The 72,089-nt window shown below is 40.3% G+C and overlaps 1 protein-coding gene across 7 annotated transcripts; it reads right to left on the bottom strand.

Annotated features, from left to right (window-relative positions):
• Window positions 1–2,113: 2,113 nt before the first annotated feature.
• On the bottom strand, window positions 2,114–21,431 carry LOC114318131 (DNA-binding protein RHL1). 7 transcript variants are annotated; one of them, XR_014358095.1, is made up of 12 exons: window positions 21,058–21,416; window positions 20,802–20,912; window positions 19,142–19,219; window positions 14,562–14,648; window positions 14,251–14,462; window positions 13,899–14,012; window positions 10,399–10,573; window positions 5,635–5,671; window positions 5,492–5,547; window positions 5,278–5,339; window positions 2,746–2,787; window positions 2,429–2,505 (listed from the first exon to the last, which is right to left on the bottom strand). XR_014358095.1 is itself a non-coding variant. In XM_082911807.1 (11 exons), exons 1-11 carry the CDS (start codon window positions 21,388–21,390, stop codon window positions 2,470–2,472), a joined length of 1,275 nt encoding a protein of 424 aa, XP_082767933.1. In that variant the 5' UTR covers window positions 21,391–21,416; the 3' UTR covers window positions 2,114–2,469. The 7 variants fall into 7 exon arrangements, 5 of the variants coding, with proteins under 5 accessions (XP_082767933.1, XP_082767932.1, XP_082767931.1 ...); XR_014358094.1 differs by having other exon boundaries at window positions 2,434–2,505; window positions 5,635–5,674; XM_082911807.1 differs by lacking the exon at window positions 5,278–5,339 and having other exon boundaries at window positions 2,114–2,505; window positions 5,635–5,674; window positions 19,142–19,210.
• Between the last annotated feature and the right edge of the window lie 50,658 nt (window positions 21,432–72,089).

Genomic DNA, 72,089 nt, shown 5'->3' on the forward strand with positions numbered 1-72,089 from the left:
ACCACAACCCCCCAAGTCTTATGGTCGTTGGGTGTGTGTGTTGTGTTGCAGTGGGTTGCCACTATTAGTGTTGTGGTAAAAGGTTTGCATATTATTGGTGAGAGATTTGAGTATTTGAGGTTAAATAGTAAAGGAAATTTGTATACCCTAACGTTTGGTTGGGAGACTTGGGAAGTGATTTGGAAACAGAAAGGGAAAAGGTGGGTGAAATGTAAATAAAATATATTTATATTTCATTTAATTTTACACCTTTTTCCTTTCACTTTTCAAATTTCTTCCTAAATCTCTCAACTAAGCACAGCGTAAGTAGGAATAGTTTTTGGAAGGATAAGTTTGAGTGTTTTTATACAGAACATTTAAGTGTAAAGGTCCTACAAGCATCAAGAAGCTTCCTGGCTGTAAACTATTAGAACATGGCGTAAAAACTCAAGAAGAGGCCTTGGAAAGTTGACACTTCGTCTTCGATTGAGTTGAACCACTATAGCTATTTCTCTTACTCTATTTAATATTTGTGTTCTCCCCATTTTCTTTGCCTTTATTGTATATACAAATAGCTTGCAGTTAGCTCACTTGACACTTGCAATGTACTTTGTTTGGAAAAAATTAAAACCCGATTCACCACCATTTTTGGATTGCCTATCTGGGTAACAATTAGGCTAAGTTTGGCATAACCTAAATAATACAAAAAGTCAAAAAGTCACTATCTTATTTAAGTCATATCATCTTATTTAAATCACATCACCTCTCTAACACATCACATCAAACCCAATCCAAACCCAACCCAACCCATATAAGTCAATAAGTCAAAAAGTACATTTTTTTAGAACATCCAAAATCAACCCTTAATATTAGAGTTTGGACTCTTGCATTGGACTTCGCCTTCTTAGAGTAAACATGGCAACTATAGTACAGTTCACTTCGGGATGGTCAATCATTAGTAGAACTATAACTATTGAAAGGGTTAGAATGAGGATTCACATCCAATCCATTGACCCCATTTTTTTTGGACAACTAATCCACTGACTATGAGCTTTGGATGGTGTCATTATAAATAGAACACCTCTGTTACCTCTGTTTGAGGTTCCCCAAGACCAAAACTGAGTTAAGATGGGATGAGAACTTGAAACTTACTCAAGTCAATGCCAAATCCACGATCCTATTATAATGTGCTTCAGGCCCAAATAAATTAAGTAGAACTCCATTCGTGTGAGTTGGCAAAGAAAAATGTGGACTAGAAATCAGTCACACATGAAGGTACAAATGAAGTTAAATAATCTATCATTAATAGTAATATGTTTGTTCACATGTTCTCAAAATAATAAAAAAATATATTTGTTTATTACGTATAAGCCTTTTAAAATGAAATCGAATGAATCCATTTTTAAGATGTTTACTAGATTTAGCAAATATTATAAACAACTTGAATTATCAAGAAACGATTTGTACTAATGTTGAAATGGTAATTGATGAGTCTTTGCCAAGGAATTGAAAATAAAAAATGACAGTCATTCAAGAAGCAGAAGACTAGACAATATTTAGTCTTGATTAGCTATTGGGATCTCATGACTTGTTAAGATAAACAACGAAAGAGACAACGAGGACAATAACAAAAAGAAAAGACTGAGTTGCCTTCAAGTCATCCCTTAAAAAAAGGATGCAATCAATCAAGAAAGTAACAAGACAAATCATATGCTACGAATGCAAAGAAACCCAATCACATAAAAAATTGAGTCCCTTGAAGCCAAAAAGCCATGGAAGAAAGGCAAAAAAGGCAATGGTAATTGCTTTCGAGAGAAAGTGATGCTAGCAGCTTGGAAGACAAATGAACCAACAATTAAGTAGACAATCACTGCTTTATGAGGAAGGAGGATGACATATGTAACGATCACTTTACTCATGACAAATTACAAAACATTTTTTATGAGTTGCACATTGAACTCATAAAAAAAAAGCATTCACCGCTTCTCTCACTCAAGAAAATCATCCTTTAAAAAATGAAAATAGACTTAAAAAGGGAAACAAGTGATTTGAAAATTGAAAATGATGATTTGGCCCCCCAAAAAAAATTTGAAAATTTGAAAAATTTTATTTCAAAATTGACATAAGGAAAAGATACTATAGAAAATATCATTGAAATTATAATAAATAAAAAATTTTAAATGTGCTTTTTGATAGAGCCAGCACTGACTGTAGACCACGTAAGAAACAAAAGTTCTACAAAACAAACCAGAAAAACAGAAGGCTATACCCCTCTCTCTCATATGTGGTTGACATAATGCTTTTTTCTCTATAGTAAACAAGAAGACAAATACATTCAAGCCACAATAAGCTTCAACCAGCGCCTGGAAGAAACGATTCTATGCTTCTGTACTTTTTTCAGTTGTTACCAAACAATACAATCGCATGTGAGGTGCCATACTTTCTCAGTTGAAAATTGTTTTAGCATGTCCACATCAAGATGCAGCAATCTTAACCAGTCCAATCGTCATCACTTCCAGTACTATCCTGAACAATATAATTATGAATTAAATTAGCAACGATCAGAAAGTCATGGCCTCCATATTTACGACAGGATAATCACTGAAGAGATCTGAACTGTTTCGACCATAATGGACAGGATTAACTGTGACATTGTTACTTCTAGTGCAAAGCATTTGCAAACAGGCATCATTTAATAAACTGATGTAATTATACCAGCCATGTCACCAAAAGTTTGTAAAATTGCATATTAGTGAAAATTCAGACCTTTGATGTGCTTGAAAATTCTTCAATGTCATCATCTTCAACCTACAAGGTTCAGCAACAACAAAAATGAGCACACCAACAAGAACATTAACCAAATTGAATTTTGGCTTACCATTACAAAACAAGATTCACCAACTTCCAATGCATTACAGATTTAACATTCCATTTTTATTTTTATTTTGGCACATGCATGCGCTCGTGTGTGTGTGTGTGTGTGTGTGTGTGTGTGAGGGAGAGAGATAGAGAGAGAGAAATAACAGTAGTATACTGGATTTATGCCATTGTGTAGATCAAAGATATCATAGTGCCAGCAATATCACCATGACCTATATATATGAAGTTATGAATCCCAGTAGGATTATCTACTGAAGATTTTTCAAATATAATCAGTTCTTTTGTGACTCTTTCAAATCTTGCATTGCAACTTTGCAATTTGCCTAATTAAAGACATGTTCACAAATGTTAGACAATCTAGCAATCTATTCTAGTTTTTAAACTGCATTAATGCAAAAACAAATTTTTTATTTGCTACATTTGGTGACTCGCTCCATGTGCCGTGCTTAATGTTTTATCTTTACAGAGTTGGTCTCTAATCTGGATAAAGGAGAAGAGTTGTGGTAGGTTGACATCCAATGGTCACACCTTTATGAATATAGATCCTAAGAACTCTTCAGTTGAGAAGTTCCTATTTGCGATACGGTGCACCAGAGCCCGTGTGTAGTGATCTATGAAGCACAGATACTTCAAAAAGGGTGACGTATCCGTATCGGATACTTATCGAATACCGATACTCCTCGGATACTCGCGGATACATATCGGATACTTCTTAAAAGTATCGGATACTTCTTAATTAATTTTTTATTAATTTTGAAGTATCGGATACTTAATTTTGAAGTATCGGATACTCGAAGTTACATATTACTTATAATATTTTGTTTAGTTCTTTCATAAGAGGAATATAGTGAGAGCTTAAGTAATAGAATTTGTCAAATTGATGTATCCTTGTTGTCTCTCTCACTTCTCTCTCACTTTCTCACTCTCTCACGTTTCTTCTCTCTGCTCTCATTCTTTTTTTGGTGTTGGCATGCAAGGATGATGTTTAATTTGCATTTGCATTTGCTTTTGCTTTTAGTTTTGGATGTTTTATGAATGTTTGAGCACTTTTAGGTTAATAGGAATCCCTCTCTTTATTTATTAATTTACTTTAAGTTTTATTTTCATGCATATTACATTATTAAAATCACACCAAAAAAAAAAAAAAATTATGAATGTATCCCTGCTATACCCGTATCATACTTTTTCAAATTTTGACATATCGCCAGATCCACATCCCCGTATCACCATATTCGTATCCGTGTTTCCTAGGCTATCATTGATGACTTAAAAAAGTATATTTGCTGAAATTTTTATTTAAGAATGGTTTTTTGGCTTTGGCTTTAGCTAAGGTCTTGTGATATTCACTGATGAAGGGGAACAAGTTGAAACTATTGACCTTGAAGACTCTTAGTTTTGTAGGAATCTTTCTTCTTTATCAAGTTGTCTTTTGCTTTAAGTTTTATTTTTATGCATACTGCATTACTAAAAATTGTTAAAATAATATTTTTTACGAACGTATCCCTGCCGTACCCGTATCCTAGTTTTTCAAATTTTGTCGTATCGCCGTATCGTATCGTATCCGTATCCGTATCCCGTATCCGTATCCGTGCTTCCTAGGTAGTGATAAATAGGCAAGGGTCAGCTAGAGCACTATCCCAAGCGACGTGCCACATTGACACCTGAATGTGGTGAGAGGGAGGCAAGGATAAGCACTTTGATGGATGAGTGTGGGAAATAAACTGCATTTGTCATTTACAAAAATAGTCACCAATCATAATGAAGCCTCCATGAGCAAAATAAGGCTGAATACCAAGTGACAGTAGTAGGAATGTGGCAATTGCTGAATTGGTTTTACATGGCTCAGTTGGTCACAAAAAATTTTAAAACTAGGGCTATCACCATTTGACCGTGCCACATCTAACCTAAAATGAATGAGCCCAAATCGGTTGTGCACGAGAAACACCACTTTCTCTAGTGCAATTCTGCAATTACTAACCTTCAATCAGGTAGGTCAAAAAAACTAAAATATTCTAACATAAAGAAAATTATTATTTCCAAAGTCAGATGATCTAAGCAATCAAAATTTGATTGCCCATAGGGAACAGTCATTTATGATTGAATTAAACTAAAACTGGCAATATTAATTACCAAAAATAAATAAAAATCCCTTCAATCTGAATAGTGTTCGTATTACAGAAGACTAAACTTGAAGTTGAACAATAAGCATTTGAAGAGGAAAATACTGCTACAAGTTCATAGATCTAAACGATCCGAATTTTCAATAAGCCACATGAGTAATTTATGATCGTCGATGCTATTGGACGACAATCTGAATCCGTTTCTACAGTAATTGGCTAAATTCATGGACCCTAACCAGGATTGACTACCATTTTACAGGCAGCAAAGATACATCAAACAACCAGCGAAGAGACTGACCAGATTTTCTGCCCTCAATCACCTTTACTTTTTTTCCGTGGACCCTCATCTTGCAAAAACACCTAGCACATAATGATATATCTAAGCCAATACAAAGAATGCAACCCACATTGGCACCCCAATGTCCCACCTTAACTAGACATTGCAACAATATGCTACAGATGAATCATGCTCAATATAAACTTCATAAAGTAGAAAAGAAAAGATATCTCACTTTTGTTTTAGTAGTCTTTTTTCCTGAAACAACATGCTTCAAATTCTGGCTGGAAGCTGGAAGATTTAAACAAATCTTGCTGGTTTGAGTATTCCAATTCCACTATTCTCATGATAAGAAAAACAATTAGAACAAGCACATACCTTTTGAAGAAGGGGACTTCCTTAGATTTCTCGGTGCCTTCTGAAATTTGAAAAGTTTTGTAAGAGATGCAGCTCAAACAGTGAGACAATAGTCGTATGTAGTATGAAGTAAAATCCACACATTATTCATCGCAAGATGATGAATCCCAATGACAATAAGGTAATGTTACTGAGGAGAAGAGTGAACACAAAGCATCCATGATACATGGCCTAATAAATCTAACAGAGGATTAAAATGATCACGCCAACCATGTGGTCTAAATTAAATGGGTTTTGATGCAATTTGGTTAAATTCTGATGTAGGGTGCAACCAAAATCCTAGGGCCAGCCATGAAATCAAAAGGAAATAAAAGATATAAACCAGAGTTGAAAATTTGGAACAAAGACTTGAAAACACAAGTTTTGGCAGTATGACAAAAAGCCAAGAAAACATGGTAACTAAAATTAACAAAGCCAAGATATGGCCATTGATCTTGAAAAGGTTCACTAAAGACCTTGGTGCAACAGCTGCCAACTAGACAGTTACAGAATTTCATCATTGGCATCGTTGATCAGGATGAAGTTTTGAAAGTGATACTCTTCGATTCACTGAAAATTTCAGAAAAAAGAGCCTTGTAGGTTTTTGAAGGCAAATCCTAGCACCCTAAGACAATGCATCAACACATAATTAAGGAAAGGTAATCCAACAAAGGACAGCAAGGAGGCGCAAATCCATTCCCCTGTCATTGCATTCTTATCTGTTAAAATCTACCATCACCTACTCCACCTACTACACCTACCACCACCTACTACACACCTACCACTACCACCTACTCCACTACATCTCCTACATAAGGAGTCCCTCACCATTTGTAATTAATAACATATATCAATCAATAATACATCAATAGATACATTAAATTTTACATGGTATCAGAGCAAGGTTAAGAACCTAGCAATTTCGTTTCACCGGCGGGCGGCAATCTCGCCTTGGCCGCCCGCCGGACAAACCCAAATTTCCTAATTTCTTCTTCCATGACAGCTTCTTCAAACGTGTTTCAGAATGATCAAACGCTCAGAGCTTCCAGTACCTTTGTAATTGACTACATCAATATATTCATGGTCCCCTCCAGGGACCTTCCCACTTGACAATCTTTTCTGCTGCTGTTCTCAGTGTTGTTGTTGTTGTTGTTGCTCCTTAATATATCTTGTCCAGAGTTGAACATATAGGAGTTCATTCCACGTGTCAGGTACACCAGGAAGGCACCAATGGCTGCAATCTTGGAATCTCAATGGTGATCGTCTCTCCTCCTCCGTGAAGTTCAGCTACGGCGGCTCTCCGAGCCCCACCCAAAGATGGGTCTGTTTCGAGACTATGGAATAAGGGGTTTTCTTGTTCTTTTGACAGCAAAGAGGTCAACTCTTCGTCTTCCCAGAACAGGTCTTGTTCCAGTAGCTGTGGAGGCTTAGGGCTAACAATATTATCACTGTAATGGCAATCTTCCTCTTCTGAATCTTAGTCCAAGCCCCAACCTGCACTCTCTTTCACACGCAGTTCCCAAAACACATCCACTATCTCACCTTTATTTTTATTATTATAAAGCACTGCCCCCTGTTGATCTCAGACTCATGACTCATTATTATGATTCTCCCTCTCTCTCTCCAACTTTCTTTATTATATATATATATATCTCTTTTTATTATACTATATTACCCAAACTCTCTCCACTTTCTCACATGGGTTTGTCCCTCTCTCTCCTCCGTTTGATTTCCAAATCAATTTCTTTTATTTATTTTTTTCCAATTCACTTTTCATCTTTTTTAAATACCCACTCTCCAATAATCTATCTTTTGTAGGGGCCCTCACCCCCACTTTATTTTGAAACCATCACACTGATGTTTTTCATATAATCCATCTCCAAATATTTTTATCTCTTTTCTTTATCCCTTGTTTTCTTTCATTTTATTTTTATTTAAAAAAAAAAAAAAAAAAACAAACAAACAAACAAAACAAAACACCCTTTTTACAAACTTGTCATTTCTTCATGCCAGGGATCAACCCCGATCAGCATTTTACACCAAAAAAAAAAAAAAAAAAAAAAAAAAAACACACAAACCAAAACACACATCCACAGGCAGGATTTTTCTTCTCTACTCTGCCGCCGGTCTCTTCTTCTTGCCTCCGTCCTGGGCAGTCCTTGCCGGTGCTGCCTCCGTGTTTCCCACTCCACTGGGCACGATCACTACTCCCTGCTCCTCCACTGCAGCATATGGCGGCCCTCCAAATCGGAACATCACGGTGGCCTTCTGCTTCAGCTCCTTATTTTCCGCCTTTAGCACACTTATCTCTGCTCGCGCATCCTTATACATGCGCTGGAGCAGAGCCAGTTGGGCGTTTAACTACTGCACCTCATTTGTCCTACTCTGCAGCCGGTGCGACAGGTTTGTGACCGCCGTCGTGGTCTCCACACATGACTTCAAAGTATACTGATTGGCCTCAATATCAGTTTGCACCGCCATTTTTTGCTCCACAGACCGCATCGGAAAGTTCAACGGAGCAAAACCAGAGGTGTTTGGTTGAGGTTCACTGGCCACCGCACTGGTTATCTCTCTTGTTGACTCGTTGAGGTCGGGAAAGAGAGTGAGTAGACCACGGGACGAAGAGGGCATATTCTGGGTAGCTGAACGGGAAGAAGAGGCCATTGTTCAGATGTTTCAGAATGCAAATATTCAGATATTTCAGAATGAAAATGTTCAGCGGTTTCAGACTGGTTTGCACAGCCTCCGCCTCAACCTTGGTTTAAATAGCCAGGGCCGATCCGCGCATCGCGCGCCACTTGACGCCAGACGACAAAACGGGCGCGCAAGCCAATGTGGTGACGCGCCTCGCCATCATGTCCGGCACATCTTTTTATGACTTGGGCTCGCCTTTTGATGGCACGCCTTTTTATGGATTGGGCACGCCTTTTGATGGCACGCCTTTTGATAGATTGGGCACACCTTTTGAGGGTGCGACTTTTTAGGGGTCCGACAAGACTCTGTAAACTGTCCCGACATTGATTTCGGTTAGCTCCTTCATGGGTCCGACAAGACTCTGTAAACTGTCCCGACATTGATTCCGGTTAGTTCCTTCATGGGTCCGACAAGACTCTGTAAACTGTCCCGACATTGATTCCGGTTAGTTTCTACAAGGGTCCGACAAGACTCTGTAAGCTGTCCCGACATTGATTCCGGTTAGCTCCTTCATGGGTCCGACAAGACTCCGTAAACTGTCCCGACATTGATTCCGGTTAGATCCTTCATGGGTCCGACAAGACTCTGTAAACTGTCCCAACATTGATTCCGGTTAGTTCCTTCATGGGTCCGACAAGACTCTGTAAACTGTCCCGACATTGATTTCGGTTAGTTTCTACAAGGGTCCAGCAAGACTCCGTAAACTGTCACAACAACTATCACAACATTGTCTGCTACAACGGTCCGACATGACCCCATAAACTGTCTTCTACATCGGTCCAACACGAGCCAGTGTCTTCTACATCGGTCTGCCATAACCATACAGTCTTCTACAACGGTCTGACACGACCATACAGTGTCTCCTATCCATTTTTTATTTTTCAGATTATTTTCTTGTTTTGTTACTCTCTCCAAACTCAAGTTGGTTAGTTCCTATCCCCCTTGAGTTTGCGGGGGGCTGTTAAAATCTACCATCACCTACTCCACCTACTACACCTACCACCACCTACTACCACCTACTACACACCTACCACTACCACCTACTACCACCTACTCCATTACATCTCCTACATAAGGAGTCCCTCACCATTTGTAATTAATAACATATATCAATCAATAATACATCAATAGATACATTAAATTTTACATTATCTAATGCTTTTGCATACAAAATCTCGAAAAACAATCAATAACCAACCTCCTTGTCCCCCTCATACCAGACCATACATAATAAGTTTATTTGTCTCATCTAAAATCCTAAATGATATTCATTATTTTCTTGAAAGTTCAAGTTGACTAGGTGGGGTAAACAATCTTACAAGAGACTCTATCACATGTAAGCCTTGAACACAAAAAATGAAAAGTAAAAATCAAAAAATGAGGATCCAAAAGAAATGAAACCGTTCTTTTCTATATCCACATTACTGGGAGCATAAACACATCCTTTGAGCATTGTATATGCAGAATTAATATGGAATGACCACCAAGTACTGGAATTATACCAAGAAAATGATGATATAAGTAAGTAAATTATATCATTTTTAAAAGTCATAATTCCTAAAATCATGATCCCACACAGAATGCAAGGCACACCCACTTCCACAACAGCATGGGATTAATGCAGGTTGAAACCACTAGTCCATACAAAAAAGGCCGTTCCAATTGTGGGTCCCTGATAGTCAATTATGTTAGGAGTGGTGGACCGGATACAGATGTAACTTTGGCATCATTTGCACAAAATGGCTGCCAGCAAGCTCAAAGCCACATTTAACAGAAGATGCTATTAATATTGTCTCATGGCAGAGTTTTGATGATGGGACTTCTACTGAATTATACAGAGGCATCATTTCAAAATTTTGATCCCCTTGCTCTCTGCACATTGAGCAAAACCTCTGCCCAAAATAGAAAGTATACTTGCATACATGGAAGACAATACAACGTAGGTTGATCGTATTTTTGTACTCTTCAGTATCTATGCAGCATTGACAAATGAGAACTTCACAATATATACATGCATGTGCATGCTCTGAATCAAAGGTTGCAATATTTCACCTTTTCCTCCACTTTCTTAAACAAGGTAGATATGGTAGTTTGAACAAGAGAACTATGATTGCTGTGAGAGACTTCCTTTGACTTTGTCACCGCCATAGCAGATTGTTGAATTTGTGTACATGCTGCAGCATCCTCGTTGTCAATGTCAAAAATGACAGGACAGGACCTTTCAGTCTGTATCTACCAATTAAGGGAATCAGTATATAATTGGTGTGTAATACCCTAGGTATTACCAAGTCATTGCATGTTAGTGTTGTTCATTTACCATATATGTTACTGTTTTATGCCACTCGTGCATGTTCTGTGCCTGCTTAAATTGTGAATATGTTACTCCTAGTAGAAAGGCTTAACGGGAGGTCAGGGTTCACTAGAGAGGACATGTCAATGACACCGGAGATGATGGGGGCAAATGGGAGAGAGATGGAGCACTCTTAGGTGAGAAAGCAAGCAAGAGACTGGAGTAATGCAGCCTGAGTATAGAGCTTAGAAGTTAGAATCCAGAGTATAGAGATGGCCTCTCAAGAAGATAATGTATGAAGAACTTGTAATGTAAGGAGTACTTCCTTCTATTTATAGAAGGTTGGTCATGTGACAATAACAAACTTCCTGAATATTTCAAGAATTTTGTCAAGTGTGTCAGAATGTATCAGAACATATCAATTTGTTAGGATTTACCTGGATCCTTGAGAATCTGTACACAAGCTCACTGGCTTGGTCTCTCTCTCAGTGGGACTGGTGGGTCCAAGGCAATAACACCCATGGGGCATCATGCCGAGCAAAACCTCTATCTCTAGCCACCAAATCACAAGATCGAGGGACCACGATGTGCACTGATGACTTCAGCATACCTAAGCCCTGCCTCATAGCTCAAGTACATAGTGTGGCACAGTACAATGGCGGCAACAATGAAGTAAGGTTAATTTGCCACCGTCAAGCACTGAGATGCGCGGTAAAACTACCATGATGATTGGGTTCATGGTATAACCTCAAGCAGTAGGACTGGCGCACACAACATGCTAGCAAGTCCTTAAATATAGCTCAGTTCTTCCAGGCTGAACACGTCAACCTCATGTCCCATAAAGGCTAACACGTGTATGTTTGTATGCTGCTGTGTAAGATCCACATCGTCCCCATGTGCACACAACACGTGGTGGTTCAAGGGATATGTGAGAACATGAAAATTAAATTCTCTCTCTTGTATGCTTGTAAAGGAACTCTTAATTAATATATGTTTAATTTAGATTAATATAATCCTAATTAACTCAATCAAGGATCTTAATAACTCAAGTTAATGTTGCTTACCATCATAAAGCCTAAGTCTGATTAAACATGATTAATTAGACTTAAGCATGGATTTATTAAGATTATGCAAGGTAATAACATAAGTGATGAATCACTTGTATTAACTATAGGTTGTTGACACCTCACGCTTAGTAGGACACTTCATTATCTGTTTGTGAGACAAATGTCTCCTTTATGCTGACAATAATATATGTAATTGATCTTAGATTATAAAAGGCAGAGACAAGAAAGGAGATCTCCCATTTGGTGGATAGAAAATTCCATGAAAATAAGAAATAAAGTGATGGAAAATGAAAGAAAATAAGAGGAAAGAAGAAGAAAAGAGAAGCAACAAAAAAAAATACTCAAAGGTCTTGGTCAGGCTTGGAATCAAGGTACGAACTTCAGTTTTAAGCTTAAATTCTTGCTAATAATCATAAAGAAATCTCTTAATCAAGGCTACCACTAATCAAGCAAGGTTAAGTCTCCAACCTCGCTTAGCCTAATTGATTGATTAGGTTTAATTAATCCAATTAAGTCTACTAATCATGCTTAATCACTAATCTCATTTAAGTTTTCACACAAATGTATAGAAATGTCAAGCAAATTAGACCATGACAATTAAGCACCATGATTAGAGAATAGAGACATATATTTACATTGCATTGCATAAAAGACTACTCCCTAACTCATGTTTCTAATCTTTGTATAATACATATCAAGTGAGCATGCAAATATAAGTTATTCAAAGAAGCAAGTATTTCTGAAACACGTCTCAAAGAACTAGCAAAGCATGCTTTCAAACATTCCATATAACAAGGGAAGAAATTTAACTATACGCATTCAAGCGTTAAAAATGAGAGATAAGCAAATCTCATGCAAACGGTAATACCTAGGGCCGTCATATGATGAAGGCTCTTTATTTTTATGATGAGACATGTGCAACTCATTTTAAATGATATAAAAATTATACTTGTGCATTATGGCCTTTCATATGTTGATCAGGAAGGAAGTTCTGCAATGACTTTCTATCAAGTCTTTTGTTCAATGAAATGAAAGAGTGGGACCAAGGTTCTGAAAAGCGGTTGCAGTCGCCGTAACGGTGGCGGTGACGCGGTTGCGGTTGACCGGAATCGTAAATTTTTTTTATTTTTCGCATAATTTGAAAAAAAACTTATCGATACGCATGTTTTTTTTCCATGATCATATTTATTGGGTTAAAAATAAATATTGATCAATTTTTGTAAATTTTTAAGTACGATCCAATATATTTCATATTTTTAAATCACTATAAACTGAGTTTTTTATGTTTTATTTTAATAATTAATGACTTTATATTATACAAAAAATCAATTACTAACTATTATATATAAGGTAAACAATGACAAAAGTAAGAGAATAAATAAGAGCCTAAATATATATATATATACATATACATATTTTAACCAAGCCAAATAGATAATGACCACACTTATTATTATTATTATTATTTTCAAATAATATATAGATAGACACACAAACAAAATGGTTTAGTGATAGCAACTGAATAGAATAACATAAGTCTTACAGTTTCAACAAATCAATAACATATTCTTCATTTTCCCTCTTCTCTCTCTATCTCTTGCTCCTCCATTTTCTCTCTTTATCTTCTCTCTTCTCTCTATCCCTCTTCCCCCATTTTCAGCTTTTTTTTGTATGTTTTTTTTGAAAGAAACAGTTTGGAACCGTTACGTAACGATGCGTAACAGGCCGTTACGGCTGTTACGTCACCGCTGCGACTGCTACGGCAGCCGCTACGACCGACACACCTGTGAATCTCAATCACACTGCAAAAGCGGCCGTAATGGGTGGCGGTAACCACCAAAACTGTTACGTAACGGCATTACGTAACGGTTGCGGCCGCTTTTTAAAACCTTGAGTGGGACATAGGCACTTGCTCTGATGAATGGTTATGGAATGCAAGTTATTCACAACTGTAAACATATGCTTCCTTTATCATATAATTGTCAGTAATTAACAAGTGCATTACACTTCCAGTTTAGTTTAGTTTAAGCCTTTGGTAGTGAGATGTAACTGGTTGGAGACGTTACATGATAAGAAGGAAAGGTCATTTGATTAACTAAGAAACCAATGAGGATAAATAACAATGAAATTAGAAGATAAATAAACATCGAATAGAACAAAATAAACCAATTAGCCAAAGCAAACATAATCGGATATTTCCAGGAGCATAATCTTTAGATAGATGTTCCATGCCACCTTTCTTGTCCTCTCCTTCAAACGTATCAACATCATTTGCAATAACATCATCTCCAGAAGAAGCTTCTGCAAAACTGAACCCAGAAAATGCATAAGAGAACTGAACCACAGAAGAAGAAGAAGAAGAAGAAGCAGGAAGAAAAAAAAAAAAAAAAAAGAAAAAGCCACTGAGATATATAATAAACAATGACACTAGTTTTTTTTTTTCCCCCTGATGAGACAACAATGGCACTCATTGTTATTCTGACTATATGAATTCACATCGTCAAATTAGTATGGCAGTCACTCAAGTATAAAAGTCAAGACAAGTACTGAAATCTTTTTCCTGCAGTTCTCTCTGAATGCCGAATTGGAGTCACATCAGGCAAATCTTCCAAATTGTTTTGACATTCAGATGAACCATCTTCTAGGTCAGTTTTGGGAGACTCTTGTTCTACATATTTCAATCCAGAATTGTTAACTCCCTGCTTAATTTCTGATGCTGCACCTGCACCACTTTTGAAATCAATCTCCGCATGATGTGCCTGGAACCAACAAAACATTGGGAAGTTTGACCATAGTACATTTAAAAATTATAAATCACATATACTACCCATAGGCAACTACTTTTCAGGTGAACTAACCTCGTGCAGCTCCTTAGGAAACTCGAGATGAGCTTCTTCTGGATTCTCATGTTTCTTCCCAATCCACCATGCATCGGAAAATACAATCTAAGAAATGAAGAAACTGAGAAACAATAACATTGACAAAAGCCATGAATGATAAAAGAAAGCATGCATAGAGGTGTTCTTAAATTATCAACCACTTTTCGGGGATTAAGGAAGTAACAGAAGGCAAGGAATAAGATTAAGGCTTATTGAAGGTTTTAGAACCAGGTTCTAAGTCAAATCTGTATGCAATATTCAACACCAGAAGGAAATAGTACGGCAATAAAAAACCAAAAATTAACCAACACCACCACCTTTATCCAATAGAAAGTTAACAAAAGAAAGTAAAACAAAACAAACTAATGATAAAAACACATATAGCATGCACAACAAAGGCTTAAAGTCATAATCTTTCCATCTCACCCACGAAATGTGAGAAAGATGCTCATAAAGCTGAGGGTTTTTTTTTTTTTTTGATAAATAAATTTTATCGCCCAAGTATCAAGAAGATGCCAAAAGAATACAAAACCAACCCCTTAAACAGGGGACCTAACCAACCAAGTCATCAGCAAAGTCTAAGAAAACAAATAAATCAGGATTCACCCTTACCAACACTCAACTATACAAAACACCCAAAAACCGAGACTCTAAAAGAGCAATCGGTTGTTCACTCCCCTGAAAAGTCCAACGATTCCACTCTAACCAAAGTAACCACATCAAACACAAAGGAACTAACGCCCAAGCTCTCCGCCGCCTCTTCCCAACTCGACCACCCCCCTAACAACGAAGAACATCCATGACCTGCTTTGGCCACACCACTCCAAACAAAGATAAAATAAGCACCCACAATTGAGAAACAACCGGACAATGAAAAAGCAAATGATCCCTGCCTCCGCATCTGCACAACACATGCAACGCCAATTAATAAAATATGATGTCGACGGATCAGATTATCAATAGTCAAGAACCTACCAAAAGCTGCCGTCCACATAAAGAAAGCCACATTCGACGAAACACCGGAAACCCACACACAATGCCACACAACCATCACCATATAATAGTCTAGTAAAACGATGAGACGAAAAAAACACCTTTAGCACTTGGAACTCCCCAAACCAAATCATCCTCTCCCTCCTACCCAACCTTAACCCCATATAAAAAGGTCAACAAATTCATCAATTGCCCAACCTCCCAATCCTAAGTTTGCCATCGAAGCGTAATATTCCAAACCAACCCCTTACCACCTCCACCTAAATAAGAAGCTACCATCACATCAGGATCCATCACCAGCAGGAAGATTAAAGAAAAACGCTCCTGTAGAATAATCTCCCCACACCACCGACCCTTCCAAAACTGCACACGTTCTCCATTGCCCACTCGAAACTGGACTTGTTCCCAAAAACCTAACCTACCCAACTAAATCCCCTTCCACAACCCAAACCCATGGGAACCCCCCACCTTCCTAGTACACCATTCTCCCCTCCCCAACCCATAGTTAGAAGCAACCACCCTCCACCACAATTAACCTTGTTCCTTGGAAAACCTCCACAACCACTTCCCCAACAAAGCCAAATTAAACTTACATAGCCTTCGCACTCCCAATCCCCCATCCTTCTTACAGCAAAATTTGCTCTCAATTAACGAAATGATACTGAAACTCTCCGCCATCACTCTCCCACAGAAAATCTCGCTACAACTTCTCCAACCGACGAGCCACCGACATAGGAATGACATGTACTGACATGAAATAAGTCAGAATACTACCCAACACACTCTTCACCAAAGTTAGCCTCCTACCCTTAGATAGATATTGCCTCTTCCACCCTACCAACTGATGTTGAACCCTTTCCAACACCCCATCCCACACCCCCTTCACGTTGTAAGGAGCCCCCAAAGGCAACCCCAAATAAGACACTGACAAATGAGACACCTTGCATCCCAAAATGGCCGCCAAAGTCGAAAGTTGAACAACCTCTCCTACCGGAATTAATTCTAACTTCGCCAAGTTCACCTTCAGACCCAAGACCGCCTCAAAGCATAGCAAAACACATCGCAAATTGCGTAACTGCTCTGGATCAGCCCCATAGAAATTCAAAGCATCATCAGCGTACAAAAGGTAAGAAACACCAACCCCATCTGCTACAAAAAAATCCTCCAACAAACCTTGCACCACTCGAGACAACAATCGACTTAGCGCCTCCATGACAAGAATGAACAACAAAAGATACAATGGATCCCCCTGCCGCAAACCTCAAAACGTCTGGAAGTAACCCGCCGACGTCCCATTCACCAATATAGACATCCGCACCGTCGAAATACAGAACCAAATCCATTGTCTCCACCTTTCTCCAAAACCCATCCGCTTCATAATAGACATCAAAAGTCCCAACTAACGTTATCATAAGCCTTCTCAATATCCAACTTACAAATTATGCCCAACTGCCCTTCTTGCAAATGAGAATCAACACACTCCTTGGCCACTAAAACCGCATCCAAAATCTGACGACCGCCCACAAAAGCATTATGGGCTTTCGATACTACCTCCCCCACCTGCAACCAAAGCCTATTGGCCAAAACTTTCACCAATAGCTTGTATACACTCCCCCGACAAACTAATTGGCCGAAACTGGCAAATATCCTCAGTCCCTCCCACCTTAGGGATCAAAGCAATAAAAGTCGCATTGAAACTCTCCCCTAAACTAGCCATCTAATAGAACTACGCCATCACTGCCATCACATCCCTCTTTATGACCTCCCAACAATGTTGGAAAAAAGCCTTAGTAAATCCATCCGGACCCCGGATCCTTATTTCCACTCATCCCTTTCAAAGCACCCACCACCTTCTCTTTAGAAAACGGTTGCCCCAACACATCAGAATCCGAAATCACCCCAAACTCCACACCATCAACCCCCGGACACCACCCCTCCTCTTGCCTCCTGAACAAATGCTCATAAAACCCGACAATTCCCGCTCGAACCTCCTCCTCTTCTGTCAACTCCACCACATCAACCCAAATCTTCCCAGTCTGATTCAGCCTCCAATGCACATTTTCCATCTGATGGAAAAACTTTGTATTACGGTCCCCTTCCTTTAAGCCAACACCTCCGCCTTTTGCCCATCCAAATGACCAAAAACTTCCTTATTCCAGTGCTTCAAGTCTGCCTTTAGCAACTTTAACTTGTACGCCAACATACGACTTAGAGATCCGGACACAACATAGCTCTCCCACCATCGCTTCACCCTATCAGCAAACCCATCTGAACAGAGCCACATGTTCTCAAAACAAAAAGGCGACGGGCCCCTCCGAATACCCCTACCATCCAATAGAATCGGCCAATGGTAAAAAATCAGCCTAGGTAACCGACGCTGAACCGCCCCTAAAAAATGCTTCTCCCATTCTCCTAAAGCTGAGATTTATCCTAAAAAAGTTGGGCACTACCACAATCAGGGTGGAAAATTGAATGTTGCAAGCAAAGATGGGGACGAGGTCCAGTTTAAGCACCAATATAGGGTTTGGAGTGGGACAGGATTTGGTTGCCCACCCTCTTAAAAATGAAGTTAATGTAGACCAATCAATGGTGCCTGGTGTTGGTTATGCTACATTCAAATACGTGGGCTAAGGCTATAACCTTAAGGTTTACGAAGAAAGAGGCAAGGTTATGGATTGAGAAATAATTTAGCCTTGAATTAGCTGAGGCTTAGTGCATTTTAGGATCAGAAATAAAAAAACAACTTGTTGAATTTTTTGAAGTTTGGACTGGCATGGTCTAACAAGGTATTTAGGCAATTATGATAAAGATCACTGTATGGATTAGGACTGAAGGATCAAATAGTTAGGCTTTGTGGATGAATACAGGGTCTTAGAAGGGTTGGTTGTGATTGTAGATGTCAAAATTGTGAAAATTAAATTTAAGAATAAGAATAAGGCCTCGTTTGGGAACAAGCTATTTTAATAACTTTTTGACTTTTTAGCTAAAATATGAGGTAAAAAAACTAGTATGTTTGGAATGAATTTTTGATTTTTTACGAAAATATGTGCAAAAAGTAGAGAGAAAAGGGAATCTTTGACTTTTTGGTATAAGTTATAGGCTTTTTGTTTTTTTAGTAACTTTTTGACTTTTAGACTAAAACTGTTGCATGCCAAACGAAGCCTAAAAGAATAGAATGTGTTAGCAAAAGTTTGGTTAAGTCAAATTGACAGATAAAACACTTTTTACTTTAACAAAAAAAAGTTGAGTTCTATGCCTTAAACAGATTAAGGATTTCTTTGGAGGTGATCAAATAAAGAAGAAAATTATAGAAACATAACTGAATTTGTATTAATCAAGTCAAATGTCACTTGCTACAAGTTACATGAACTTCAAACAAAACAAAGAACTGAAAAATACAATGATCGACAGAGAAAAAGGGGGTTGGGAGAAGCTATCACTGATCTACTCCTAGAATTGCTAAATTGACTACTCCTAACTAGAAGCTACGCCTAATATCACGATAGGCATCAATAAAACTATCAAGTAGCTTCCTTCAAACACTAATAGGAAGTTACATATGTTACCTCTAGTTTCCAAGCCCTATGTTCTTCCAATTGCGCCATGATACCATGACCCACATTGCTAGTTACCTCCTGCGCAAGCTTAGGAACACTAATACTAATAATAATAATAATAATAATAATAATAATAATAATAATAATAATAATCGGCATAATTATTTAAAATGATAATTTATGGTCTAATTTGACAAACCACAATCGACTAGCCACAATTAATAAAATTAGATTTGGCAACAACTGATAGGCCACAATCAACTAAAATAAACTTGCCATAATCAACAAGGCACAATCGACAAAAAAATAATTTTTGGTGCCAACAAAATGGAAACATTATAATCACTCTAAGGCCTTCTAAGAGTCCCACCTAGAAGAAAAAAATGGTATGATCATTGAAAAAATAATAAACCTTTGCAAAGAAATATTATTGATCAATTTGTCTAATTGTCTTTACAAAAATTTGCTTGTATAGAATCATGTTACCTTTCCCACTAAGAAAAGGATCTCCTAAATCCTACTAAACAAGAATTTCCTTAACTAATTAAGACTAAACTACTTCAAAACAAGTATGGGAATGAAAAAAAGCTCATAACAAACAACCTAAATAAACCTGGGCACTAAATCAAATTACATAAATGCACCTAATCTGCAAATTTACAAAATGCCCCTACTTTGATAAATCTGAAGTTTCTCGAATCCAAAGAATTGTTTGGGTTTAACCAATCCCCTTAAAAACAGCAACCCCCCCCACCCACCCAAAACTCCACATGATGTAATAACCAAAGGTGGGACCCATTGGTCCACCAACCCCCACATGATGTGATAACCAAAGGTGGGACCCATTGGTCCATGGGTGGGGCCCACAATGTTGTTTTCCTTTCTCCTCCTTTTCCAAGAATAAAACTGTTAAGGTGTAGGTCCCCATCCCATCACAAGTGTATCAATTATGCTACTTCAATGTGTTTGATGTGTGGCTACATAAAGAAGTCTTGCATCCATTGAAATGTGGGATAAAGAGTATATGACAAGCATGGGATTTAGTACAACGAACAATGTGATTTCCATCAATCTTTTCTAATGAAACCAATGGCCTGTTGAAGTATAGAGGAGGCACGAAGCATCCCACCCACTGTAAAGCAAGTTCCATTCCCTTCCTTTGCCTACGGCTCAAAAGCAGTTGTGTTTCTTTGTGGATGTGTGGGTGATCTAAAATTTGCCATGTGGGACTCAATTAGCAATATTCTGGCTGTGAAAACAATCACTCTTTGAATACATTATAACCCGGGTGGAACCCTCCCAATTAATCAGAATTTATGCCCTGCCTCTTTAAGTTTCGGCGTTGGGTGGAGTAATTATTAACTAAATAGAAGTAGGGAAGGGGTAACACATATCAACCCAGCCCATTTCCATTTTTATCGTAAAAGTATGTATCTAAAAAGTAAAAGATAAATAAAAAATACTAAAATATTAAAAAATAAGTTCACTTGTGTTGTGGTTGATTGGGTATTTAGAAAGTGATTTGGAAAGGGAAAAGGAAAATATAGATAAAATGTAAATAAAATAACTTATATTTTTCCTAATTTTACATGTTTATTCTCTTTTTCTTTCCAAATCTCTCTTCAAATTCTCAACCAAACAATGGCGTTAAAGACAAACGAAAGCATACCATGGTATCGAAATAGTCCTCACACATGACATTCTTGCCACTTCTAGAGAACTGCAAGGTCAGGTATCTGTTCTTTGGATAAACAATAGTCCCAAACAACTTCATTTGACCCTATACATTCCATCGAATAATAATTTTGAGTTTAATAAACTTGTGCAGGCAGGCAGGATTTTAGGGGGTATTGTATTGAGTATTGATTGAGCAAGTGTAAAATTGATGGACAGAAAGAAGAAATGGGAATGGAGTCGAAACCTACCTGAGGGAAATCGAGGTAGAGAATGGGATTTTTGGTGCCGAGGTCCTTGAGCTCGCCTATCTTGCCGCCGGAGATGGGGGAGAGGAGTCCGGGGAAGGAGAAGAGGAACCTGTTCTTGCGGTGGGACTTCCTGAGGATGTCTCTGCCGTGGTGCTTGCTTACAGTCTTCGATGGGCTCAGCAGCCTCGTCGTCAACACCTTCGCTGGCGCCTCCGATATAATCCCCTTATCAAACGCCACTCTCTTCCTTCTCTTCCGCTCTTCTGCTTCTGGATTCGCCTCCCTCCCCCCCGCCCCCCCTGCATTTTCCTTCTTTCCACCACCTCCAACCATTCTCTCTCTGTCTCTCTCTCCCCCTCCCTATCAAGGTTTATAACATTTATTTCTATTTTCTTTTAAGATAATAAATTAATATTTAATTTTTTTTTTTTTATCACACGAACCTTTTGACTACATCTAAAAAATCACCTATTTTTTCAAAAAAAATTATCCTTTAATAATTTTATTTTATTTTATTTTATTTTTTCAATTCATCTTATCAAACCGAATCTAAGACATATATATACTTTTTTAAAAAAATAAAAAATTCAAAATAAGCAACAAAAATTTACTTTTTTTGTTTATTTTTATCTTTATTGATTTTTTTTTTAAAAATTTTAGAAAAAAAATTATAATTTTTCGATTCGTTTTGCCGGGTTGGATTTAGAAACTTAAAGATTTTTGAAAAAATAATTTTTTTTTTACTAAAGACGAAATAAATCAAAAAAAAAGGGCAAATTACATATACCCCTCGAGGTTTGGCTAAATTACAAATACCCCCCTGAGGTTTGAGAAATTACAAATTCCCCCCTGAATGCTATATTTGCATAACAAATTAGGGGGTAATTTGTTATGAAATTTAAACCTCAGAGGGCAAATTGTTATGAAAATACAAATCTCAGGAGGCGGGATGTAATTTCTGAAACCTCAGGGGGATATCTGTAATTTAGCCAAACCTCAAGGGTGGTATATGCAATTTGCCCAAAAAAAAAACGTAGATTCCAAATCAACAATAGTTAGGCCATTTCTAATCCAACGCTAATATTTCATCAAATTTAAATTTAATTAAAAAAAACTCACATTTTACTGTTTTAACCCAGCACCAAATGTTTCATTAAATTTAAGATTTCTCAATTTTTTTATCAAATTGAAAATGAATGTCCCTTTCATCAAAGCACTGTTCATAACCGCTAAAGCTGTAGGTCATTTTTACTACCAGACCCCTCGGATGATCACCTTCTTGCAAAAATTTGTAAAAAAATTACACTAGCCGGTTGACTGGCCCGATATTTGCCCGGTCAACCAGTGTTTTGATGAAAATCTGCTAGAGCGCGTGATATTAAATGGAGTTTTTACTCAAATTTAGTAGAAAAAAAAAAAGAAAAAAGATATAACGTTGGAGATGCTCTTAAGATAAATATTTTTGACAAGGTTTTTTTAAAACTGTCTCATTGAAGTGTTAGTTGAATGACAGGAATTTTAATGGAAATGGAGATTTCATTACCAGAAATAAAATGATTATGTCAATATGATTCAATCATTTGATTTCCTTATAAGTTTTTGATGAAAAATTAACAAAATTATAAATATTATAGGCTAAATTATTAAAATTATAAAATTATTGTTGTACGGAGAGTAAATATTCTTCACTTCTGTATTCCTTGCCTTTGTATTTGTTTCACTCCAAACGGCGTTGTTTCTCCTACAAACAGAATAGAGGTGAGTTAAATGGCGTATGTCTTGCTGAAAAACCCCTTCGATAGTTTAGTTAGCACCCTCAGAGAATATATGAGAATGAGAGATTTTTCTGACTCAATATTGCTTACCTTCAAGAATGAACTTACAGGTCTTATATAAATAACTTGTCCCACTTATCCTTATGGTGCACATTATTTCCATTGTATTTGGGCGAGGACATTTTGCCCATTAATTCTCTTACACGCGTGCACTTGTCAGAAGTAGACAACCTGACAAACAACAATAATTTGGGCAGCACGCAATTTATCCTCCACGTGGTACTGGACCAAGAGAGGCACTCAACTGAGTTATCCCCAGCTGTGATTGAACCTGCACAGCTTGGCCTAACCCAGACTGGTTCTATCAGTCCAAGCTAAACCTGGCCGGTTAGCCTCGCAAGGTTTTCACAACTTGGCCGAGCATGTTTAGCTCAGTCAGGCTACTTTCATTTGTGGTCAGGTCACACTCCACGCGGCCATACAGCTCGATCCAACCTCACAGCTCGGTAAGGATTTGTGCGCATCTCTTTCAGTTCGGCCAATCTTTATTGGCTTTGCTTGGCCAATCATGGATTGACGATCTTAGCTTGGACCTTTTTGTTCGGCACAATTCCCCTCACTAAGAGGTAGCTTGGCCCATTCTATTCGACGGAAATTTCCTCTCTTAATTGCCTTTTAATCCCATCTGCTACAACATGATTGGGATTGTAACACCCTCAAATAATAACATTAAACCCATCAAATAAGACATGCATTTACATTTAAACAAACCGCATTCCTTTATTCATTCGAATTCCATTACAAAAGTATTACATGTTAACATCATAACAAAATGCCCTACAGGCTTACAGCTTTCCAAGTTAACACTTGGTTACAACAAAAGAGTTCTAACTCGATTACACATTAAGCCCTGGGCTTGAAGTTACATGTAATACATCAAAAGTTAAGCGACAAAAGTATGTTCGCCACTAGCCTCCCAGCTAAGTCCTTGGAGGTGGCATGCTCCCTGCACCTGAAAATGATATTCCCATATAGGGTGAGCCACAACCCAGTAGAAATACACTAAACCAACCATGGACAATGACTAAAATATTAGCAATTGATAGATGGTCAACACTGATACAATCACATAAATCACAAAATTTATGTCAACGACTTACAAGTCCCAATTACTTTTCATTTTCCCTTTAACAACAGATAAGCATAAAAACTATATCCACATTCTCAACAGATATGTATAACAACAATATCCTCAGATAAGCATATAAGCTTGTAACAAGCCCGCGGGGGGACCTCGCTACAGCTCGAACTCGACTTTCGCAGTCACGGTTCTAAATCTGAACCAAAGAGTCCAAATCCGGCAAATCGTTTTAGGAAAACTGATTTTTGAAAGAAGTGCCAAACATGGACTGCTTTGCCAGATACAGAGTCGCCACCTAAATATTTTATTTTGGGAAATTTAGGAAACCCTGACTCGGTGCCAAAAGGCCACGTGTCCGTCATCACCAAAGTTGCCTCGGCTCGGGAACTTGGGTACGATTGGGGAAGGTCACTTCGTGAGCACCCCCGCTCGCCCGGTCATAGACCGACCTCTACTAACCATGATATCCGATTTTGAAAACGTTGTGAGTTCTTATACCGGTTATTAGCCTAGGTTACTATGTAATGCGCACAGCATATAAGTATAGACCGGGTCGCCCGAATTGGAACAAAACATTTCATGTTTGCCTTTTTTGAAAGAGGTTTTGCTACCCGCAGGTAGGCTTGAAACATTTGATGATTTACTCCAATTCAGATAACCCGACCTTCACCCACAGGCATTCAGGCAGTTATATCATATAAGCACATAGCCTCATGGTAAGCATGCTATCATGGCATTCACTCACACGCATGCAAGGATGCTAAAGCATAAAACTCACCGAGTACTCCAAGCCAAAATAGAAACTATATTAGAAATCATGCATGATCCTAAGTGTACAGAAATGCCTAATGCAACACATGCAAAATGCAACTATAGCAGGCTCGGTTATTCTAAGATGGCATATGGAATGCTATAACTACCATGTATTCAATTTGGAATTGAAAGTACAATGCAGTTAGTATGATGCGCCGAGCCCGATGCATGCAATACAGATGAATGATGCAAACATGCTGTCATACTGTATGCTAATTGAAATATGCCCTAATCTAACCATCAAAAGCGGATAAATAAAAGGGAGAAAGACGTGGGGTTGGAAGACATACATCACACTCACCCACACTTATTACAGTTGTGCCCTCACTCGGAGGGTCCAAATAAATAATACAGTCCAAATATTACAGTCCCGAAAATATTACAAGATTCTTAATTAATTAATGAATTAACTAAGAAAACAAGTAAAACTGGCGTGCAAGCCAGGGACTGCCTTGCTTCTGATGGATGATGCATGTCCGGATTGTCTTGCGCGAAAATCCACCGGAATGCCCCGATTAGCCTCTATTTACACCTGTTCTTGAAATGCGTGCCAAGTTCCAAAAAGTTGCTGATTCCTCGTTTTGCTGCAACAGAGAGCAGAAAAGGGGCATAGCAATGTATTTGCACAAATATATGCATGTCTCGATCCTCGTGCCACCAATCACGCATACCGAGGCATGATGGCCGAGGAGTCGAAATGCACAACTCAATATAGGATGAATGCACATGAAACTACAGCTAAAACCTAACTCCATCATGGTTAATCTGGAGTGTCGGTGACTGGGGAATTGAGACACATTCCGTCACTCGGAGTACGAAATGTACCTCGTTTCCCGCGCCCGGGCTAACTCCTATTCCGAGCACGATGCAATATGCATGATATGCATGAAATGCAACTAAGATGCAATCCTAACATACACAATGCTATGAAAATGAGATGCCTCGAAATGCGTGCACGCGGGCACGCAAACCGAGGCGATGATATGTGTCTCGAAATATGTGCACGCGGGCACGCAAACCGAGGCGATGATATGTGTCTCAAAATGCATGCACGCGGGCACGCAAACCGAGGCGATGATATGTGTCTCGAAATGCGTGCACGCGGGCACGCAAACCGAGGCGATGATATGTGTCTCGAAATGCGTGCACGCGGGCACGCAAACCGAGGCGATGATATGATGTGATGAAAATAAGATGCCTCGAAATGCGTGCACACGGGCACGCGAACCGAGGCAATGACAGAAGGCTATGAAATGACATGGAAACATGATATGGACTTATACCAACATGAGTGAGCCTCAGCCACACTCATATAAGATGCCGGTTGATGAAAATGAAGTGCCTCGAAATGCGTACACACGGGCACGCAAACCGAGGCGATGATAAAATGTGATGAAATGACATGAAAATGACAAATGGGCTTATACCAACATGAATGAGCCTCAGCCACACTCACATAGGATGCCGGGGGATAAAAATGAAGTGCCTCAAAATGCGTGCACACGGGCACGCAAACCGAGGCGATGATAAAATGCGATGAAATGACATGAAAATGACAAATGGGCTTACACCAACATGAATGAGCCTCAGCCACACTCACATAGGATGCCGGCGGATAAAAATGAGGTGCCTCGAAATGCGTGCACACGGCACGCAAACCGAGACGATGATAAAATGCGATGAAATGACATGAAAATGACAAATGGGCTTATACCAACATGAATGAGCCTCAGCCACACTCACATAGGATGCCGGCGGATAAAAATGAGGTGCCTCGAAATGCGTGCACACGGGCACGCAAACCGAGGCAATGATAAAATGCGATGAAATGACATGAAAATGACAAATGGGCTTATACCAACATGAATGAGCCTCAGCCACACTCACATAGGATGCCGGCGGATAAAAATGAGGTGCCTCGAAATGCGTGCACACGGGCACGCAAACCGAGGCAATGATGAAATGCGATGAAATGACATGAAAATGACAAATGGGCTTATACCAACATGAATGAGCCTCAGCCACACTCACATAGGATGCCGGCGGATAAAAATGAGGTGCCTCGAAATGCGTGCACACGGGCACGCAAACCGAGGCAATGATAAAATGTGATGAAACATGGCAAAAATGATATGCAAGCATGCTAATGGAATTTCAGCAACAAAATATGGGGGAAAACAGTCCCGAAATGAAGCGAAATGACATGAAATGCAAGGAAATGGTCCCGAAATACGAATTTAGGCACCCGAAATGGCCTATAGCTATGCAATGCGTGCACAATATGGACATGGAATGTAAAGACAGAAGCAAGGCAGCCCCAAAATTAGCATTTTACTAGTTTATAGCATGGCCAAACAGTGGACAAAAACAGGGCAAAACAAGCATGCAAAAATGGGGAATAAACATGAGATTAAGAAGTAACTCATAGCTACCGTCCTCGAACAGGTTCGGGCCCTTCTACAATATTGAAGAGGGGCAAAAAATATGCACATTTACAGAACTGTAAAATCCTCAAAAACAAACATAGATATGGCTAAGCTTTTATGTAAGAAAACGGGCCAAAAGATGGCCAAAGAGGCAAGTGGTGTATACAATGCCCAAACTGAAAAATTCCCTTCTACAACATTGAAGAGGGACCAAAAATAAGCATATTTCCAGAACTGTAAAATGGCCAAAACAGTATAAAAACATGCTAGAAATGCAATGCAAAATAAGGCTCAAAAGAGGCTATAACATGAGGTATGCAAAATATTCCACAAATGGCCAAAGACCCTTAATGAAACATGTTAAGAAGGTCAAAATAAGACTATCTCTAGGCCTGCAAATCGTCCAAAAATGGAAGCATAATGGGCTGCCAAAGCATGCAAGAAAACGGTATTTAAGGAGGACATTGAAGCAAGTGCAACATGGAGGGCTCAAACAGGGTTGAGCCCTTAATGAGACATGAAAATGAGCTCAAAATAATGATCTTTCCAGTTTTGGTCGGAGCTCAAATGTACAAGAAAGAAAGGCTAAGAAATGTTGCAAAAAATGAGCTCAAAAGAGGGAAAGTGGACTTACCCTTGAAGATCAATTCTTTTGTTGCTTCTTGGGCCAACTTTGTTGCCTCTTAGCTTCTGGAATTCCTCTCCTTGCTCTTGGAATGGAGTGGTGGTGGTAGAGCTTGGTGTTGTAGTGTAAATGGTGGTGTAGTACTTGAAGCTTTTTAGGAAAATGAGAGAGATGGAGGAGGATTTGTCTCTTGAGGCTTGAAGAACCAATTTTCTAACCTCCTAAAGGGGAGGAGAGGTTCTCTTTATATAGAGAAACCAAAGGGGCAAAGCTTCTCTTGGAAGCTTTGACCAAAAGGGCCAAGCTTCTCTTAGAAGCTTGGAGCAAAAGGGCCAAGCTTCTTGGAGAAGCTAGGCAAAAAGGGTCAAGAGGTTCAAGCTTCTTGGAGAAGCTAGCCAAAAGGGTCAAAAGGTTCAAGCTTCTTGGAGAAGCTAAACAAAAAGGTTCAAAAGGGTCAAGCTTCTTGGAGAAGTTTTAAAAAGGGGTCAAAAGGTTCAAGCTTCTTGGAGAAGCTAAACAAAAAGGTCAAGCTTCTTGGAGAAGCTAAAAAAAGGGGTCAAGCTTCTTGGAGAAGCTAAAAGAGGTCAAGCTTCTTGGAGAAGCTAAAAAAAAAAGGTCCAAAAGGGTCAAGCTCCCTCAAGAAAAGGTCTCGGTTAGGAGAAGTGGCCGATTGATCAAAAATAGTGGCCGGCCATGAACTTTTAGGGTCCTCCCAAGTGTGTAGATCACAGATATGTGGTCGAAAGTTGGCAACACTAACTCCAAGGTGTTCAACATTAGCCCAGAAGTTGGGAAAACGGGCGCCGGGAGGCTCCGGAGGAGAGATAACTGGTTGCTGCAACAATTGCTGGCCTCCCACCCTTTAGTGACCTTCCCTGTGATAAAACAGAGGTACCTGCCAAAAATGAACGAAAACCATTGCAAAACGAATGTTCCGGGGCCAAAACACGCAGTTCGAGGTCCCGGAAATGGGCTGTTAAGCACCGAAAGTGGCATTCGACCTTGAAGTGGGTTTCTCAGCCCCCAGTGTCCCTCAAAAGGGAGCAAATAGGAAGTATGCCAAAAATCAGAGCAATAGGAGATGGTTAAGCGGTCCCGAACCGAGGCACACGGCCTGACGGCTCCGAAAACCGGGAACCGGACTCCGAAATGGGAAAAATGGCCTACGGCCACCAAATGTAGCCTACGGACATTGAGAGATGGTCTACAGGACCTCTCCCTCCCCTCAGGAAAAGAAACAGAGAAAACCGAGTCTGGTTCGCAAACCGAGACAAGGCACAGAAAAGGGTTCGGGAGTCCGGAGGCAGGGCTCACGGCCGCAACTCCGAAACTTCTGAACGAGCACATCATGCAACATCACCAAGCGCTCAATTGGTGATGTCTGAGTCTTAAGGTCGGTCAAAAATGGGGTGTCTACAAAGCTGTATCCACATTCTACAACAGATATGTATATCAACAATATCCACAGATAAGCATACAAGCTGTATCCACACTTCACAAAGATAAGCATATGAGCTCTATCTTCACTTCTCTAGACAAGCATATGAGCTGTGTCTACGGAGTTCATCCCCTATCTCCTCCCAATACCTATCCGGTTTAGAGGTACATCCCCTATCTTCCCCTAAACTGCGGAGTACATCCCCTATCTCCTCCTCTACACATAACGTATATAAACACATTGGTTCTATATACAATCACACAATACACACAATTAATGTATTCTATCAACCGTCAAGTTCCATGACACATTCCATTGATTAGTTTCCGTTTACCTAATCATCATGCATTGTCTACAACAATCTCGACTATCCTCCACCGATAGCCCAAAGCAGTTATTTCTAAAACAGAAAATAAATGCACAAATGGATATTCAATCAACATTTCATTTCCTCATTTCTCACCAATTAATTATCTCAATTAATTAAACAATGTAATTAGGCCATTTTCCATAATTACTATTTCAACCCTTAGGTCCCATTTTCATCAATGATTCAACAATCATTCCATTTTTTCTATGCCAAACATGCATCTAGGTTTATTATGAATAAAACCCCAACTTTTGTAAAATTACACAAAAGCCCCAAACTTTTACAAAATTACCAAACCAAGCCCAACATCTCAAAATACCAAAATTTAAAGACAAAACCCATAGAGAGGAGTAGGTTATCCCTACCTCAAATTTGGAGTCCCAAAGGAGATGAAGACCAAAACCAAAATGCTCCAAAACCCGAGATTTTCAGATTAAGATGAAGCCCTCGACGATCAACAACTTTTTTGTAAAGGCCAAAGGTGAGTAAATCACTCCTACTAGATCAAAACCTAGAGAGAAGGTAGAGTCTAGAGTGAGAGGCTCAACAATGGTGATTTTGGAAAAGTAAGAGAGAGAAGAGAAAGTAAAAAGTGATTTGAAAAGTCACAATTTCGGGACTTAAACCCAGTCGTCCGCTCGAGCGTAAAACACCCCGCTCGAGCGGCCACTCCCAGACTTCCGCTCGAGCGGCCAACCTCCCGCTCGAGCGTAGAATGCACTCGCCCAGCACTTTTGCAGAACCAGGCCTCCGCTCGAGCTCCCAACCCTACGCTCGAGCGGCACTCAGACAACCCCGCTCGAGCGGCCAATACCACGCTCGAGCGTACAACGCTGCACAGGAAAATACTGAATGGGTGTAATCTACGCTCGAGCGCCAACACCTCCGCTCGAGCGTACAGGCCAAAAATCTGGGCAACTAGTTTTGGTTTCTAAACTCAACCAACCTGTAACAAACCCGCTCAACACATCCTATAACTCAAATACAAAGTAAGAAAGGATGTAAACAAGATAATAAACAACTACCAACATCCACGGACACATGTCCGGATCACTATACAACAAGGGTAAACCCGGGATCGCTATAACCTCCCCCCCTTAAAGAATTTCGTCCCCGAAATTAAACACAAGTTTTCAAAAACAAGTTTTCCTCCATTTTAAACAATGTTACATTTTAACATTCAACAATTCGACCCATTACCGGTCATCCCATCCCTTTAACAAGAGACATATCACAATATGTAAACAACATATGTACTTTCAACATGCATTAACGTTATGCACAATCTTTCCAATTTCAACAATATATTCAACACATATAGTGTCACATTCAACTTCCATATGAGGCAAGTTCCAAAACATATTTCCAATAACCAAAACATTTTCAATGTTTCACAACTTAAGACATATATAAAAGCTCTTAAGTTCAACAAATGTAAAATTTAAATACAAGATTACATATCAACAAACAAGTCCGGATATTTCTCTCGGACTTCCAACTCACGTTCCCAAGTGGCTTCCTCCACTCCGTGATGTTTCCACAAGACTTTCACCAAAGGAATGGTCTTGCCACGCAGGACCTGATCCCGCCTATCCAAGACCCGAACCGGTCTCTCCTCATACGAGGCATCCTCACCTACCTCTAAATCAGTCCAATCCAGCACATGTGATGGATCTGGCTCATACTTCCGAAGCATACTCACACGAAACACGTCATGCACTCCGGACAACTGCGGCGGTAAGGCTAACCGATAAGCAACCTCACCTATCTTCTCAAGGATCTCAAAAGGACCAATAAACCGAGGGGATAACTTCCCACTCTTCCCAAACCTCATCAGGCCTCGTCTAGGTGATATCTTCAGAAAGACATGATCATCTACCTCAAACGCCAAAGGCCTCCTCCTACGGTCGGCATAACTCTTTTGTCGACTCTGGGCTGTAACAAGCCTCCTACGGATAAGCTCAACTTTCTCCGTCGTCTCCCTAACCAACTCCGGACCCAACAAAGGTGCATCACCCACCTCGGCCCAACACACTGGAGACCTACACGGTCGGCCATACAAGGCCTCAAACGGTGCCATACCGATGCTAGACTGAAAACTGTTGTTGTAGGCAAACTCTACCAATAGCAAGTGCCTCTCCCACGTCCCACTGAAATCCAGGACACAACCCCGAAGCATATCCTCGAGGATCTGAATAGTACGCTCGGACTGCCCGTCAGTCTGAGGATGATAAGCCGTACTAAAAGTCAACTTAGTGCCCAAGGCACTCTGCAAACTCTGCCACAACCTAGCAGTAAAACGAGGATCTCTATCTGAGACGATCGTCACTGGGACCCCGTGCAATCTCACTACGTCCCGAATATACAAATCGGCAAGATGATCTACCGAATCTCTCACGCGCATAGGAATAAAGTGCGCCGACTTAGTCAACCGGTCTACAACCACCCAAATAGCATCACTACCCTGCTGAGTCCTCGGAAGACCCACAACGAAGTCCATAGTGACATGCTCTCACTTCCACTCGGCAATAGGCAAGGGTTGCAACAAACCCGCTGGCCTCTGATGCTCGGCCTTCACCTGCTGGCAAGTAAGGCATTTCGATACGAAAACAGCCACATCTCTCTTCATACCCCGCCACCAAAACTGGCGACCCAAATCCTGATACATCTTAGTACCTCCCGGATGCACCGCAAGGCGCGAATGGTGAAACTCTCGGAGTACCTCCTCTCGGCAAGCCTCCGGTACAAACAAACGGTCTCGGTATCTCACACTCAGGTCGGGATACACCGTCAAACCCTTCTCAACTTTCCCACTGGAGATCTTCTCTCGGAGGGATTCTACCTCAAGGTCACCTCTCTGTGCCTCTAACACTCTAATCACAAGTGTAGGCTGCACAACGACAGAAAACAAGGCCGCAGCCTCAACAGATTCGCCCAGTAGCAAATCAAACTCGTCAAGTGCTCCCAACATCTCCCATTCCCGGATGGCTATACTAGCAACATCACTAATGGATTTCCTACTAAGGGCATCGGCCACAACATTGGCCTTTCCCGGATGATAATGTAACTCAAAATCATAGTCTTCGATGAACTCCATCCACCTCCTCTGCCTCAAATTCAAGTCTCTCTGTGTAAACAGATACTTCAGACTCTTATGATCCGAGAATACCTCGAACTTCTCACCATAAAGGTAGTGCCTCCAGACTTTCAAGGCAAAGATCACTGCTGCTAACTCTAGGTCGTGAGTAGGGTAATTCTTCTCGTGTATTTTCAACTGACGTGAGCTATAAGCTACCACTTTCCCTTCTTGCATTAACACACAACCCAAACCCTCTCGTGAGGCATCATAATAAACTGCATAACCCAACCCTCTCTCCGGAATAATCAACACCGGAGCGGTGGTCAATCTAACTTTCAACTCTTGAAACGACTTTTCACAAGTCTCACTCCACACAAACTTGACTCCCTTCCGAGTCAATCTAGTCAACGGTGACGCTAACCTGGAGAAATCTTTCACAAACCGACGGTAATACCCAGCTAATCCCAGAAAACTGCGGATCTCAAACACACTCTTAGGCTGTGCCCAATCTTGCACTGCCTCAACCTTGGATGTATCAACAGACACCCCTTTCTCGGATACCACGTGGCCTAAGAATTTGACTTCCCCCAGCCAGAACTCACACTTCCCAAACTTGGCATATAGCCTATGGGCTCTAAGTAACTCAAGCACCACTCTCAAGTGTGCCTCGTGCTCCTCCTCAGAAGACGAATAGATAAGGATATCGTCCACGAAAACAACCACAAATCGGTCTAAGAACTCCCGGAAAATCCGGTTCATCAAGTCCATAAAAACTGCCGGTGCATTGGTAAGTCCGAATGGCATCACCAAAAACTCATAATGGCCATACCGCGTACGGAATGCCGTCTTAGGAATATCTTCCTCCCTGACCCTCAACTGATGGCAACCCGATCTCAAGTCTATCTTAGAGAAACAACGGGAACCCTTCAACTGGTCAAACAAATCATCTATACGGGGCATAGGGTACTTATTTTTAACCGTAGCCCGATTCAACTTCCGGTAGTCTATACACAATCTCAAGGCACCATCTTTCTTTTTAACAAAGAGGGCCGGTGCTCCCCACGGTGAAACACTAGGGCGAACAAAGCCCTTATCGAGCAATTCCTGGAGCTGAACTTTCAACTCAACCAACTCTGCTGGAGCAAAACGGTAAGGTGCCATAGAAATCGGCGCCGTACCAGGCACTAAATCAATAGAGAACTCTATCTCTCGGTGAGGTGGCAAACTAACAAGATCTTCGGGAAAGACATCCGAATACTCACAAACCACCCTCGGTAACACAACCTGGGTCTCACCACTCTCACCACTCTCAAAGCTGGCAAGTAGACTACTAAGCTCACTTCGCCCTCGCGAATCGTACCCCGGTGGCAAAACACTACCAACCCGGTCTCCCAAGAAATGGAACCACTCCCCGCTCAAGGTACGTAATGTAACCCTCTGGCGGTAACAATCAATAACAACCTGGTATGACGATAACTAGTCCATACCCAAAATAACATCAAAACCCTTCATGGGCATGACAACAAACGGAAAAGGAAGCCTATAGTCGGCGACCTCTATATCACATCCTCTAACACCCTGTTTCAGAATCAACTCACCACCCAAAGGCGATACCACACAAATAGGAGATGCTAACTGTGCTAACTCCAATTCCAAAACAGATGCAAATGCAGCAGATACAAAAGAATGAGATGCACCCGTGTCTATCAACACATTAGCAACTGAGTTGCAAAACAGAAAAGTACCTCTCACTACTGATGGAGCTGGTACTAAATCCTGCGCGGTAACAGCATACACGCGCCCCGTAGGCCCCTGGTCTACCTGCTCACCTCTCGGAGCAAAAGACTGCTGCACAGACTGGGATGACGAAACTCCCGGATTGGCCCTCGAGGCCTGCACAGACTGAGCTGGCTGAAAACCCTGCGTCTGCCCAGAACCAGACGCTCCCGAAGTGGCACTCAACTGTGGGCAAAACCTCTTCATGTGCCCAGGTTGTCCACACTGATAACAAGTCAAGAGCTGCCCCCTGCCCAAACTCTGACTCTGCAGTCTAGCTGAAGATGAAGCAGCTTTCTGACCCCCACCCTTCTGCGGGCAAACAGAAACCTTGTGACCCAGCTGGCCACACTTGTAACAAGTGAATTCCCCCTGATTGCCTCTCCCCGAGCCTCCACTCGGCACTGGAAAGGTCGATCTAGAGACTGCACCCTGAGACTGCTGAGGGTTATAACCCCTCTGCCTCCTGCCATCACTCTGACTATCCTGGCTCCTCTTGGAGCCTCTCTGACCCTCATCCTCCTCCTGCATCATAAGCTCCATATGAGTTGCAGCGTCCACTAGGTGTCTATACTCTCGGATGTAAGACCCACCAACTCTCAACTTGAGGCCCCGCCTCAACTTCCGCTCAAACTCATAGCAACGGCGTTCCTCAGACGCCACCAATTCAGGTGCAAACCTGGACAGACTGGTAAAAGTAGCCTCAAACTCGGCCACTGACAAGCCCTGCTGATTAAGCCGGCTAAACTGATCTCTCAGCTTCTCCCTAGCTACTGCAGACAAAAACCTCTCCTGAAAAGCATTCACAAACGCCTCCCAAGTTCCACCAACACGAGCTTTCTCGTACTTCCACCATTGACCCGCATCTCCCTTCAGTTAGAAGGATGCCAAGGTCACTTTCAGTGCTCCGTCCTCGATGCCAAGCATCTCAAACGTCTTCGTTGTCTATTCGAGCCATTCATCTGCCTTAAGTGGCTTTTTAGGATCCCCGATAAACTCGTCCGGATTACACCGGAAGAACTCCCTCTTCAAGAAGGAAGGCCCTGTCTCAGCTGCCCGATTCCCAGCTCTAAGAACACCCAAAGCTCCTGCTATCTCTCTGGCCAAGGCACCCATAGCCTGCTGACCTACTGGCTCGGCCACATTGGCCTGCCCAACTCCCTCCTGCACTGCCGGAATCTCACCCTGTAACGGTACTTCCTGCCTCGCAGGTCTACCACGCCTAGCACCTCTTCCTCGTCCTGACATCCTAATAAAGGCAACACAGAACGTTAGCACATTCATAAATGTGCCGAAACTAAACACTCACGTCCTAATGCATGGACAACTGTAATTCACTCCACATAAGCACATAAACACATAGGCACTTATGAATTTCATTTCCGGATAATGATAGTCCCGAGACGTTACTAGAGTTCCGGTTAGAAACAGCATTGATCAAGTGCTTTTCCAACAAGACTCCCAGAAACTCAAGGATCCAATCAACATCCCAGAAATTAAATCCCATACCCACATAGTCACATAAGCATGTTATCACTTAAGCACATAGCATATGATACCACATCTAAGTCTCTATCAAGCGAGACAAACCCATTGTGATACTAATCACTTCCTACGTACCCAAAGTATTCGAACCCGGTACGCTCTGATACCAAGTTGTAACACCCTCAAATAATAACATTAAACCCATCAAATAAGACATGCATTTACATTTAAACAAACCGCATTCCTTTATTCATTCGAATTCCATTACAAAAGTATTACATGTTAACATCATAACAAAATGCCCTACAGGCTTACAGCTTTCCAAGTTAACACTTGGTTACAACAAAAGAGTTCTAACTCGATTACACATTAAGCCCTGGGCTTGAAGTTACATGTAATACATCAAAAGTTAAGCGACAAAAGTATGTTCGCCACTAGCCTCCCAGCTAAGTCCTTGGAGGTGGCATGCTCCCTGCACCTGAAAATGATATTCCCATATAGGGTGAGCCACAGCCCAGTAGAAATACACTAAACCAACCATGGACAATGACTAAAATATTAGCAATTGATAGATGGTCAACACTGATACAATCACATAAATCACAAATTTATGTCAACGACTTACAAGTCCCAATTACTTTTCATTTTCCCTTTAACAACAGATAAGCATAAAAACTATATCCACATTCTCAACAGATATGTATAACAACAATATCCTCAGATAAGCATATAAGCTGTATCCACATTCTACAACAGATATGTATATCAACAATATCCACAGATAAGCATACAAGCTGTATCCACACTTCACAAAGATAAGCATATGAGCTCTATCTTCACTTCTCTAGACAAGCATATGAGCTGTGTCTACGGAGTTCATCCCCTATCTCCTCCCAATACCTATCCGGTTTAGAGGTACATCCCCTATCTTCCCCTAAACCGCGGAGTACATCCCCTATCTCCTCCTCTACACATAACGTATATAAACACATTGGTTCTATATACAATCACACAATACACACAATTAATGTATTCTATCAACCGTCAAGTTCCATGACACATTCCATTGATTAGTTTCCGTTTACCTAATCATCATGCATTGTCTACAACAATCTCGACTATCCTCCACCGATAGCCCAAAGCAGTTATTTCTAAAACAGAAAATAAATGCACAAATGGATATTCAATCAACATTTCATTTCCTCATTTCTCACCAATTAATTATCCCAATTAATTAAACAATGTAATTAGGCCATTTTTCATAATTACTATTTCAACCCTTAGGTCCCATTTTCATCAATGATTCAACAATCATTCCATTTTTTCTATGCCAAACATGCATCTAGGTTTATTATGAATAAAACCCCAACTTTTGTAAAATTACACAAAAGCCCCAAACTTTTACAAAATTACCAAACCAAGCCCAACATCTCAAAATACCAAAATTTAAAGACAAAACCCATAGAGAGGAGTAGGTTATCCCTACCTCAAATTTGGAGTCCCAAAGGAGATGAAGACCAAAACCAAAATGCTCCAAAACCCGAGATTTTCAGATTAAGATGAAGCCCTCGACGATCAACAGCTTTTTTGTAAAGGCCAAAGGTGAGTAAATCACTCCTACTAGATCAAAACCTAGAGAGAAGGTAGAGTCTAGAGTGAGAGGCTCAACAATGGTGATTTTGGAAAAGTAAGAGAGAGAAGAGAAAGTAAAAAGTGATTTGAAAAGTCACAATTTCGGGACTTAAACCCAATCGTCCGCTCGAGCGTAAAACACCCCGCTCGAGCGACCACTCCCAGACTTCCGCTCGAGCGGCCAACCTCCCGCTCGAGCGCAGAATGCACTCGCCCAGCACTTTTGCAGAACCAGGCCTCCGCTCGAGCTCCCAACCCTACGCTCGAGCGGCACTCAGACAACCCCGCTCGAGCGACCAATACCACGCTCGAGCGTACAACGCTGCACAGGAAAATACTGAATGGGTGTAATCTACGCTCGAGCGCCAACACCTCCGCTCGAGCGTACAGGCCAAAAATCTGGGCAACTAGTTTTGGTTTCTAAACTCAACCAACCTGTAACAAACCCGCTCAACACATCCTATAACTCAAATACAAAGTAAGAAAGGATGTAAACAAGATAATAAACAACTACCAACATCCACGGACACATGTCCGGATCACTATACAACAAGGGTAAACCCGGGATCGCTATAGGGATACTTTGGACTTGCACAACTTAGCTTAAGCTCGATTAGGATAGCTTAGTCCATTTACTAAACACACTATGCCCTTTCAGTGTTCATCTTCTTTGTTGTTTGAATGTGTTTAGCTCACTTAAGTTTTATCCCTTGTCTCCAAGGTCTACGCTGCACTACTGCATAGGATTTCATGACTCAGCCGAGATAGATAGCTCAGTTTAGGCATCCAAGTGCCATTTTTCATCTTGCCCCTTCATTTGCATCTGACTTAAATTTATTGAGTGGGGGCCATTGTTGATCTTAGCTCAATTTATTCGTGCCTTTTTTGGATATCTCGGCCTATTCACATACCGTACAGCGTGGCCCTCCATCTTGGCATGGCACTTAATTGACGCAATTGATTCAGCTTTGCATTTGGTGGAATGGATGTAGGGCCTAGAAACTTTATTTTTCAAAAGTTAATCAATTTTGTAAGTTTTACTCACTTTTGATGGAAGTGCTTGGTGGATAATGCCTTGTTTCCTATGCATGATCATGGCATGCATATTCTTTTACTTGGAAACTCTGTACGTACATTATCTGAAGTGTTCAAAATATTATTTAATATGTTTATTTCCATTGCTTGGTAGGTCTCACCATAAAGCCTTTGAATTGAAAAAAATAAAATAAAATTCTCGGCTAGTTTGTCGTGGGCTTACTTTTGCTCGGTCATCAAGCATATATGCATAACTCGATCCTCTTCTTTATAACCAATCTCGGCATGTCGGTGAATTAGACTTGACAAGCATTATTACTTGAAGATCATCTTGTTTGGTAGGGCCCGACCAAGACCCTTGTTCAGCCAACCAACTTCTTATATATTGTCCACTCGGTTCTTTGATTAGCCTACAACAGCTCGGTCTATCACAATGCAATAGCTCAGTTTTGACTTCTTCATGTGCTATCTTCTGCCAAACAACCACATGGTCCTTTTGGGCTAGACTTTGGAGCAGTTGTTTTTGCACTTTCTCTCTCAAAAAAATTTAAATTTTGTGAACCTAACAACTGTTGCTTTTTTGTTAGCGAGCTTTCATTAGTGCATTCCTTTTTGGTGAGCTAAATCTGTTCGATAAGGTGTCTTTCTTCTTGGCGAGCTAAATCCGCTTAACAGGGCATCATTTTTTGGCGAGTTAAATTTGCTCGGCAGTGGGCCATTCTTTTTGGCGAGCTAAATTTGCTCAGCGAGGCATCCTCCTTTGGCGAGCTACATCTGCTCGGCGAGGAGCCTTTTTTTAGGCGAGCTAAATCTGCTAGGCAAGGCATCCTTCTTTGGTGAGCTAAATCCGCTCAGTAAGGAGCCTTTCTTTTCGGTGAGCTAAATCTGCCCAGCAAGGCATCTTTCTTTGGCGAGCTACATCCACTCGGCAAAGAATTCAAAAGTCGATAAAATCCATCAACTACCCTCTAGCCAAGCAAAACTCGCTTTGGCAAGGAATTCCAAAAGTTGATAAAATTCATTAACCACCCTCTTGCCGAGCAAAACCCGCTTCGACAAGGAATTTTAAAGTTGATAAAATCCATCAACTACTCTCTTGCCAAGCAATACCCGCTTTGGCAAGGAATTCTAAGTTGATAAAATCTATCAACAAACCTCTTGCTGAGCAAGATCTACTTCGGCAAAGAATTCGAAAGGTGATAAAATCCATCAGCTACCCTCTTGCCGAGCAAAACGCGCTTCGGTAAGGAATTCCAATATAAGAACCTGAATTTTTGGACAACTAATTAGTTTGTTAATAATAATATTAAGTCAATTAATAGTGATTATTAAATTATTAATTTTAATGTTAATAACATCATAATTAATACCAATATTAAACTCCTTTAAATAAATTTATTTATCTTTCTATGATTAAATTTCTGTATCTAAATACAGTTGTGGAAGCTAAATGAGTAAGTAGATAATAACTAAGTTAGTCAGAGGACAGTAAGGAGCAAAACATCTAGTGAATAGGTTATATATAAATAATGATTTTATAAAAATACAAAATTAAAATTAAAATTAAAATTAAAATTCAGATTTTTGGCAGAGCACTCGGCTGCCTTTTCTCCCATGAAAGCTGCTGCCAAGGCATGCTAAGGCATGCATACATCTATACACTAAGCCTATCTTGTAGATAATAGTCCCCAAGCCAAGAGAAAATATATATATATATATATACACACACATAAATAAATAAATAAATTGCCTCCAAACTCCTACATATAGAACACTATTCATCCCTTTCCATATCCACGGCTGAGCAAAGAAAAAAAAACAGAGAGAGAAAGAGTAGAAAAGAAAGAAAATAGAGGAAGAGGAGAGGGTGCTTGGTGGTTACCCTTTCAAAACAAATCTTAAGAATAGTTTGTAAAAACTCTTGAGGTAGGAATACTCAACCTCTATCCTCTCTTAGATATTTTCTTAATTGAATCTATATATTAAAAATATGCAAGACACATAGCAAGAATAGCTCAATGCATGTTTATATTTTGATAGAATGATAATCTTATGATTATATGATTTCTATCCTTCTTGCAAGCATAGATTAGATGGTTTAGCTACTGATTTTATCTTCTTATGTGCTCATATATTTTCCATTGTTTGAAATAATTTGCATGGGGGTAAAATGAGATAGGGTGGGTTCATTTTTACTCAAAACTTATATTTTCTTCACTTTTTCAGATTTTATCGGAGGTAAAATGCTTTAATAAATTGAAAATAACTTGTGTCAAAAATCTGTTGGTACTGGGAGTATATATAGGTGTTCTATACACGTGTAAATTTTTATAAAATCATTGGACACCATTTTCTTACCGAAATAAATATTTGTCCTAAGTGTTGTTCACAACACAGCAGAAACAGTGACTTCAAACAAGTCTCATTTTCCCTGAAAATGGTGTTTTTCTGCACGACCACTTGGGATAGTTAGATATAAGAGCTATCTTTCATTTGCCACTGATTTCAAAAAAAAAAAATAGACAAGTCTAAAAGGAGAAATTGTAGTTTTACTAAAATGCGACAGAATCTGTTCAGATTTCTTATAAAAATTATTTGACCATCTTCCATTGGTTTTCAGTCTTCAAACTCTTCTGGAAAAATGTTCTAAACTCAAATATCTAGCAAGCCATTCTAATCATACGTCTTTTTTACACCATTTGAGGCCCCTTTCTACTTTTCAAACACAGATCACCTGTGCTGGAAGTTACTGTAACTCACTGTCCCAGAAAAACTAATTTTCTCCAAATTTTATTTCTCCATTTTAAAATCGTTTTTATCCCTAGTATTCTTCTTGAAATATTTTCCTAACTCGATGAACTAGCACCAGTTAAAATATTTTAATGGTTGAACTTCGTTTGGTATGGGTTTCATATTTTTTTGTCTGACCATACAGTGCTGAAAGAAGAAGTGTGTGAATTCCTAAGAAATTTTGTGATGATTCGTAAGACATTCTATCATATTTATTTTGGTTGCCATACATGATTGTATTGTGCTATATAAACATTATGTCACTATGGTTTTCAAACTAAAACTCGCACATGCATCAAAATGTGAATTCGGTGAAGTAAAGAAATACAAAATTGAACCGATGATACGTTAAAATTTAAAATGATGTAGTGAGCCCGGTTTAGAATCTTGTGCAAGTGAGTTGCGAACCCTAACATGGAATGGGAAGGTATTTCGGCTCTTATCAGTGTAGGCGATATAAGGTTGGTGGTGCGGGTGTCACAACATAGACCATTCCCTTAGGGCAGACCGTGATGTCACGACTCGGGTACGTAACCCTGGTGCATGGGCATCATTGGTAATTACAACAAGTAACATTTGAATATTTGATCAAGGGGGAGTCAAAATTGCCCGTGACCATTGCTTAGTGGTTGAGTGGAAATAGTGCTCTGTGGGGAGTTACTTAAACTTACCTAATAAACTAAGCCTATGTGGATTTAAAAGAAAAGTTAACATTCTCCTTATGATGAATTACTGCTTCTGTTTGCCATTGTTTTTATTATCTATTGTTATTATTTCAACTTGATAGCATTCTTGTTATGCTTATTAAGTGCTACTTGTTATTCGGTTACTACACATTATTCATTAATTGTGAGTATTATTATTAGGGTGGGTTTGGATTTGTAGTATCTCGTTGAGCTCTTCGCTCATTGGCATTCCCGTTGCCTTGGCATTTTATGCCAAGTACCGAAGAAACCGAAGGAAACACTGAGGCCTTGCAATGCGACATCCAGGCTTGGTTAGTTTGAAGAGTGCCCAAGTTCTATGAACCATTTTTCTAAGTTTTCTAGTTTTTCTTTAGTTTTCTTTTTTATATTTGTATTATTTTTTTTATGTACTAAGACTAAGTTTTAAGTTTTATTGGAGTCATAATTTAAGAACTTTTAATTTTTGGGTTGTTAATTAATGGATGCTGGTAAACTTGGTGGCAACATTCATGAGTAGTTCTTAATTAAGAAAATTGATTTTAAGTTCTAAATCTTATAATGATGTCCTCAAATTTTGGGGTGTCACAACATGGTATCAAAGCTTAGGTCTAGACACCCTTGAGACCTTGGGTAGACTTAAGCACACGTCTCTTAGTACACTTCAATTAAAAATATTTTATGATCTAAAGCCTTACCAAAAGTATAATAGTGTCGTATTTCCTCTGTAGGATGTCAAGCCCACCCGACAACGATGATTGGCTCTCAGATCCAAAAATACAGGCGGAGATTTCAGAGTCTGAACTAGAGGAAGCGGATCCGGAAGAAGAAGTGATGGAAGAGGTGAACGAGGAGGTTGATGTGGAAATGAACTTTGTGGAACCCTTAGTTGACCTTTCCCCTAAAGAGCCTGAAGAAGAAGAGAGCGAGATAGAGTCGGACCCCATCTCCTCCAGAGAATATGCCTTCGAAGAAGATGAGGTAGACTCGGGAAATGTGGCGTATGAGGTTAGGAATGGCAATGGGCCGAGGCGGGGCCGAAGATCACACTCTTCGATCCCCGATCCCCGATTCCCGATCCCTGATGGTGGAAATGTCCTCGTCTCCGATCCCGATCCCCGACAGGGAAGCTATCATTGCCCCCATCCCCGCCCCTAACGGGGATCGGGTTTTCCTGACCTCGAAAATTCCTCAGCCAAAAATAAAAATCAACTTTAGATCTACAATAACAACATCACCAAATCATTTGTTCATCATCATCAATCATATTTGTCCAACCATACGGTTCAGTCCATAAAATAAATTATTAAAATAAAATCAGTAATGAGTTTCATAAATCTAACCATACTGTTCAGTCTATAGATCTTAGCTCAAATGTAAAAAATAAAAAATCAAAAATCAAAAACAGATCTCTTCTTGTTTTGAGGAACTTCCATATCGGATTTTGGCAAAATCAAAAACCAGAACTTCCAAATCTGAAGAGCAAAATCAAAAACCAAAGAGAGAGAGAGAGAGAGAGAGAGAGAGAGAGAGAGAGAAAGGTCTTTTCTTGTTCTGTGTCGTCCATAACGGCGAGTAGGTCAGATCTTGGCACCGAAGGGAACCTAATTGACGTCGTTGAAAATGAGAGGTCTTTTTTTGTTCTGTGTCGTCCGCGACAGCGAGTAGGTCAGATCTTGGCACTGGAGCGATCCCAATTGACATCGTTGAAAATGAGAGGTCTCTTCTTGTTCTGTGTCGTCGGCGATGGCGTGTAGGTCGTCGGAGTCGTTGAGATCAGTGGATTCGAGAAGAGAGGGTTTGAGGTGAAAGTGCCACCAGCAGAGAGAGAGAGAGTGAGATCAGCTTCAGGAGCAACGACAGAGAGATAGAGAGAGATAAACTTCAGTTTGTGAGAGAGACTTGGAGCAACGAGAGAGAGAGAGAGAGATTAGCTTCAGTTTGTGAGAAAAAAAAAGGAGAGAAAGAGTGAGACTAATATAACCCTATATATATATATGTGGGAAATTCGGGGATTAACGGGGCAGGGCTGGGGCCGGCGAACCTATCCCCTTCCCCGGCTTGAAAACTGTCGGGGATTTAATTTTTAATATCATCCCCGACCCTATGGGAAGTAATTTTCGGGGGACACCCTATTTTAATCAGGGTCGGGGGATCAGGTTCCCGTCGGGCCGGGTTCAAATTGCCATTCCTACATGAGGTGGCATTCCCAATTGGACTTAGGGTGTATATCAGGCTAGAACCGATAATACCTTGCGAGTGGAAGCATCGAAAGGAGGATGACAAATACATGGGACCTGTAAAAGTTGTCCAGGAATTTGCTGGGACCATGTACGAGGTCGACCCTTTACCACTAGCCTTGGCCGACAATTACACCAACCTTTTCCACCAGCGGGACATTTCCTTAGTAACCCCACCAGTTGGAAAGATTATCTCTACGGATGGGATGACCCACTCACTTATGAAGAGGTTTTTGTGAGGATTCTGGGCTAGCGCATGGGATTAGAAGGGCCTAGGTTGTTAGTCCGTTGTGTGATGACCGGGTACGTAACCCGTCCTACTTTCTTTTGTGCGTGTTGGGTTCAACACTTTTGAAATCTATCTCTTGATTTTCGTCTCTTTTAACTTCAATTCTGAGTCCCACTTGTTTCGGAAGGCTTGAAGTTGAATTCGGAGGGGTTTTACACTTACGCTGAAATTTTTCTGAACTAAGGGATGAGCTGCACGTGCGGGGCCTTGGGTCGCACGTACGGGATAGGGGCCACACGTACTGGAGATGAGGCCACACGTGCAGGAATCTGGGAGAATTCTAGGTTGCACACTGCATTATATGCAGGTGCGGAGTGTCGTACGTGCGAGGGATCAGTGCTGTATGTGCAGGAAGTAGGCTCTGCACGTACGGGGGCAAGTGTTGCACGTGCGGGACAGGCTGGATCCAAGAACTCTGTGTTTTTTTTTCTTCTTCTCTCTTTTGGCTGAGTGTGTATCACTTTTACCCCTCCCTTCTCACTCTAAAAACACTTTTGCTCCCCCTTCTCTCTAAAAACTCTTATCAAACACCAAGAACCTTTGATTTTCTTACAATCCATTGAGTTTTGATCCATCATTTTCCACAAATCTTGGAGAGCAAAACAAGAACTTCACTTTGTACAGTGGAGATCAATTTCTACAACTTTTGATTCTAGGGTTTCATCAAATCTCTTCATCAAACTTGAAGTAGGGACTTCTTTGAGTTATATATGCATGTTTTGCAAGGTTAATGTTGAATTAGGGGTTTTCTTGAAGTTATTATGTAGGTTTTGATTTTTGGCCCAAGAATGTAGGGATTTTCAAAAGAGGGTTTCCATATCTCAAATTTTTGTTGTTAATCCTTAAGGGTTTCACTCTCATTGTGTGAGAGATAATGTTTGATGTGTGTGTGTTCTTTTAAAAGGTGAGGAGATACCTCATCCTAGTCAAAGACCCAAATTTATGGATTTGGTTTTTGAAATGGGTTGGGGGTCTATGAAATCAACCAATTTGTTGTTATGCCGTAAAAGAAATAGTGCATTGCATGGAATGTGTGAAACATGGGGATGGAAAATTTATAGTTAAAATTGTAGACAAAGTTATGAGATGGCAAATTGTCGATTAAATACGAGATGTGGAAGTATTTAATTGTGATGAAAGTAGATGGAATTGTGGATATCATGTTTGATAATGTTGAAAGGGGAATGAAAAGATTAATTATGATGAATTATCGTTGAGAAAGTTGACGAGGGAGAAACGTTATGTAGTGATGATGATTATTGCATGGCATATTTATTTAATTGATTATTTCAACATCATTATTGAGTTTTAGCATATATTGTATTGGCATTGCTATCATTACATTGATGCAAGTTGTGAATTGAGATTTGGAAATATTTTCGTTGAGAAAGAAATATTATGAAATGAAACTATGGAAATGTTTTTGAGGTAAGTTGGCCTGAGTGTTCAGGGTGAAAGACCGAAAATACGCGCAGAGGAGGTACCACTTCCCTTCCGGTTAGCAATTGGTAAAGTGGGGTTTTGGTAGAGCTAGTTAAGCCTACTTGTAGACACCAACCTAGGGACTGCCTGAATCGTATTTACCGACCCATTGAATAAAATTATAAATTTCAAAATTGTTGAGATTTCAAGCTATTATTGAACATGGTGACTTTTTTTAAAAAAAATGCATGTAAATGAAATCCTCTTTTAATTAGTATTGCATGGCATTTGCATTTAATATTGGAAATCTTGCATAACCGTATATACTTTGTTAAGGATTCTCTACTAGGCTTTATACTCACCCCTATGGGATTTTGGTGCAAGAAAAGATGTGGTGATCCCGCCGAGTTGAGGGCATGGACATATTTTGTGAAGAGTAAATGACTCTACTTTCGTTGTGATTTATTTTACTAGCCAAGGGCTATTCATGTATGAGTCCGAGAGACCATTTTTGTGTAACCGGGCTTAAGCCTTGGAACATGTAAGCCCTTAAGGGCATTTTATTTATTTTTGGGATTTGATGTTCTACATGCTATAGATTCATGTATTTCTATATCATTGAATGTATAACTTGCATGTGGGACTTTTGTACAAACCTTATTGATTAATGATGTCAAAGTTGGAGAATTGTTATTATTCTTTGATAGACGTTGGCTGATGTACCTAATTTGTGTTGGGTTATTTTGGGGCGTTACACGTTGGAGGTGCTATGGACTTTACGTTGAAAGCTGGGAGTATGCCTGCCAAGTACATCAACACTATCCGTGACTCTTCAATTAAGAGGGATTGAAGAGGGGTAGGCTAGGTTGCTTAACAATTTTGTTGTGATTTCATTGTAAAGGCCTAGTCTTACAGTTATTAGTAATGAGGTGAGAGAATCCCCTCGGTTATGTAGTAGTTGTAATTCTTAGTCATGTAATCGATCTTTTAATGCAATAAAGAATTTCAGTTCCAATTGAACATATTGAATACTTTTCCACACAAGATAAATAATTAAATAGACACTTACATAATGATAATAGATAATTAATTAACATCCTTCATACAGAAAATGACAGGAAGAACTAGAGGAAACGGATCTAATGACAACAACAACAACGATAACAACAATAACAGTGACATCATGAACTTCGTTCGTGCAATTACTAATGAACTAAGAAACCAACCCAAGCATGGAGACAACAAAGCGGAATTGATAGCAAAATTTCAAAAACTTAGGCCCAAAAATTTTTCGGAGAACCAAATCCCTACACAGTTGAGGCATGGATAAGGCAAGCGAAGAAAATATTGGAGACGCTAGAAATTCAGAATGAGTAGGACCAAGTGTCCCTCGCCTCATTTTTCTTCGAAGGGGAGGCCAATTTCTGGTGGACAATGATTAAGGAAAGCCGTCAAGTGGCAGAACTATCTTGGAGATAGTTCAAGGAATTGTTTACAGAAAAGTACTTCCCAAACTCGATAAGGCAGGAGATAATCCAAGAATTTCTCCAATTGAAACAAAGGGGCATAACTGTGACACAATATGCTAATTGATTTGAGGCCCTTTCTCGCCATGCCACAGCTATAGTGGCAAATGAAACAGACAAAGTAAGGTGCTTTGAGTGGGGACTTGTCTCAAGAATCCAAGACAAGCTGGTTACAGTGCAGCTACTTACTTATGCACAAGTAGTAAATAAGGCTCTTGCTTTAGAAAGAGAGAAGATAGACACTGCAAAGACCCAAGGTCAGCAGTCTAAAGCCAACCAACAAATAAGCGGAGGACTCTTAAGGAACAATAGGACCCCTGCCGCTTCGGTACCTTATGCTAGAAGGCCACAACAACAACAAGGGTAAAATCCTGAGCAGCGTAATAGGGAAGAGGCTAGAAGGTGCTACAAGTGTGGCCAAGAAGGGCACTTTAGGAACAACTGGCCTCAAAGGTCAGGCTACTACATCAATCAAGGAGGAGCCACTCAACGAAACAAATGTGCACCAACTCAGGGAACACGAGCTGTGCAAAATTCCCAATTAGGCAGAGGTCAGCCGCCAGCTAATCAGAATGTGGGACAATCGAGGACTCAACAACCAGGAGATGCCAATACAAGGAAACCTTGGGAGCCAAATCAGGGTGCCACCGGAAGAGTCTTTGTACTCCAAGAAAGAGAAGACAATGGAAATCCTTCAGTGATTGAAGGTATGCTCATCCTTATGAACTCTTGTGAAAAAGTCTTGTTTGATTATGGAGCATGACACTCTTTCATATCTGCTTCATGTGTTACAATTCTAGGACTAGAGCCTGAACGTTTAGGAACACCTATGAGTGTAGCTTCACTGCTAGGAGGTCAAACTCGAGTAGATCTCGTATACATCATGTGAACTAGGAGTCTCCAGTTTGCATTTAACTTGCGACCTACGAGTCATGGAAATGTCAGACTTTGACGTTATCCTAGGAATGGACTAGTTATCAGCCTATAGAGCCACCATTGATTGCTATCGAAAGACGATGACTGTTTACTCTCAAGTCGGAACGCGATTTCAATTTAAGGGGGATAGACAAGATTCCCTATCACTAACACTTGGAAAGTCAAAGTGGCACGATCACTTAACTAGGTGGCTAGCCAGCTTAGTTCTGGAAGATAAAGATTGTATAGAACTAGGGCTACCTTGTGTGGTATGCGAGTATGTTGATGTGTTCCCAGAGGAATTACCAAGACTGCCCCCAAAGCGAGAAGTGGACTATCATGACCCAAACCCGTCCCGACCGGCCTGTACATAGGCCTCAGATACAAAATTTCAAAAACTATTTATTCAAATACGGGGCCTTAAGCGGAAATAAATAACAGAACGTCCATTAAGCAGTGCTTAAATGCTAGGATCTTAGAACATCATACCATATACCATACATAGTTCATAGTTTATGTACGTACAAGTCCAAATCTATACAAGAGTTAATAACCCAAATTTACATAGTAACAAAGTGTTTATCAAAAACCACCAAAGGCTTAACAAAAAGGTGGCATCGAGGAACACCTTAAAAGACAAAAGGCTCCAATTGTGGAGGCTTAACAATACAGGTTCACCAAAGTCTCCTGAAGCTGACCTAGGGCTGCCTTCCCAGTTGATCACCTACATAGACATATATAAAACGGGGTGAGCAAAGCTCAATGAATAAGAATAATGTAAGGTAATATTTATCTAACGTATATATGTCTCCATAATCATATTCTAAAATGGCCTTGGGCCCACAAAAGACGGAACGACCTTAGGCCCAACATAATGCACAACGGCCTCAGGCCCAACGTAATACACAAGGGCCTTGGGCCCAACATAATACACAACGGCCTAAGGCCCAACATATCAACAGCTGTTCTGGACTTTATCAGGTAGATGGAACATCGGCATGTCTCTATATCCCTTGGCATTAGAGCCATTAATCATAACAATTCATATCATGGTAGGGTAAATGGAATATCGACATGTCTCTACCTCCCTCGGCCTTAAGGCCATTATATATAACAAAAATAGAACGACTTCAGGTCCATTTCATATGCCATTGCTCATATTTGTACCATTGCTCAATCGTTTCCATCAATTTATAGTTTATCTAACGTATTTATCCATAATCAAACCTGTGTCATTCATAATCAAAATACTTGAATCAAAGCACCATTAATCTCAAATATGCCATTCACGGTCAAGATACATAATTCATAAACACAAATACGGAACTAAACATATCGTTACACTATTATTACTCACAGTGGTTTAGTCGAGCAACTGTCACTTTCTGTAAGTGACCTACATATGGCACACACACAAATGGATAATCAGTACATTCTTTTCTTAGCTTCCATTCTTTAATCATTCTTCCATTTCGTTCAATTCTTACTCATTTTTAAGCATTTCTGAGGGATCAAATAGACACATTAACAATTTCAGAGGGTCAAAAAAGAGCAAAAGAAGTTGACAGAATTTTTCTCCACTGGTTGCACGTGCGGAAGTCCCCCACCGTACGTGCGGGAAGGTTTTCTACATATGCGGCTCTGCACGTGCTTTTATTTCAGATTGCTCAGTCTGCCTCTCCTGTTTTCCACACGTGCGGCCGTGCATCCTGCACGTGCAGCCATGAGCCTAGCAAGTTGCGGTCCTAGGCTCTGTTTGAGTAGTCTAAAACTTCAACAAAATCAACCTTTCCAAAGGCATGCCAAGGCTCTAATTCATGCAATTTTAGTTCAAGAACATAGTACATAATCATAACAACCATGAAATTCAAACCCAATGAGATCAAACTCCTTTTAATTTGACATATAAATTTCTAATTTCCATTTTCCCTTCACTTTCTTCATCTTTTCATGATATATATACAAACATATTCATACATATATATACATATACATGAGTTCAAAACATGCCAAAACTAAAGATAAAAAGGCAATGGCCCACAATCTAACTCAAGGCAACTCAAAACACAAGAATCAACTCTTTAATTAGCCAAATCCAAAGATTACATCTTCAATTTCATGAAATTGGTTAAGTTAAGATCATAACCCAAAACCCTAACTTTATTAGTGTGAAAGCTTCATCTTAGGGCTTGATGTTAATCAATTGAAGGAAGATTGAGAGTAGTCTAGTTGATTCACACTTACCTTGAGCTATAATCTTGATTTTCCCCCTTCAATTACCAAGTTCCAAGTTCCTATGGTGAGCTCTCTTCTTCTTTCTCTCTTTTCTCTCCATGTTTTTTTGTCTCTTCCAAGGCTAAAGATGAGCTCACTTATATATAACAAATCATATATATCTAAATAGGCCAACCAAACATAACTTAACAGAGTAGACAAAATCAATTTTCAATTAAACTGCCCAAATGACTCTAAGCATATCCATGTACTCAATTTCGGTTCCTGAACTCATTAAAGTCGTTAATTTCAGTTTCAAAGTGTTAGCTCTAGGAGTTTTAGCCAAATAAAGCTAATTAATTCATTACGAATCAAATTTTTACAAAACTCCATATTATGTCCTAAAAATCATGATAATCATAACTGTAAAGTCAATTTCTGGTTATCACGTCTCGAAGGCTTTCAATTTGCAGTCCGAATGTCGTAATTTCAACAGATTTTCTTATAACCGACAGGTACAATCTCATAAGCACCTAATTCACACATTTAAACATGGAATTTCACATCAAGCATATAATCACATATATAATAACACAATAATGAAGGAATTAGAGCATTGGCAGTATATGAGAGAGTCGGGTTATTACATAGACTTTACAATTGAACTACAACTAGTGCATCACCGATATCAATGGCACAACATCATATGGCACCAGCTAAAATGAGAGAGCTTAAGACACAATTACAAGAATTATTGGATAAGGAATTTATAAGGCCAATCACGTCCCCATGGGGAGCACTAGCCTTATTTGCTAAGAAGAAAGATGGGACACTTAGGCTGTGCATTGATTACTGATAACTCAATAGAGTCACCATTAAGAATCGATATCCACTACCTAGGATTGATGATATTTTCGATCAGCTTAGAAGGGCAAAGTATTTCTTAAAGATAGACCTCAGGTCTAGGTATCACCAATTGCGTATTTGGGAAGAAGATATTCTTAAGACTACGTTTCGAACCTGATACAGCCACTATGAGTTCGTAGTGATGCCATTCGGCCTAACCAATGCACCAGGTGTGTTCATGAGCTTAATGAACAAAATATGCACGCCTTACTTAGATCAATTTGTGGTAGTTTTCATTGATGATATTTTGGTGTATTCCAAGTCTAAAGGAGAACATGAACAACACTTGCAAAACAGTACTTCAAACCTTGAGAGAGAACCAACTGTATGCTAAGGCTAGTAAATATGAGTTCTGGATGGAGGAAGTAAAGTTTTTGGGTCACGTGTTATCTGAAAAGAGAATATTAGTGGACCCAACTAAAGTAGAAGTAGTGACAGAATGAAAGCAACCTGTAGACACTCCATTTTTTACCGCCCTTATGACTTGGATGCCACTGCTGGTGCACCCAATGATGAATTTGTATATGCTTGTCAAGTGCTTGAAGTCCTCAGCAGAATGCCACAACTTTGAGCCTTCAAACCCTATACACCTCTTGCCTTGTTTTTGACCAAAACTCTAGTTTTTCAATCCTAAAACCCTGGGACTTGCCAGCCCCCTTTTGTGGGCTGTCGGCCACAAGTGTGTTTTGGCAGATATTTATGCCAGTTATGCCAGTTGTTTCCACAGGTGTTTACATCTGCTTACACATGTATGTATGGATGTTTCTGAGGGAGTTGCATGTTTTTCTATATATAGAAGGCCTCCCCTTTCATTTTTGAGGATTGAGCATTTTTTGAGCAAAATTATTCTCTCTCTCTCTCTTGCAAATTCTTAAGCTTTTGCCTGTACACTCTAAACCAAACCTTGTGGTCTTTGAGCTGAGGTACTTTTGAGCTTACTTTGAGCTCTTGAGAGTGTGTAATTGTTGCTTTATTGCTTATAAAGTGTTCTCCACTTCAAGAGGTATAAACCTTTGCTTTAGCTTCCATTTTACCTACTGTTTTGGATTGTTTTTGGGCTATTTTTACTCTATATTTTTGGGCTGAAACTTGTGGTTTAAGGCCAATAGGGGTGGATGGGTGGATCACCCTTCTTTGTACCTCATTTCTTAGGCTTTTACCCTTGTGTTTTCCACATCTTTGTCCACTTTTTTTGAGCTTTTTAATACTGAATCATAGAGCTTTTTTAGTGGCTAAAACCATGTTTTGAAGTCCTAAAAATGGAGGGGGTAGCCTCCCCTCCTTGTGTTTGTTTACTAGTCTAACATGCTCCATGTTTTAGCTTATTGTTCTAGCTTTTTTTAGCTTAATTCTAGCATGTTTTAGGACTGTTTTAGCACTGTTTTAGGACCCTTTTTTTGTATGTGTTTACTTCATTTGAGCCTTGTATTGCATGCTTGTAGTGTAATTGTCCTCATAGGTTTGGTGGTTTAGGCCTTAGCCATCAACCTATTTGAGTTGATAGTATTTATTTCAAGCTTCCATACTTATGATCACTTCTAATCACCTCTGTAACCTCCCTCATTTCTTGGCTTTTCATTTGCTTTAAAGTTGTTTCAAGCTAGTTGTTTGTTTTAAGCTTGAGATTGAGGTCTTGTGCTTAATGGTTTAATCCCTTTGGAGGTTCATTACCAACGGCATGATACTTCTCTCATGCCTAAAACGACATTTGGTTTGATACTCCTTTCCATTAGAGGACTTAAAGCTCACTTTTGGACTTAATTGACTAAGGAATGGTTGGTAATTAAAATGAAGCAATAAAATTGGGACTAAAATGATGCAAGATAATAATCAATTTGGTGTTCAATCGGACATTAATTGAACACATGGAAATTTGAGGCATTTCATACTTACTAGTGATAAAATGGTTCAAGTTTCCAAGGTCAACCACTTCCTTTGATCGATCTATGATAGGGAGGGGGTTTGGGAGTCTTTTATTGTGCATATTATTAAAATTATACCCTTTGGTTCAAAGGCCATCATGTAATGAAATTACATCGATTGATGGTTTGTGAATCAAATTTATCACTCCTTTGAGCTGTTTGATGATAAGAAGGGGTAAGTTGTGCAAACATCTCTTGAAAATACCCTGCTTGTGCTCTGTTTGCTCTCTGTTGCAGCAAGAAGGACTAGGCTTCTGTGGTCGGCAGGCCACTATTTCTGGATGGCAGGCTACCATTTATGGCCAGACGGCCACCACTTCTGGCCTGCTGGCCACCTTTGCAAAACTAAGCAGTGGCTTTTTGAAACAGAACAAAGCTGATTTTGAGGTAAAAAATAGTGCAAGTGCTCTAACTGTGCAACAGAGGCTTTTTGACAGCAAAACGGTGACTTTTTCAGGTGGAAATCTACGTGCATGCATGAGCACTCCTTGCTTCCCGGGGTTGTTTAGTTTAATTACTTAGCTTAGTCATTTCTTTAAATTTTATAAAGTGTTATAATTAATTAGTTGTAGCTAGTTAATTTTGTTATGTAAATAATTAGTTAGTTTTGTGTTCTAATCATTTCTAGACTAGTTATTTAATTTGTTATTGTAATAATTAATTCGCTAGTTTAATTAATTTACTTTATTTGGGTTTGTAATAGTTAGTTAATTAGCTTTAATTAGTTAGCTAGTTAGTTTATTCAGACCCTCCTACGCGAGGGCACAATTGTAATAATGTGTATGTCTTCCAACCCCACGTCTTTCTCCTTTTTATTTACTTGCTTATGATGATTAGTTTAGGACATCATGTTTTGTTTAGCATCTCTGATGTCTTGCATCCATTGTCTTGTATGCATTGAGGCTCGGCGCATCATTCTAACTTGCATTGTTTGTCAATACTTCTTTGAATATGTGCTTAGACCGCATGCTATCAAATTGATTCATATATCATATTAGTAGTTGAGCCTAGTACTTGCATAATCGCATGCGTTGCATTAGTCATACTGCAGTTAGGATCTCGCATTTTTCCTGACTTTGTCATCTTTTTTGGCTTGGAGTACTAGGTGAGCTTTTACTTGTTTTAGCATATTGCATTGTATGTTAGTGTTGCCATGTCAAAGCATGTTCGACATGAGGCTAAGTGCTTAAGTGATAAACTGTTTGAATGTCTGCAGGTGAAAGCTAGTTGTTTGAATTAGGATAGCTCGATTAATGTACATTTAAGCCCACTTTTTCAAGTGGCACATTCACAAACTTTTTTAAAAAACAAACATGAAATCAAATGTTCCAATTTTTGCAAATTAGTCTATACTTGTGTGTGCATCACATAGTAAAGTTAGCCTAATATCCGGAACAAGAGCATATAATGTAAATAAGATTCACATCATGATTAGTAGAGGCCGATCTTTAATCGGGCGAGCGGGGGTGCTCAATTCATGACCTTCCCCTCTCGTACCTAAGTTCCCGAGCCGAGACAATCTTAGTGATAACGGACACATGGCCTTTAGCACGATTCACGGGTTTTCTAAATTTTCCAAAAATATTTAGGTGGCAACTCTGTATCTGGCAAAGTAGTCCACTTTTGACATTTTGATTCAAAATTGATTTTCCAAAAGGTTTGCCGAATTTGGACTCTTTGGTGTTTATCTATTTCACATTGCACTTATGAGATTAGATTCAGAACCGCAGGAGTTCGATACTGTAAGGCTTATCATCTTTCGAAAGGAGTACAAAAAGTCGAGCTACAGTTTCTGGCGACTCTGCTGGGGAATTTAGAGAACTTGACTTGAACTTCATGATGTGGAATTTTATCTACACTTATATGTTCTTTGCATTGCATTTGCATTGGTACGCCTAAGTCACTGTGTTTACCATATGCTATTTCTAGATGGTTTTCCGGAGGCTTGCCCAAAAGCTTACCAAAAGGCTGACCAGTCGTGGGCTCTGCCATGATGGGAACATAACCCTTGGATCTGGACTACCGCTATACCGTTCGATCCTCCTTTCACTTCTCGGTATTAGGTGCGAGAGGTATATTAGGTAGTCTTACTAAGGTACCCTCTTCGACCATTTGGCCTAGTTGTATATCATAATTGCATAGAGACTGATCCAAACTAGGACAGGATGCTACCCGAATGCAGGATTGCGTGAAAACCGCTTGATTGAATAGTGAAACCCTAGTTCCTGACAAAACTAGGACAAGGTAATCCTACCCCCTCATGGGGGTGTTTTGGCTCTCCCTTAACTGGTATGTGTTTTACAGTGAAACTGTACAGGAATGTGCATAGCAGTTGTAAATTTGGTATCTATTTTGGGGGCAGAAATCAGTTTGGAGTACAGTCCTACAGCTTTAATCATGTTTGTATTGATAACGTCTTAGCTGAGATGTTATGCGGTTTCTAATTACTGTTTTCTTTGACTTTATTTCTTTTGCTAGGTAGTTTAAAACCATAGCTTCAGAAAGTTCGGATATCTCCCAAGTACTCTGGACCCAAGACAGAAGGCTTTGCAAAGCCGGAGATCTTGTTCGGGGACAGCTCGTGTTTACCTCATTCCCACCAGTTACAAGACGGAGGAGAATCAGGTAGAGTTCACCAGTTCAGTTTTTACAGCAGTCACCCCTCAATTCATATATGTCCAGCCTGGTTCAAGAACAGTCATCTACTTCTGGTCCAGCATGAGACCAATCTCCTATTCCGATGACACAGTATCTCCCAGTCAGTATGAAAGAATTGATACATCATCTGCAACAGACAGTTAAAACCCTACAGCAAGATGCGGCCCGCCAGGCCCAGGTTATAACCTGACTACAACAACAGCAACCGCAGTCGGCTGCGACCTTTGTATCCCATGCACCTCCTATGGGTATCCCAGCACCCGGAGCCACTGCTCATACTATCAATGTCCAAGAAAACCAAGGCAATCTAGCAAAGCCAATCCCAGTATAAGCCTCCAAAACCTCGGTTTATGAGACTAAGGCTCCGTTTGAGTTTGAGGTTGACCCAACTGTACTCAAGGTTAATAAACTGGAAAAGTTATTCAAGAGAGCACAAGGGGTTAACTCAATTTCGGATATAGAGGACGGGTATACCGATTCTGCAGTGACATTGCCAGATCGGTTTAAAATCCGCACATTGATCGTTTTGACGGTTCTAGAGATCCTATGGTTCACCTTCGGCTGTTTTCAGACATCTTGTGGCCGATGGGCTTGACTAGACTACAAAAGTTATCTCTCTTTGGCCGTACCATGTCAGGTATAGCGGCCATATGGTGTGTTAAGTTGGAAGACTTTGTCAAGTAGAATTAAGAGGAAATGGCCGAGGCCTTCATTGCGTAGTATTTGTACAATACTCAAATCGAGGTCACAACTCGTGATCTTGAGGTAACACGCCAAGAGCCGAAGGAGGACTTCTCTGAATTTGTGACAAGGTGGAGAGGTAAAGCCTTAATGATGATTACGAGGCCTTCTGAGAAGGATCAGATCAGGACGGTTGTTTGAAATCTACATGCCAAGTTATTGCAGAAGATGATCGTCCTATCTTTGTTTACATGTACAGAGCTCCATGAAATAGGGGTACAAATCGAAGACGCCATGAAACAATGGCTTATCACAGATGAGAAAAAGCTGACAAAAAGGTCGTTTGTCTGCAGTTCCAATGCTGCTGGTTGTAGCACAGCTGTGAGGCTGTCAGATGTAAGCGTTGTCACCACAATCAAGGCTGCCGACCCTTTGCCAATACAAGCACACAAACACTGTCCAACCTTGTCTGGTCCTAGAGGACTTTCAATCAACTATACATGACTCTCTCTCAAGCCATGAAGGTACTAGTCAAGAATGGGCACCTTAAACCCTTAGAACCCTGTCCATTGCCTGATCTTCTTCCACCTAAACACAACCCCGCAAAATACTGCGTGTTTCACCAACAGCATGGTCACGATACCGACCAGTGTTTTCGATTGCGTCATGAGATTTAAGATCTCATTGACAACAAGGTGATCACTCCACCTTAGAAGACAAACGTAACTACAAATCCACTCCCAGCCCATAACCAAGTCCCCCACCTTGAAATCTCAACCTGATCCATACATTGGTTACCCCTTATGACCCCAACAGATACATTATTCTCTCCCACCTACCAAAACCAACGTTGTTCATTTTGGAAAGCGTAGAATTGTGCATGATGGACACGTCCAACCTTCAACCCAAGCCTGTGGTGATACTTACAGTAAAAGGGGAGTCAACCTTGGAGGAAAGTACTAGTCCGTTACCGGAGTGCCCTGAGGACTTACCTGATAGGGTGTATGATCCAAGTTGCTACATTGTGCCAACTGATCAAATCAAGCTTGAATTGGTACTGCCAACCTCAGTAGATGTCAATGTGGTCAGAGAAGATAGCCCGAGCCAGGGATTGGATGATCTAGAAGAACTCGAGGAGGATTTGGACAAGCTACAGTTCTTTGACGAGCAGGATCAGGGAGATGTACAGATCGGTTGGTTTGACTTGAACGGATCAACTGATAACTCTAGATAACTGAGTGATGAACCAAATAAGGAGGAAGGAACTGAAATGAAACAAGAGGGAAAAGAAGTAGAGATAGTTGCAGTGACCAGAAGGGCAGATGAAAAAGGAAAGTTGCTGGAGAACGCTGGTGTAGAAAACCCAGCCCCAGAAGTGGGCGTTATAAGCACTGTGGATACAGAACATGAAGTTGCACTGAGGCAGTTTGAACTAGAAAAAGTTGAAGACAGTCGAGAAGCTGTGAATGCACAACACCCTGCGGGGGCACCTATGATGTAAAGGTGATACAGGCAGAGCCAGACAACTGTTTGTCGACCATTGAGGGTGAATAGTGGGACGATAATGATATGTATTTGGCACATACCGACGAGGACTGGGGTGAGTGCCTTCTGGACAATACATGGTATGCTGAAGAAATAGACCATTTGACAAGAAGTGGGCGGTATTTTAAGCCGCTACACCTAGATCAAGCAGAGGCATCTAGAAAAGATAGAGGTGTAGAGAAACATAAAGAGAAACAATTAGAAGAAAATGCAATGTTAAAATAACTCAAGAAAATCCAAGCTGACATCTCAATCTGGGGTCTTCTCATGACCTCCTGGGTACACCAACAGGCAGTGTTGTCGGCAATAGATAAGGCTAAATTGTTCATTGACACCACGTTCAAGCAGCTGGTAGGATTGGTTTTTCCAAGTGGTGCCAGGCCAACTCTACCCTTCTTTGACAAATAACTACTGTCAAAAGGCTCAGCCCGCAATAAACCTTTGTATATATCTATGGAGTGCAAGGAAAAATGGATGCCAGTAGTGTTAGTAGATACCGGTTCGACCATCAACGGCTGTCCTTCTTGCACTGCCTATGCAATTGGACTCAAACTAGCGGACTTTGTTCCCACAGCCCAAATAATTTGGGCATTTGATAACACAAGTAGAAAGGTCATGGGCACAGTGCAAGTCAGAGTCCAAGTGGGCCCGACTAAGTAAGAGGTCGAGTTTCGTGTCTTAGATGTGCCGGCTACCTTTAATTTGTTGTTAGGGAGGCCCTGGTTGCACCATGTGAAGGTTGTCTCTTCCACTCTCCACCTCATGAGGGAGGAGTGGCGATTGTTTTTGGGAATTCATCCATCCATCCGCCGCCAGAGGTAACTGTGCCAGTGCTGGAGATCACCCATGGCTAGAAGGATGTATTCCTCTCAGGTTTAACTCTAGCTGAAGCTCGGGTCATGCAGACCATTTTGGCCACAGACGAAGGCATGTACGTCAACGCTCAGTCCATCTATTTCATGAACAAACTACAGCATGTTCCAAGAATGAGGCTCAGAAGGAGTGGTCGGAAAGGCGTTGTAACACTGACAGATGTGCCACACAACCCATATGCCTTTGGACTGGGCTATGTGCCCACTAAAGAGACTAAATTAGAAAAAGAAAAGAGATGAAAGGCAAAACCAAGGCCAAGCAAGCCGGGAAGCACTACGAGCTTATCCATAGGACAATCCAGGGGACACTAAATGGTCGCTTTGTTCGAGAGGGAGAATATTTCTCTTTTTACGGCTTTCCCGAGCCTTGGGTAAATTCTTCGAAACAACGTTTTCCCGAGTTTGAGATCTTCTTTGATCTGCACCTGCAAGATAGTGATGTTGAGGAAAAGGCTGAACCAAGCATCAAAGCTGAACAGAGCATGGAAACTGACTCAGATGGCATCAAACTTGGAGTAGGGGTAGCACTGGCTTCTCTCCTGAAAGATCCTACAGCCGACCTAGAAAACTTGGGGGATAACCTTACTGTCTCTATGATCGGGGCAGAACCATGTGTGAACCCAACTAGCAGCATTTTGGATGCATCAGGGGTACCATCTCTTATCTGGAAGCTGAAGGAAGGTTATTTGTCTAGTTCTAAATCGGGTGATGAACTAGAATCTGATTCCACTGAGTTTGTGGAGTCAGGATTAGATTTAAGTTCTTTTGAGTCTGAGTTTGGTATTTTTTGAGGTGGTAACCCGGGTACCAAAGTCCTGTCTAGGACTTCATTCAGCTTTTCTTTTGAGTCTGTAACCGAAGATCTGGACCTTTTGAATGAGAACTCTGCAGATTCTGTGTACTTCTCTGTGCCGTTGGTTTATTGCATTGACCAGGATTTTCAAAATTTTAACGAAAATGAAAGGGAAAAAATTCCTCTGGCTTTGAAAAACTTGATTAATCGGGAGAAAGAGAGGTTTACTAGACCATGTGCTGATGAAATCATTGCCATTAATGTAGGTACTGAGAAGGATCCGTGCCTGGTCCAGATCGGGTCTACGTTGTCTTCGGAGGAGCGCGAGTATTTAATCACTTTGTTAAAAGATTTCAAAGATGTTTTCGTGTGGTCCTACGAAGATATGCCTGGAATCAATCTTGAGATTGTACAACATCGGATCCCTCTTGACCCCGAGGCTCGACTAGTTAAGCAGAAGTTGCGTAGAATCCCTCCAGATTGGGCATTGAAAATCAAGGAAGAGGTCACCATGCAGATCGAGGCAGGTTTCTTGTTGGTATTTGAGTATCCGACTTGGTTGGCCATCATTGTCCCAGTGCCAAAGAAGGATGGCAGAATTTAGGTGTGTGTAAACTTCTGGGACTTGAACAGAGCTAGTCCGAAGAATGACTTTCGTCTATCGTATATTGATCAGTTAATGGACTTCACTGCGGGCCATGCATTGCTATTGTTTATAGATGGGTTTTCCTTGTACAACCAGATTCTAATGGCGCCCAAGGATAGAGACAAAACTGCATTCACTACACCGTAGGGAACCTACTGCTACTGGGTTATGCCGTTTGGGTTGAAAAATGCTAAAGCTACCTATCAAAGGGTTGCGACCACTATTCTGCATGACATGATCCACAAAGAGGTTGAGGTGTATGTAGACGACATGATTGTCAAATCCAAAGAACGAGAGGGCCACTACAACGCCTTGGAGAAATTCTTTCAACAGATCAAAGAATACAGATTGAGGTTAAACCTGTAGAAATGCACTTTCGGCGTAACAGTAGGAAAAATACTGGGCTTTTTGATCACACAAAGGGGCATTGAAATAGATCCTTCCAAAATCAAGGCCATCCTAGAAATGCCACCACCAAGGACTTAAAAGGAGATGCGAAGCTTTCTAGGTAAAGTGCAATTCATAAGACAGTTTACTTCCAAATTAACCTTAACTTGTGAACCACTATTGGGTCTCCTGAAGAAAGGGAAGAAATTCCGATGGGACGATCGATGTCAATTTGCCTTTGAGCAGGTTAAGCAGTATCTCTAGAATTCGCCCGTGTTGTCGGCACTAGAGCCGGGAAAGCCTTTGATTCTGTACCTGTCAATAATAGACACGACCATGGGATGCATGCTCACTCAGGAATATGAAGATAGGGTAGAGAGAGCCATCTACTACTTGAGCAAGAAAATGCTAGACTATGAGACCCGGTACACTCCTTTGAAGAAAGCTTGTCTGGCCTTGGTATAGGCTACCAGGAAGTTGAGGCACTATTTGTTAGCCCACTCTGTCATCCTGGTTTTGAGATTAGATCCCATCTAATATCTCTCTAAGAAATAGGCGCTTACGGGTAGGCTGGCTCGTTGGTTACTTCTTTTCTTCGAATTTGATCTTAAATATGTCACCCGTAAGTCGATAAAGGGAAGAGCTGTAGCAGAGTTCCTAGCAGACCACCTGGTAGAAGGGGACGAAGAAGTGGAATACTTGTTCCCAGATGAAGCCATTTTGCAAGTTGAGGAGAAAACTTGGACGATGTACTTTGACGGAACGTCCAATCATTACGGTTATGGGATAGGTGTTTTGCTGATAGCACCTGACGACTCCCATATGCCTTTAGCCTTCAAACTCCAGTTCAAGGTGTCCTACAACGAAGTAGCATATAAAGCGTGTATTGCTGGTTTAGAAGCTACCCTGGAGCAAGAGGCAATGAGGTTGGATGTCATCAGGGCTCAAACTTAATAATTTCTTAAGCAAATGGGGACTGGAAAGTCAAGGAAGAAAGATGAAGGTTTACCATCAGACCCTGGATATTTTGATTCCGCGGTTTGAAAATTTGACATTCACGGGTCTACTAAGAGAGAATAACAGGTTCGTTAATGCTTTAGCAACTCTATCTTCTATGGTAGACATCCCGCTTGGAGTCTAGATGCATCTAATTATCATCGAACAGAAATATATGCCGGCTTATGAAACTATTGCCGCGTTAGATGAAGTGCAAGACAAAAACCCCTGGTATTACGATATTTGAAACTTTCTAGAAAATGAGGTGTATTCACCAGGGGCAAATGCCAAAGGCAGACGGGGAATACGGCGAATGGCTGTCCAATTTATCATCTGCGGATATAAGCTGTATAAAAGAGGTCATCTGGGAATGTATAAGTTGTGTGTGGAAGAAGAGGAATTGAAGCGCCTTATGGAGGCCATCCACGGCGGAGAATGCGAGGCGCATATGAATGGTGTGATGTTAGCCCGGAAGATTCTCAGGCAAGATTATTACTGGTCTACCATGGCGGAGGATTGTATTGGTTTTGTGCGGCGATGCCACAAATGTCAAATTCATGTCAATCGCATAAATATTCCGCCATTAAAGCTTTATAACATGACTTTGCCATGGCCTTTCTCAGTCTGGGCAATCGACGTTATCGGTGCAGTCACGCCAAAAGGGTCAAATGGGCATGAATATATATTGGTGGCGATTGATTATTTTACAAAGTGTGTGGAAGCTTAGTCCTATGCAGTGTTAAAAGCATCGCATGTGGCCAAATTTATCAGAAACAATATCATCTGTCGGTATGGAGTTCCAATGAGATCATATCAAATAATGGCTCTCACTTTAAGAAAGAGGTGATAGACTTGCTGGAGAAATACAATGTTGCTTTTCATAAGTCATCTACATACAAACCACAAACCAATAGAGCTATTGAAGCCACCAATAAGCATATCAAGAACATCTCGCAGAACAAGGTTGAGACCTACAGGGACGGGCCAGATAAATTGTCATTCGCACTCTGGGGTTACAGAACTTTGATTTGGACATCTACAGGGGCAACCCCTTATTCTCTCGTCTACGGGATAGAGGTTGTTCTGCCAATTGAAATTGAAGTCCCATCGTTGCGAGTTATGGCTGAGTGTCAGATAACAGAGGTGGATTGGCAACAGAGCAGATTTGAGGAGTTAATGCTATTTGATGAGAGAAAGCTGAAGGCATTGTATCATGTTCAAGGTTACCAGCGTAGAATTGCCAGGGCTTTTAACAAGAAAGTTAAGTCCATAAATCTTAAAGAGGGAGACATAGTGCTGGAAGACAACTGAGCTCTCATTTATGACCCTAGGAATAAGTTCAAACCCAATTGGATTGGTTCTTACATCATCAAAGCTATATGGTCATGAGGGGCAGTTATTCTCATGGACTTAGATGGCCTAGAATTTTCACAGCCGATCAACATGGACAAGTTAAAGAAATACTATACCTGAGAGGCTGGCTAGGCCGAAAACCCGAAAGGGCTACCTAAGCAAAAGTTAGAGCATGAAAAATTAGAAACAAAGAAAAATTGAGCTCGCAAGGTTGAAAACCTTAAAGGGCAACTTTGGCAAAAGTTAGAGCACAAAAGGAGAAAGTTAATACTTGAGTGAACCTGAACCGAACTACGTAAGACCTGATTCCCATCTTTGGGATACATATGTAACTTTATCCTGAAGTTCGGCCGTAACCATCTCCAAATCAACTATCATGTCTGTCTTTCTGATCGGGTCATCTTTGTTCATCATCTGTTAGTTCGGTTGTGCTCTTTATTTTGGGAAGAAGAGCTGGTTACATGTAGAGCAGTAGTGGTGTTTAATCAGGGGCAGTTATGATCTTTTGATTCGGGGTTGTACATCTTGAGGATCAATTGTACGTGTGTTAGGTAATGATCACTTTCGAAAATGTTTTTGAAAAGTTTGAATAAAAATTGATTTTGTTCAAAATTTTACCTTTTACAACTTAGACCATTTTTGGACCAAAAGGAAAATTTTTAGTGCTTACAACTTTAATTCCATTGATTTCAACATAAAGTTCTCCAACTCTCCGCTACAAATCAAAGTTGCTTTTACATCATAAAACTTGAAAAGAAAGGTCAAAGCAATGAATGAGGGGCATAGAAGAGTCAGGTGTTCCTACGTCCTCTACTCGTGCTTGCAGAAGCCAAAGTGGACTCGATTTTGCCTCATCCTCAAGCTAAGCCAAGCATTCGCCAGAAAGGGCATAACTGAAACTAGGGGCAGGGGGCAGAAGCTCTCTCGTCCTCCAAGCAGTGAGGTACTTAGCCAAGTGTGAAGCACGAATTGGGAATGAAGTTGGATATTCTACCCCCTCCTCTGGGTAAGTCTGATCATGTCCAAACTGGCATCTGAACCAAAAGAAAAAGTAAAACACGTTGTGCGTAAGGCCAATCAACTGTATGCCAGGCTGTTGAGTCATACTGTAACTCATCTCAGTCAGATGAAGACAGGGGCAACGCCAAGCTATTTCAGTTGCAGATCTACTGTACATCCAGTTGCACCATCATCCCTCGGTGGAAAAATCCACTAGTCATTGGCGGAAGAAATAAGCTCGAGCTAAGTACTCAGGGCAAGATTCTACCACCTTCAACTTATCTATGAGCCATACTTGGGAAGGGATGAAAAATAAGAGAGATTAAAGAATAGAGAGATGTGCATGGAGTGAAAAGTAAAGAAAGAGCTTTGAGAGAAAATAGAGCATGAGTGCCAAATGATATGTGAGGCATATATCAGAAAGGGTGGGGAATAATACTTGAAGAATTAGTGGACTCCCCGCAAACCTAGTGGTCTCTCATCGTTGAAAAGCATCTAAGCCCATCAGGGTCTCGGCCAGCGTCAAACCTAGGTGGCGACTCTATATCTCGCAAAGCAATCCATTTTTGGCATTTTAATTCAAAATCGATTTTCCAAAACATTTGTTAGATTTGGACTCTTTGGTGTTTATCTATTTCACATTGCACTTATGAGATTAGATTCAGAACCACGGGAGTCCGATACTGTAGGGCTTATCGTCTTTCGAAAGAAGCACGAAAAGTTGAGCTACACAACCTAATAACACATTTGAGATTCGTATTTTCATAGGATTGGCCAGTTACTATCGAAGATTTATTCAAGACTTCTCAAAATTGGCCAAACCAATGACATATTTGACTCAAAGGGGGGTTAAGTTTAAATGGAACGAGTCCTGTGAAAATTCATTCCAAGAACTCAAGAAAAGATTGACGAGTGCCCTTATTCTCATGGTACCAAAACGTGATGTTGGGTACAATTAAGGGTGCTCGCGGACCGATTTTGTGCGGTTTGCGATTCGGTTTTGACTCGCCCGCTGTGACAACCTTCACCACTATTTACTGATAACCCTACTGATTATTGTTAAACTGAGACTGATTATGATAATTGACTGAATTAACTGAAATCACTAAATTGATTGATTGATTGTGCTAGTTGAATGCATATCTATCTGTTGACTGTTAAATTATCTATTCGTGTTTTATGCTTTAAACTGCAAATTGAAGGCCTTATCGGCGGCTGAATCTGAAATTGATTAATGATATGTGTTAATCATAATTTATGTGATTTTATGGCATATTTATTTGAAATGTGACTTGGTATGATTTAACTAGATTAAATAATGCTAAATTTCACTAATTGGCTTAAATCACAACTTTGCCACTTAGTGGCCCATTACTTGGAACATATTTGAGTCTAAATACATTTAAACAAAACATTTCATCAGCCTTCTTGAGTCCCTAGCCGACTAGAGAGAGAGAGAGAGGAGAAAACCTTGATTTCATCTCATATTTGCTTGGAGACTTTGAGAAATTGTAGGAAGATTGCAAGAATAGAACTTCCATACCTTAATTGAAGACTTAGGTAAGGATTTCAACCTCTTAATTGTGTCTTTAAGTTGGTTCTTGCATGGTTCATGTCATATTGAAGAGCTAAGTCATGATTTGGTTCTAGCATGTTGAATTGTAGCATATATCATGCATGCATGTTGCCATTCTTGAGTTTTGAAATTATTGTTCATGAAATTCCTCATGCATGTCCATATTTTTGCATTGGACCATGAATTCATCTTGTTTCTGGAGAATTAGCTCATTAGAGCATGTAATTGAAGCTTTGAATTGGTTTAAACTCATGCATGTCATGTTTGAGCTATGTTCATGAAAATTGGTTTGAAATTGGATTTAATTGAACTACCTTTGGGCTTTGATTTCTCAAATTGATCTTTAAAACATGTTATATTATGAGTTTTGAAGTGTTTTCTAGAAAATTAGCCCAAAAGGATCGAATTTGGTATTTTGAAACTTGGTTTTGAGCTTGAGGTTCGAATCTGGAATTTATAGAATTTGAACTTCCGCTCGAGCGGGTTTACTGGCGCTCGAGCGGGAAAATCATGTTCCCAGTACTTCCATCTGTTTTACAGTCCGCTCGAGCGGGGTATTGGACGCTTGAGCGAGGACTTGTGTCACACGCTCGAGCAGATATTGAGCGCCCAATCGAGCGTGATTTTCACACATCCAGTACTTTTTGCATGTTTCACATCCCGTTCAAGCGGGTAACTCGCGCTCGAGCGGAGTATTTTGTTTGCATGTCCGCTCGAGCGTGGTAAGTGACGCTCGAGCGGGACCTCTGTTTTCTGAAAATCCTGAAAATGTTTTTAAAGTGCATCTTTGTATCCTCATTCCATTCTAAGCATTCTTAGGCCTAGTTTAAGGCATCTTAATGAGGATGTTGTTGTAGAACCACACCGAGTCAAGATAGGGATTAAGTTACTATTTTCCCAACTGTGTAACTTAGTGTGTGTTCACTCTGTAACTATGTAGGGTTGGCATCCGGAGACGCGCTCTAGCTTATCTGTAGACCAGAACTTTATGAGTAACAATGTTGTAAAGATATGTTCGAAAATGAATATTTTCTAAATGATTAACTGAACTATTTTCTAAACCGTTTACTGTTAACTGAATGAATGTTTGTCCTCTATTTTGAACTGTATTGTGGCATCCTTAGCAACTACTGTTACTGTTACTGCTACTGTTACAAAGATTTCTGTCAGTTCCCATGTTTGGAACCATTACTGACGGCCATCATTGACTGTTCGGTCTTTCAAGACCTACTGTTTACTGTACTGTTCTGCTAACGGATGTACCACATATGACTGTTATGACTGAATGACTGATACACTGAATCAATTGACTGTTTTCAATACTGAAAGGACATTCATTCTTAACCTCTTTACGCATTATGTTATTCACTGGGCTTTAGCTCACTGCTCACATATATATGTAGGTGTACAGGCACCGGACCGTTGCTAGAAGCGTCAGGGTAAACTCCAATTTTGTCAGGCCAACCTTTGTGCCTCACTTTGAGATTCCTGATCTGTTCAAGCTGAGGCTGCTTGGGGAGTTTTAGATTTCCCCTTTTTGTTTATGATCTGTATAGACTGAATGTTACTGTACTGTACTGTTCTAGTAGGGATTAAGTCCCTGTCTTGAAAGATTGTATATATCGTACACATTGTTTTGTTTCAGAATGTAAATCTATGTGAAGAGCCTTTTTGCATACAGACTGTCACAGCTCATTGGACATTGTCTATTTACTATTTTAGCTTCCGTCATGCCCCTGTACTTTGTATTATTGTTTGATTGTTAAGCAGGCCTTCGGTAATCTCGGATTATTGGCCGGTTACGGTACTAAACCCATAGGGACGGGTTTGGGTCGTGACAGAGTGGTATCAGAGCGATACTTAAATCACGAGTTATACCGCACACACGTGTCCAAATGAACTATAGGATGTCCTAGTAAAGTGATTAGGGCATTAAATGAGCATGATAAGTGTGTGTGGCTAAGACATGAATATAACTGTTAATGTGATAATCTGTCTAAGTATGCAACTGCCTATGTTTATAATTGTTATAACTGCCTATAGTGAGACAGACAACGCAAGAAATGTTGATGAAACTAAATCCTCTAAGGCAAGAATGGCAAGGTTGGAGAGAATGGTGGATCTACTAACTCAGAGACTGGAGCAACAACAGAACCAACAGCCCCCACCTCCTCTAGTACAACCAGAGCCACCTGTGAATGATGATATCATAACTCTAGCACAGAAATTTAGTAAGATGAAATCGCCATCCTTTCAGGGAGGCCTCGAACCGCTAAAAGCTGAAGCTTGGGTTCTTGAGACTGAAAAGTTATTTGAAGTTTTTCCATGTTCTGAAGCACACAAGGTGTTGCTAGCTATTTTCACCTTACAAGAAGAAGCTAGAAGGTGGTGGATGTTGATCCGTGATACAAATACTGTCATGACCTAGGCTCAATTTAAGGAGTCATTCTTTGAAAAGTACTTCCCACAGTGTGTCAGGGACAGAAAGGTGACCGAGTTCGAACAACTGAACAAGGCGCCATGTCCGTAGGAGAGTATGAAACAAAGTTCACCGAACTTGCTAGATATGCACCACACATGGTTGACACCGACTACAAGAAGGCCAGGAAGTTAGAAGGCGGCCTCAATGTAGAAATCCTTGACAGGATCAATGTACTGAAATTACTGCAATATGTGGATATTTTTGACCGAGCCATTATGGTGGAAGCAAATATTGAAGCACTGAAATAGACTGACTCACCTGCAATTGAGTGGCGCGGGAAGAAACGGGGTTTTAAATTCAAGAAAGACAGAAACAAACCATTGAACAAAAAGCAAAACTCAAGGTCAACCACCAGTTCCAGCCAGGGAAGTAGTTCCATACCGCCCTGTTCTGAATGTGGTAAGAAACACAAAGGGGTTTGTTATAAACTTTGAGGTGCTTGTTACAGGTGTGGCAAGGTGGGCCACATGGTCAAAGATTGCCCTTCCACTCCTCAGGGCAATAGTAAAGCTGCACCTAGCACGACAGCATCAACAGCTGCACCGAAACCTAATCCGAAAGCGACTGGAAAAGAGCCTATGAGGCAAGGCTGAGTGTTTGCACTCGTAGCGGGAGACATACAAAATACCGAGACCGTCGTGTCAGGTATCCTCTCAATTTGTGCTCAAAATGCTTATTTACTGATTGATTCGGGGTCTATACATTCATATGTATCGCATGCTTTTTCGCGAAAATTGAATAGAACATTGGAACCCATGAATTACTTGTTAGCTGTATCTTCACCTGTTGGGGGATCTGTGACTTGTGCTTATATGTACCTTGCATGTGAAATTATTGTTGGGGATATGCATCTGTATATTGATTTACTGCCTCTGAACATAGATCGTTTTGATGTGATATTGGGAATGGACTGGTTAACAAAATACCATGCTACCATAGATTGTGCAACAAAACAAGTTGTTTTCTGTCCACCCGGACTGCCCGAATTTGTGTTTAACGGAGTAGGAGTGGTACCTCCCCCATATCTGATTTCATCTATGAAAGCTTGTAAACTGATTAGAAAGGGGTGTAGAGGGTACCTATGTTCTGTATTGACTGTACCTACTGATGATAATACTGATGTGAACAATATTCCTCTAGTCAGAGAATTCCCAGATGTTTTTCCAGATGACCTGCCAGGGGATTTGATTGACAGGGAGATTGAGTTCACCGTTGATGTGATTCCGGGTACACAGCCAGTATCCAAAGCTCCTTACCGAATGGCTCCGACTGAACTGAAAGAATTGAAAGTGCAACTGTAAGAACTGTTAGATAAGAAGTTCATCAGGCCCAGTACTTCGCCATGGGGCGCACCTGTCTTGTTTGTGAAAAAGAAAGACGGCTCACTAAGACTTTGTATTGACTACCGTGAACTAAACAAGGTAACGGTGAAAAATAAATATCCTTTTCCGCGTATTGATGACTTATTTGATCAGTTACAGGGTGCTCAAGTGTTCTCTAAGATTGATCTCAGATCCAGATATCACCAGCTGAAAGTTAAACCAGAGGACATTGACAAAACTGCTTTTCGAACGAGGTATGGACATTACAAATTCCTAGTTATGCCTTTTGGAGTTACTAATGCACCTGCTGCATTTATGGACCTTATGAACAGAATTTTTAAACCATTCCTCGATGACTTTATTGTTGTATTTATAGACGACATTCTGATTTATTCTAAAAGTAGAGAAGAACATGAACATCATTTGAGACTTGCCTTACAGACCCTAAGAGAACAGAAACTGTATGCTAAATTGAGTAAATGTGAATTTTGGCCTGATCATGTTATGTTTTTGGGACATGTTATTGGTAGAGATGGCATTTCAGTTGACCCACAAAAAGTTGAAGCCATGGTAAATTGGCCTAGACCAACAAATGTTACAGAAGTCTGAAGCTTTTTGGGGTTAGCCGGGTATTACAGAAGATTTGTCAAAGACTTCTCCAAAATTGCCTTACCACTGACACAGTTGACTCAGAAGGGAATATCATTTGACTGGACTGACCAAAGGGAATCAGCATTCCAAGAGTTGAAAACTCGACTTGTGACTGCACCGATTCTTACCCTACCTTCAGGTACGGATGGTTTTACCATTTTTAGTGATGCTTCTCATAAGGGTTTGGGATGTGTTTTAATACAAAATGGGAGAGTTATTGCCTATGCTTCCTGACAACTGAGACCGCATGAAAAAAACTACCCGACCCATGATTTAGAACTTGCTGCAGTAGTGTTTGCATTGAAAATCTGGCGTCAATACCTTTATGGGGCGACATGTGAGGTGTATACAGACCACAAGAGTTTGAAATACTTCTTCACACAGAAAGAACTGAATATGAGGCAACGGAGATGGTTAGAACTGAAAAAAGACTATGACTTACAAATTTTGTACCATCCGGGGAAAACTAACACCGTCGCCATGCATTGAGCCGGAAATCGATTGGAAACTTAGCCTATTTACTCACCAGATAGAGAGAGTTGCTTTGTGACATTGAGAAATCTGAAATTGAGATTGTTTCGCGAGAACAAGGTGGAACAATAGCTGCTATTTCTGCTCAACCGGCACTAATTTAAGAAATTAAAGAAAAACAGCAACAGGATGGCTTCTTAAAGAAGATCATCGAAGAACGAGAATCCAAACCGAGGCCAAATTTCAAATTTGAGAATAATGTGTTGAAATTCCAGGGAAGACTATGTGTACCGAATGATTCTGAACTGAAAAGAAGAGTCTGCAAGAGGGCCACAATTCAAAATTGTCTATCCATCCAGGGAATACGAAAATGTACCAAGACTTGAAATTGAATTTCTGGTGGCCGGGAATGAAGAAAGAAATTGTTGATTTTGTATCAAAATGTTTTCATTGCCAACAAGTCAAAGCCGAACATCAACGACCCGCAGGCTTACTGCAACCCTTACTGATACCGGAGTGGAAATGAGAACATATTACCATGGATTTCATCGTTGATTTACCTCGCTCCAGTAAATGTATGGACTCAATTTGGGTTATTGTTGATAGACTGACTAAATCTGCTCACTTCTTACTTGTCAAAACAATTTATAATGCGGACAAATTGGCTATACTCTACATTGATGAAATTGTTAGATTGCATGGAGTGCCTGTGTCCATTGTTTCTGATAGGGACTCGAAGTTCACATCGAGATTCTGGCAAAGTCTGTAAACTGCATTGGGTACTGAACTGAGATTGAGTAGTGCATACCATCCTCAGACAGATGGCCAGTCAGAAAGGACCATCCAGACTCTGGAGGATTTGTTGAGAATGTGTGTCCTTGACTTTCAGGGAAATTGGGAAAACCATTTACCGTTGGCTGAATTCGCCTACAATAACAGTTTTCACTCAAGCATTGGTATGGCACCTTTCGAGGCTTTGTATGGCAGAAAATGTAGATCTCCGATTTGCTGGGCAGAAGTTGGAGATGGGCCATTGCTTGGGCCCGAGATTGTATATGAAACGACTAAGAAAGTAAAACTGATCCAACAAAGACTGAA

This window comes from Camellia sinensis, unplaced genomic scaffold (assembly GCF_055761805.1).
Source record: "Camellia sinensis isolate YWXY unplaced genomic scaffold, ASM5576180v1 Unanchor13, whole genome shotgun sequence".
NCBI classification, from domain to species: domain Eukaryota; kingdom Viridiplantae; phylum Streptophyta; class Magnoliopsida; order Ericales; family Theaceae; genus Camellia; species Camellia sinensis.

Coding starts and splice junctions, on each gene's coding strand:
- LOC114318131 (XM_082911805.1), bottom strand. CDS start 21,390: ATGGTTGGAGGTGGTGGAAAGAAGGAAAATGCAGGGGGGGCGGGGGGG. Junction 14,649..19,141: donor ATAGGGCTTGGAAACTAGAG/GTAACATATGTA, acceptor TTCATTTCTTAG/ATTGTATTTTCCGATGCATG. Junction 10,574..13,898: donor AAAGATTATGCTCCTGGAAA/TATCCGATTATG, acceptor TTGGTAGATACA/GACTGAAAGGTCCTGTCCTG.